The sequence below is a fragment of the Lycorma delicatula genome, chromosome 2 (assembly GCF_047948215.1).
Source record: "Lycorma delicatula isolate Av1 chromosome 2, ASM4794821v1, whole genome shotgun sequence".
Taxonomy (NCBI): domain Eukaryota; kingdom Metazoa; phylum Arthropoda; class Insecta; order Hemiptera; family Fulgoridae; genus Lycorma; species Lycorma delicatula.
Window position 1 is genome coordinate 231,762,912 of NC_134456.1, and position 60,948 is coordinate 231,823,859.

General features: G+C 30.3%; 2 protein-coding genes across 2 annotated transcripts; one reads left to right on the plus strand and one right to left on the minus strand.

Moving 5' to 3' along the window:
• Window positions 1–2,112: 2,112 nt before the first annotated feature.
• Window positions 2,113–16,712, minus strand: RpS18 (ribosomal protein S18). The gene is made up of 5 exons (XM_075357335.1): window positions 16,562–16,712; window positions 15,594–15,779; window positions 13,907–14,008; window positions 3,106–3,197; window positions 2,113–2,300 (listed from the first exon to the last, which is right to left on the minus strand). The coding sequence occupies exons 1-5, from the start codon at window positions 16,562–16,564 to the stop codon at window positions 2,225–2,227; spliced, it is 459 nt and encodes a 152-aa protein (XP_075213450.1). The 5' UTR covers window positions 16,565–16,712; the 3' UTR covers window positions 2,113–2,224.
• Window positions 16,713–17,027: 315 nt separating this feature from the next.
• On the plus strand, window positions 17,028–60,624 carry Vps52 (vacuolar protein sorting 52). The gene is made up of 13 exons (XM_075357336.1): window positions 17,028–17,345; window positions 19,495–19,747; window positions 20,284–20,459; window positions 26,174–26,271; window positions 28,325–28,478; window positions 33,116–33,248; window positions 37,553–37,744; window positions 40,702–40,857; window positions 46,811–46,965; window positions 49,117–49,201; window positions 55,650–55,853; window positions 56,099–56,276; window positions 58,000–60,624. The coding sequence occupies exons 2-13, from the start codon at window positions 19,541–19,543 to the stop codon at window positions 58,245–58,247; spliced, it is 1,986 nt and encodes a 661-aa protein (XP_075213451.1). The 5' UTR covers window positions 17,028–17,345; window positions 19,495–19,540; the 3' UTR covers window positions 58,248–60,624.
• The last annotated feature ends 324 nt before the right edge of the window (window positions 60,625–60,948 follow it).

Here is a 60,948-nt window from a genome sequence, read left to right on the forward strand (position 1 = left end):
ACCCAAGGTCAGTCAAAGTAATGATTTTCAAATTGATCTGCAAGAATCTCAACACAATTTCATCCATAAACAAAACCAGATATAAAACTGACAACAAATTAAAAAATACCCACCATAGAATAAGAAAGACCCTACAGCAAGACCAACTGTTGTCTAGGTTCTAAGATTAATAGGTGAATATATATCTCCCTATCCTTTACGTGACAGTGTAAAACAAGTACATTTTTTCTCAGTTTTCAATTAAGTGAGGAACTCTAGTAGGCAGAACCAACATTACATAATTTTGCAGATTGTACCTACTGACAAGACTTATCCCAACAAAAAAATCACTCACATTTCTCAGAGAAGCTGTAACTTGGGATATTGGTAGTATATAAAGTGTCTTCAGTTTTCAATTGATAATAAACATGTTTTTTTCCCAGCAAGACCTTTCATAATACAATTGTTATCAGTCATATATAACATTTTAAAAACTATATCCTAGGTACACATCTATCATAAAGGATAATTTTTACATGTGAGGCTTCTTTCCTTTTTATTTTAATGCCAACTGTTATAGACATTAGCCTCTAAAAAATGACAATAGCATACAATGAACTACACCCACATTCTTAACACCTTCACACTTCTAGATTTTTTTCTATTAATGTAGCTTCAACTAGCAGTTTAGTACTATTTAACGACTATTAGTTTTCAAACATCCTTAATATATCTATTAAGAATTCAGATTTTTTCAGTATCTTAATAGATTTACTTTGAATAGGACACAAAAGCATGTTGCAACATCTGCAAATACGGGGTGATAAAGGTTTACACCAAAAATATACCTATTTATAGAGTAGTGTAGGGTATTTTTGTTTCGTACGACTAATAGAAGCTAGCAAGTTTAGAATGCTTTATTACTGCACATTGTTTTTTAATTACTGCAACTTGTTTTTTTAATTAATTAAAAATACAGTTAATTTTTAATCGACATTGCTCAAATAAGATTAAGCTAGTTGGCTTTTTAAAAATTATTTTTTAGTTCTATAAGGATTAAATTAAGTTACTCAATTTTCTAAATTTCATAAAACATTCACGATTAATAATTTATACATTATTCTAATTAGATGCATTTTCCAGTAAACTTCCCAGAAACATTTTGCACATAAATATGTACTCGTAATTAAAAATTCATATATTCTTCTCAAAAGATGGCATTTAGACATAAGATTTAAACTGAATTTTGAATTTGGTGTTGGCCTAGTATAAAGCAATTATAAAACTATGTGCAAATAAGCAAGGGCCAATAGTAAGAAATTATGTCAAATATTGGCCAAAAAACCACAGAGATCAATACTAAATTACTTTTAATATACATCTACAACACAATAAAACATTTTATGTAGAAGACACAAAATTGTTAAAATCACTTCTTTTTCTATGGTTTATTTTAACCAATTAAAAATATATTTAAAAAAATATATATTGGTGACTTCAGCTCACTCATGTTAGCTGTTTCCCATTTTTATTCAAGCAAGGCTCACCAAAACATCGTAAGACATTTGGAACTGGTTGGTTACATACTTTAGCATTCAGGTCTCCCACTATTATCAAAAAGTCTGAATGATATTTATTCACTTGAATTTGGAGGTGTTCATAAAATTCTTCTGTTTATTTATTCTTCCCCTCTTCAGGCATATATATGCCAATTACTGTCAGGTAATATCGATCTATTTTGAAATGTACAGTGATTATACTTCCATTAATACAGGTGTAATTTCGAATATGTTTCTTCCACTTTGTTTCCACAAGCACTGCAACACAACCACAAGCTCTTTTCCCTTGCTCAACGCCACTATACATCAATCACAAAATTTAAATTAGAAATTGATATTTGTGCAGTTAATCCACATCTTTCAATGGAATTTAATGTGTGAAAATATATCAAACTTACAATGTCTGAACGGGTGTGTGGAGGAAATGTTGACGAGAGTAGATTTGCCTTAGTAGTTATACTGCTTTGGTTGATTTTTCCGATTGTATGAATATTTCAGATGGTGGTAATATTAATTTATGTACTGAATGTAATATTGTTTATTCAAAGGGAAAAATTAAGTATTTAGACTAAGATCACAGTCTTAAAAATCACCACGGTTTATTAAAAGCATTTTTTGATAATCTCAATAAAAACAAAATATAAATTTATTTTCTGAACATTTATTATTTAATAAAAAATATACATTTACTTCTTCTTAGACACACCAACAGTTCTTCCTCTACGTCCAGTGGTTTTTGTGTGCTGACCACGCACTCTCAAACTGAAAGAAAAAAATTAATAATTACTTTAAATTATAAAAAATAAGCGATAATAAAACCTGTTATTCCTTAAGAAAGCATGTAACACTGAACTACAGGTTCATTGACAAAAAGTACCAATAGACCCAAACAGCAATGTTTATTAATTTAGCACAATCTTAACAAAAGCAAACAAAAATTTGAATTATGTTGTAGTTTGTGCAATACTGTATGTTTTTATTTATTTCATAAATAATGTTTAGCACATAAATTATTTGTAGCAAATTATGACAGAAAGATGATGGGATGAGGTGGGGTGAAAGATATATAGATAAATTTGTACTGAACTTATCTTTTGTTAAACTTTCACAACTACTACACCACTAATGTATATAGTAGAGAACACATGTAACATACAATGTAGTATGATCTGTGGTCTAATCTTTTAAACACAAACACATTTGAATTTTTATTTTTTATATATATTTGTTTATCTTCATCATGCCCAAAGTAATCATGACTTATTTCTCCTGATTCAAGATATCATCTATTCATAATAGTAACTTCATTCAGGCTGATAAATTATAGCCATGTTACTTTTCTTTACGAAATAAATTTTACAGCACGTAAAAATTACAAAGCCTAACAAGGATTTGAACCAAGATCCTAGGTATCCTAAAATTTCACAACTTTTAAGATGTTATGTTTCTGAACCAGCAAGGTTTAATACTATACAATTGAACAGAAATTCTAACCTAAGTTTTCCACAAAATATGTACAGAGTACATAAACTCAATGAAAAAATTATATTAAACAGAATGACCTTACCCCCAGTAGTGTCTCATTCCACGATGAGCTCGAATTTTTTTTAATCTTTCTAAATCATCACGAAGCTTACTGTCAAGGTTAGCAGATGTTAACTGTAAAGAAAATGAAATGAAAAATTACTACATGATGATAATGCAAATTAAAGATGCTTAACTTAAAAATACAAAAATCAGAGAAGAATAAATCTATCCATGCAGTAAGTAATCATTACAACACGTGAATTTCAGCGAGGTACGAAATCATAGTGAAAATATAATTTTATGTTACACCAAAAAATACCAGACTCTAATCAAATTATAGTCACCTGTGTATATCTATACACAGTATTATAATCATTACTAATATATTAGTCACCATATAATTAATCAGTCATGTAATTAAACATTTATATAATGTTGTCTTCTCAGTTCTATTAAACTCTCCATCTTTTCACATGATCACTCCTTTGTTCTAATGTTCAATTTTTGTGTTTCTTTTACTTATTTATTACTCTGTTATTTAAAGTTAATATAATGCAATTCTTCTAAGTTTACTGGAACATGGTACTTTGTTTGAGTGTAGTGTATTCCAACATTTTTGTCTGTGTGTCTTGAGTTATACCATTATTTTGATACCATGTCTGATACCGATTCAGTGCACGATATAATTTCCCCGTCGAAAAAAAGCACTTCAAGTTGTACAGAAAAAAACTTCATTTTAAATGTTTACAAAAGCAAATTATAGATAAATACAACAGTATTGCTTTCAGATCCCGTTAACAAAATTGCTAACATAAGTGGACGTTGTGCTGCTTCATTGTACAATGTGATTTGTGAGTATAAATTTAATAATGAACTGCAGTCTCCTAAGAAAACTAAACCCTGGAAGTCTATTAAAAAAAAGTTATGATTTTGATAAAAACACAATAGTCCATTTGTGTAAAAAAAGTGCATGAATTTTATTTTTGAAACAAACTGCCTATAATAGAAAAGTATTAAGAGTTGTAAATGACAATAATGATCGTCTAGATTTCTGAAGAACAACTTTTTATAAATTGTTAAAAAGTATGAATTTTGATTACGAAAAACAGGAATGGGAAAGTGCTTTAATTGACAGCGATGATATCATCATATGGTGAAGATATTTCATTGAAAATGAAGCAGAAGGCCATCATAAAACATATGAAACTTGAGAAGTCTCATTTGGAAAGACAAAGCTGTCAATTCATCATAAGAAGCCTTTCTGTGGGGCTTATCAAACAGTAATAAAGTTTCATAGGGTAAATGTAGGTATCTCATAATTACATATAACGGCAGTGAAACAGTTTGGTCTCTGGATTTTCTAATCAAAATCTACAGTAGAGTCTAAATGAGAAACAGTTTAGCGATGTGTTACCTCTTCTGGAAGATAATTTGTCTTGAACAACACCCTCTACCATTCATGTAAAAAGGAAAAAATTCCATCAGAGTCTAGGAAAAAGAATGATATCAAAATGTGGCTTAGTTCAAAAAGAATGATTTTTAATGAGGATAAACTTAAGGTCCAATTACTGCAAAAGGTTTGTGTATTAAAAATAATTTTAATGTGTATAAAATTGATGCATAAGCAAGACCCAATTGTAAAACCGCGCTTAGATTATCTTCCTATCGCTGTGAACTCAACCCAATTGAGTTAATTTGGAGACAAATCAATTTATGTAGCATCAGAACATATTACTTATAAAATATTTGATGTTAAAAACTTATTTAAAAGAAATCTATGAAACAGGCCGGCAAGAATAGAAAAACTGTATAAAAAATATAACAGATACTGTTGAACCAAATTATTGGGAATTGAATAATATAATGGAAAACAAAACTGAGGCTCTTGGTTTCTCTTAATACTGACAGCAGTACGGATTTCTTGCAATCAGATGATGAAAACTGAATTGAATTTATTATTTATTATCATACAAATTTAATCTAAAATATTAGTGAACTTTTACTGTTAGTACAGTATTGATAATTTCATAACTCTTAAAAAAAAACTCAAGGAAACTACAAAACAATAAACAATTTTAATAAAATACTCATGGGTTATTATTAGATGTCCCAAACTAAGTAAGAAATATTTATTGATCATTTAGCATGTCAATTTAAAAAATATATGTATAATTTTTATAAAATGTAATAGCACCTGATTACTGATTATTAACGTAATTTCGTTTCTTTTATTGCAGCAGGATTTACAGGAGATGCTTGTGAATCAGCCACCTGAACACTGTTTAACAGACAGTTAAACAGTCAGAGTTTATTTACTTAAACTCTATAAGCTAACTGAATTTGGTATGGTTTATATTATCCATCTTATTCTTTTTTTCTTTCACAGTGCCTGGAGTGAAGCAGTAGGGCAGTGTTGTAGCTAATTTTCCACAAAATGCAAACATTACTTAAACTTGTCAGTTAAGTCAGCTACTTACTACCTTGTGCAATTTTTACATAATTATAGTTCTGATTAATGATTATAATCATTTCATTACCAATGATAAAATAACTTGAAAAACAGCATTGCATTAAGTTTAAAAAAATTCAGTAATACTAAAACTAAAACGATAAATAAGATTCACCAAATGTATGCTAATGATGCTACAGTAGTTACAAAAAAAAATAATAATTATTAACATTTCAATAGCTGAAGTTTCAGTTTCTGAAGAATTAGAATCTCATCTCAGAGCGCATTAGATGACTAGGAGAAATTGCTGATGACATATGCATTACAGAAACAAGCATTAAACAAAAACTAAGCTACTGTAAAATATTCAAAGTTTTACACGGGTACTGCACTAAACAAGCTGGATTATACAAACAGCAATTCTGATTAGGACAGACAGATAAACAGCAAAAAAGATAATAGAATGAAAACTGGATGTGTGGATATGAGCAAGGTAGTAAGACTGTTATTGCAAGTGAAAAAAGCTTCAAATTCAACCAGAAAAAAAATAAATTAAGAGATAAGTATAATTGATGTCTTTTTTAACTTCTATAGGACAGTTATACATCAACTCTATGTCAAAATGTTTTAATATATATTAACAAGAAATTCTCATAATGCCGTTTCATCAAGAAAAACAAGACTAATGAAATTCTACTACTAGAAAATTCATGATGACAACTTGCCAGCCCAATCCTAGCACCTAGTTCACAAATAATTTAAGTAAGCATTTGATTCCCCAAATTCCCCTAGCAGCTTATTATTCAAATATGGCACCTTGTAATTTCAGATTACGCTAACTGGAAATCCCAATTAAGGTTCACAGCTTGAATCAACAGGTCATTATAGAAAAACACCATGACAGCTAAATGCCATTATCGAACAAGATTTCCATCAAATTACAACTGTTTACCATTAATTCTCATTCACCCATTAAGAATAAAATAATTATATAAGCACATACTGTGTTTGTTACAATAAGTTTTTTTGTTTATGACAATAGTGTTAATATGGTACTTACGTATTAACGCCACCGCAGCTACAGCTGCTGTTTAGGTTATGTTGACTTCGTGTACTGACAAATTGTACGTATATCAAAATAACCTAACTAAATATAACCTATGCTTGCTAACCTCTTACGTATTAACGCCACCGCAGCTACAGCTTTAATCCGATTGACCAATCGGATTTCGGTGGATTAACATTAAGCACTTATTTCGGTGCTATAACATTAAGGTTATATTATTAATAAGTTGTATATATTATGCATATTTAATGTTAATTATAAGAGGTTAGCGAGCGAAGCGGGTGTAGGTTATATTTAGTTAGTTATTTTGATATACATATGATTTGTCAGTATGCGAAGTCAACATAACCTAAACAGCAGCTGTAGCTGCTGTTTAATACTAATAGTAATAATATAAAAGTACAAATAGTAGAAATGTTGCACATTAAACAAAACACTTGACATAGATCCTTTGTATTCAACATGTCAAGCCTAAACGAAAAATGCTTTTCTGCTTTAGCACAGGCTACCAGTAATAATGCACATTAATTAATGCATTACACCGTTTACTGTGCACACAAAATAACAAAGAAAAGTCATTTACAAATCCCAAATCATACATCATTAATCAAGCTCAACATTTTAATATATCTTGAATAAATCTAAATAGAAAAAGAATCTAAATTACAAAATATAATTTCGATTTTTCAAAACTAAGTAAGGGAAAGTCTGAAATAAAACAAGTTCAATTTTAATTTTCATAATAAAGTAATTTGGTATTAATGGATAGTCATTCTTTTTTTTCTCAATATATTATACAATTACAAATATAATTAAATTATTTATTAATACGTACTAATGGATTATTTACTTACGATAACATTTTGCCAATTTCACTAAACACCCACTGTTATAAAAGCACACACTCATCATCATTATTCTCTTATGTAAATTTTACAAACTTGACTATGAAACCATTGATGCCAATTTTTGTTGGGCTTATAAGAATGTTCTCTCTTATGTAGTTGTTTCAGTTAACAATTAGGCATAGTTGCTTCCACCTTTCGTTGATTTCGCTTGGCATCACCTCTTTGCCCCTACTATGTATGAAACGAACTGCTGTTAGAACTTAAACCCAATTTTTATGCTTACATTTTATACAAGATCACAATGCAGCCTGCATTCTTTTATGAAATTAGCTCACTCAGTCTTGTACTTTTTTAACTTTAATGTGTGGAGAGAATTTTTCAATTTTTGGTGTGTGTAACAGAATTAATAAAATCAGCAACAGTAACAGAGTGGTGAAATATGGTTGGCCGTGCATCTTTGGTAGAGGAATTCCCACATGGCTAGGTATCCTGCAGAAACTGACTTGTATACTGCTACGATTCAACTCTGCAATTGCATTATAAATTCTGGTGATGATAGGATGTCTGGAATACAAATTTCTTAATGCTTGAAGTGCACTACACAAATGCTACAAATAATGATATGATGGTATTTTGGGTTAATGATATTCAAAGCCTTGTTCATGGCAAACAGTTCAGAAGTTAAGACGCTTGTAATACTGCATAGATCAAACATATAAGTTCTGCCATTGACAGTGCATCTAATGGTAACATTCTGCTTTGACCCATCTGTGTATACTACTGTGTCTGGGTTTGTCTTTGAGAGAGATTTGTAAAACATTTGCTGAAAGATAATAGTTGTTGATTTTTTATTATTTGTGGTAAGGTTAAAATTAAAATTTATGTTTTTCAAGTCTCTACAAAGGATATGAACAGGGGGTAGGCTCAGAAAACAGAAGTTGTGTAAAAATTTAAAAGGTACAGTAGATGCCAGGTACGAACACCCATGGAAAGTCCATTAAAACGTTGTAAATGAGGGTTTGCAAGGACTGCTTTAAAAACTAGGCGATTCAGTTTTCCTTTAAGAAGGGCAAAGTCAGATGTTGCAACTGGTCTCATCTACCCCAAAGTGATGGCTCACCGCAATCAGCAAATATGCTTACGACAGGTCTTGATGTATAGAAAGGTGAAGGAAAGCATGATGTACAGCATCCAGCATCTTAAGCATGGTTGATATGCTAAAGAGTAGATGATGCAAACATAATCCGAACAGGACTGAACTAAAGAATAAAAAATGCAGCATACGTGATTATCGGCTCTCCAATTGGTATTATTAAGAACTCATAGCCTATCTAGAATTTTCAAATGTTTCGCTTTTAACTGTTTTGTGTGTTTGACCCACGCAAGAAGCTTTAAAAAAGCAAACCTAAAAAGTCAGAAGAGATAGCAATTGACTCTTCGTTGAGAAAGACTAGTGGATTAAAAGAGTCTTGTGGGCAAGAATAGACTGTACATTGGGTTTTCTAAGATGAGAAGGTGAAGCTGGTGACCTTGGACCAAGCTTCAAGGCAAGATATATATATTCTTTAGTAATATATTCTCAGCTGTGGCTGTTGAATAGGACATGGTATATATAGCAAAATCATCAACAAATAGAGAATATGAAACAAGGTGGCTGCACAAGTTTAATAATACAGCTGATGACTATAGCAAACAAGGTGGCACTTAATATACAATCTATTTTCCAAGGTGACACTACTCAACACAGAATATCCAACATAAATACAGCAAGTTTGGTCATTTAAGAAAATCTTAATAAAGGTAAGTGGGGTATTCCATTTTAATTCAACAAATTTTCAAAAATTTGATTGCATCACTATTTTTGATTTTGATGTTATTTGGTATATGTAACTACCACCTCGTAGCGGCCAAAAAAATTTTTTTTCATATTTTTAAAACATTTTTTCTTGGGAAATAGGCTATTTTCTAACTTGCTAATAGGTAAAAACAGCCATTTTTGTCACATTTTCCATGAGCTATAGTTCTTACTTTACATCATACAGAGGTCAAAAAGGGCTTTTTGAAAAGAGTAAAAATGGAACTTCATCTTAGTGTGCTTAAAATTCATTTTGTTACATAACCAAATCTTGTAATGTTTACTGAAGTTACATTTACAAATTGTTTTTTTTTTTAATTTTGGGCCCAAAATAAAAAATTGAAGACTTAGGGAAACAGGCCTGTATTTAACTCTTAGGTACTGGTAGTACTTATAAAAAAAATTGAACTGTTAGTCTCCTTCATTAAAAAAACGATGGCCGCCAAATTGTAAGATTTTGGGTCCCAAAAACCACATGTGGGACAAAAGAAAAAATCTGAAACATTTACAGCTCTAAGTATTTTTTATGTACTTTAAAATTATATAAAATTTATTTTTTTACTCAAAGGAAATGAGTAATGAAGCCATCAAAACTGCTAAAAACACCATTCCTTCTAACTGTGAACATGTATCCAAAAAAATTAACAGCATGTATTTTTTCAGATAATAATGTAGGCCTACTATACAAAATATTTTGATATGTCTATAATGAGATAGCTTATATTATAGATAGTTTGTTAATAATGTTATTTGTGTTAATACTGCAGTTAGGTAATGTATACTTGTTAATAATCTTCAGTATTGCACAATATTTTAGTTTACTAAACAGCAAATAACATTGGTATCTTTAAGAAGTGGATGTACAGAAACAAAAAATATCTGTACCTTTCATAAAATTGAATATTTAGATAAATATTTTCATATTAATGGGAAAAATTACTCTGACTCATTTAGCTGTCACAATAAACCAGTTAAGAAATCTCTTTGAGAAATATCTTTGACACTGTCAACAAGCAATCCAAATTTAAAATTAATTCCAGGCAGAGCACTGTGTATGAAATGCTTAAACATAATACAAAAACCACAAGATGATACAGAAAGCAAACCGAAATGTCAAGATACATTTGAGCCTCAATGCTATAGTAGAGTCAGTGAATAAAGCTTGTTCAGCACTTGGATTACTACTGTTAAGGTTAATAAATTATCGAGCAGCACAAAGGAACTAATTAAAAAAAATAAAGTTACAAAAACAGCAGAGTCAGTTACCAGAAAATTAAAAGATTCCTTTGATTTAAATATTTCTACAGAAGAAACTAGTTTAGTTTCAACCCAGAAAAAATTAATAAGGTTTATTACCAAGCAGCTGGAGCATTCAAAATGAATTTACAATAAGTCAGTATTTAGCCCATCAATCCAAACAATTAGTTAAAACAAGTGGAATTTTGCCACAAATGTACAAAAAGAAACCATCACGTAATTGATGAAATGTTTTTATTTATGCAACTTATAAGAATTGTACACAGCCTTCAAAGAAAAACAATTTAAAAATTGGTTTTTCAAAATTTCCTGGTTTAGGATTTAAATTTTGTGTTCTGGCTGATGGGTCAGGTACTCCACTCTGTTTATGTGTGTGTGTCATCAACCAAAATGTAAAAACTCATATTATCTGCTCTAAAAATGAAATTTGGTAAAATTCTCCTTTCAACCATGGTATGTGATATAGAAAATGAAACGCGCATGCTGCCAGTGTGAAAAATGTCCAGACACTAATGAATTGCTCAGATTACAGCAAAAGAACTGGGATGACTTTGATTCTGAAATTATCTTCTCACCCTGGGTTTCTGATGACCGTTGTGAACCACTCAAATTCTTCCATTTCAAGAGTACTTAGATAAACTTACTGAAAATTTAAATAGCTAAAACGGCATTATTTTGTTGCAAAGAAACAAGCTAATTTCCTCAACATTAAAATGGAAAACTTGTTGGAGGGTGAATGTATTATAATGGGAGACTTCTCTCAAAATGTTCCTTTTGTGATACAGGATGAAATTCAGTCATATCAGTGGTCAAAAACTTATGCTACAGTACATCCATTTCTCATATATTTTAAAAAAGAAGGAAAATGACAAAGCCAAAGCTACTGTGTGATTACTGAATACTTGAAGCACAATACTACATCATTCTTCTGCTTCTAAAAGCAAATTATAAAGTAAAAAAACTGTTACTGCAAGTTAAACAATTTTTTTTATTTTTCTTATGGCCCAGTATAAAAACAAAATAATTTTCATACGTTTGTGCTACCATCAAGATTTTAAATCTCAGCTGAATAATATTTTTTTTACCTCATCCCATGGAAAAGGACCATATGATGATATTGGTGGAACTGTGAAAAGGACTGTCACTAAATCAAACCTTCAAAGGACAGTCAAAAATCAAATTGTTATACCCTCTGAAATGTACAATTATTGCAAGACATTAAAAATATAACATTTATTTTCTGCTCTAATAAAGATGTTCAAGAGATTAAAGACCTCAGTTCTCGTCATCAAGTAATCACAACAGTCCAGAAACAGAACCTTTCACAGTTATGTTTCACAGCTTTTTCCATCAACTACTGGAAGTGGACACAAGATTACACCAAAAATGAACGAGGACTTATCAGTTCTACTCAATAAAAAAATGGCAAGAGCACAAAGTTATGTTAATTAAGTTTATTATCAAGAAGTGCAAGATTTATTCATAACTTCCATTAGCAGGAGTAAAATAAGGTAAAAGTGAATTGAACAACTTGTTAATGTGATTGAACTGTTTACCATTTTGCAATTATTATTTACATTCTGTAACTGACTAGTTATCATTTTGTAATTGACTATTTATTATCAATTTATTCATTCTAATAAGTTTAGTTGTAATTTTTATAATCTGAAAAAAATATATAACATCAATATTTTTGGATACACTGTTTACGGTTAGAAGGAACGGTGTTCTTAGCAGTTTTGTTAGCTTCATTACTTGTCAACCTCTTCGAGTAACAGAAACATTTTACATGGTTTTAAAGTGTATAAAAAGTACTTACTGCTGTAAACATTTAAAATTTTTGCCACCTGTCCCATATGTGGTTCTTGGATCCCAAAAATGAGACATTTTCAAAATCATATGATTTGGCGACCATTTTTTTAATGAAGGACACTGTAACAGTCCCAATTTTTCTTATACATATTACTAGTACCCGAGAGTAAAAATATAAAAAACAAGCTTGTTACCCGAAGCCTTTCATTATATATTTGAGGCCCAAAATTTGAAGGAAAAAATGTAAATGTAAATTCAGTAAACACTGCAAGATTCGGTTATGTAACAAAATGAATTTTGAGTACACTATGATGAAGTTCCACTTTTACTCTTTCCAAAAAGCCCTTTTTGATTCTCTGTACAATGTAAATAAGAATGCTACAGGAAAAAAAGTGATGAAAATGACTGTTTTTACCTGTTGGCGAGTTAGAAAATAGTTTATTAATAAAGAAAAAAATTTTTTTTTTTTTTGGTCACTATGAGGTGGGTAGTCCATAAATCAAATACCATCAAAATCAAAAATAGTGATGCACTGATCATTTGTTGAATTAAAATTGAATACCCAAGCATATTGCTCATGAATCCTCCATTCTTTCAGAGTGTTTAGAATACCATGTTGCTAGGCCATATCGTATGCCCTCCTGATGTCGAAGAAGATAGCAGAGCAGACAATTAATTATTTTGGATAGCTGTTTCCAGTGATACCCATGGTCAATGGAAGATCATCCTTGGTGGAAACCACAGTTACAAAGATACAAGGGCATGTTTCTATAAATACCAAGTAAGCCTGCGGTTCACCATTTTCTTTATCAATTTGCAAAAAATTCTATCAAGGAGATAGGGTGGCAGTCTGAGAAGCATCCTTTGTCTTTACCAGGGAAGTACTGATATGACAATGGCTTCTGACCAAACAGGTGAGAAGACTTGCGCAGAGAACACGTTATAAATACGCAATTGGTGCTGTAGTGCCAAACTGGGAAGGATCGACAGCATACCAAGATTAATGTTGTCAGGTCCAGGGGAGATATTCTGTGAGTTTTTTTAAGTGCATGCGGCAACTGACTGAATGTAAAGGGAGCATTTAATCCACTGATCGAATCGTCAAGTGTTTAACAGTACTATTTCTATCTGTATCTTATATTACTGAAATTCATTAGTATACAATGAAGTAAGAGACACTGAATGAAGAAAATCTACCAAGTTAGTTGCGACTGCAGAAGATGACATAAGTTCTCCATTGTGAATGAGTCAGAATAGATTGTTCCTGTGATCCACAAATTGTATGCAGCTTCTTCCACAGTAGACATGGGAGTGGTGCATGAGAGGATGTCTACATAATTTGCCATGATTTAATGCATAAGTGTAATACTGCATCGAAACAAACAAACTTACAGCAGAAAGAAATATAGAATTAATCACTCACAATTACTCCTAAATATACAATATTATAGTACATATCATAGTGTACTAAATAAATCAACTACAATGGAGAAACAGCTAACTTAACATAAATATTTAGTTAGCACAAAGGAGATATAAGAGAAATTTGCTCACCTGTGAATATTTTCCATCTTGTATATCTTTCTGTCTGTTCAGAAACCAATCAGGGATTTTATATTGACGTGGATTGCACATAATTGTAACAATTTTTTCAACCTAAAAAAAAATAATTAAAAAATGATTTATACTTTTCTATATTCAACAGTAGCTATCCCTTAAGTAAAGTTAATGGACTAATAACTGAAAAAAAGATGTCTACTCAATTGCATATTAAAACAAATATAGATCCATCTTTGCATTACATTCTTACTATAATTGCAACATACACCAAAGCAAATGTAACATAAGTAGAGCAAGAACAATGAACTGTAAAACCTATTAATAAGTTTCTTTTTATGACTATTATTGAAGACAAGTAAAAAAAAGAATTATAGGAAGACAAAAATATATGTTTTCTTTCTAAAAACAAGAAATTACACGGGAAAGCTAATCTGACAGACTGTTTAGTAAAATTAACTTTTTACAAGAATGTCAGTACAATAAAATATCTTCTCGTAACATACTACAAAACTTTTGGTATACAATGATTTTCAATCTAATCTTTTTGTGTTTTTCTAATCATTTAACGCTACTCAAGATATTAATTACAACCACCAGTTCTGCCATGATCTTAATGCCAATAATCGAATAAAATATTTTTTTTTTTTTTAAATTAACAAAACTATAAATTTATTACTTATAAGAAAACCAATTTAGTTAAAATTTTACCAACTATTCTAAATTCACATATTTTATAATTAAATAATTATAGAAATAGATTTAATTAGAGGTAAATATTTACAATTAGGGACTCACCTCTGATTTTGATGAAATTTTGTATATACCTTAATTACAACCTAAGTTATTCATTAAAATTGAGATTTTCATTGGAAATACCTTTCACCCGAGTTGCATCCCTCAATTTTAACCACAGTTGAAGATTATGTATGGGTAAAATAAGTTTCAAACAAAATAAATGGTTATGGTATATAACTAAGGACTCAGCCTAACAATCAGGCAATTTAATATTTAACATTAATTAGACATTAGCAAGTGAAGTGGGTGATTTTGTACGAAGTTCAGTATACAGAATTACCTAAACCTAACTAAACTCAACAGAAATTCACTTAAACCAAGCAATTTACTCCATAAATAATCTATTTTACACTTACGTAATATTGAATTATAAACTTTTGGAGGGTACTATGTAATTTAAGAGGGATGTAACTCAGGTAAAAGGAATTCTGATAGAAATGTTCAATTCAAATAAAAATGAATAACTTAAGCCGTAAATAAGGTTTATTCCAAATTTCAGCAAAATCGGAAGCGAGCTCCTAATTGTAAATTATAACCTAATAAACTACAAATGCATATTTATGAATTTATAAGTCAGTTAAAATAGATGGCTACAACCAATTATAGCTAATTACAGTAAAACGTTTTACTAGATAAAAGACAATAAAGAAGCAATATGAACAAAATCTACATAAAAATATTAAGATTATTCAATATAATTATAGCATATCAAGAACACACCTGATGTACATTTAAGTATATCAGGCCCAAGGGAAAAATAATGCATTTAATTTAGCACAGGCTACCAGTAATAATACACATCTTTCAATGCATTACACCGTTAACTGTGCTCCCAGAATTTCTAATACATATAATCCACAAACCAAACAAATACATTTATACATACCTCTTCTTCCGAACATTCTCCTGCACGTTTGTCTAAGTCAATGTCTGCTTTTTTTAATACAATATTTGCGTATCTCCTACCCACACCCTTAATAGCGGTCATAGCAAACATAACTTTACGCTTGCCATCAATGTTTGTTCCCATAATACGGAGAATATGCTGAAATTTTTCTGGTATTACAAGTGACTAGAAAAAAATACAAAATATATAAATTAGTTAAATTATTTAAAGTTCCAACAAATTTCAAAGATCAATTTGTATTTTCCATCACATCATTATAACTAAATTGTAACCTTTTGTAAAATCAACTTTCACTTGTTACGGATTAAGCTCAATTAGTTTTGAAGAATACTTACCATTAAACCCCTCTCACTTCTGCAATTTTCTAGACTGCAGCATGATAGAAAAATGTATTTTACTGGACAAAACTATACGGATTAGATTGGGGAAAACGACACGAAAAAGTGCCTGCATCTTTAATGGCTTATTTAACATGTGGTGGCCGAGAGACTACGTACTCAACGTTTTTTAAATTAAATAAATACGTTACCACGTCTCAACAGAAAAAATGAAGTGGTTATTTACAAACTAGAATGGACCCGAAATCTTTTAATACTAAACGGTTTTCACCATTTACACTGGTTTCCAGTGTAAAAAGTTCCAGTTCTTAAAGTTAGCATTACTTAACCCTTCTGTGTAACTAAACTAAGGACCGCACAGAAATTAAACACCACTAAAATGAAATACATCCAAAATGTTACTTCTAAATAATTATACTGCAAAAACAAATACGTAAATCAGTAGTATAAAATTAATTTATGTCTTTTCACTACCATGCTCTAACAGTAGAGACATGCGTCAAGCAAGTTTGTAGTGACAAAACATCGTGTAACCAACATTTATGTAAAATAATTGTAATTTATTAATATACAACAAAAATATGAGTAAAACGCAAAGTTTATACTAACCATTTTTTAACGTTCAGGAAACTAACAAGCAAGAACTATAACCAAACCACACATCAGAGAACTTCCTCTTTCAGAGACACGCCGGAAGGTACTTCACTGGTATTTACATAAACCTAATTGAGTGAACTAATTCGTTTCTATAAGTGATAAAATTTACAAAAACAAAAATAAATAGTCAAATTTTCAAATAGACTTTCATTTATTTAATGAAAATTTATTTTTATAATGATTTAAGATTTATTTTTTAAAATGAAAATTGGTATTTAATGTTCACTTGAACTGCAACTATGAGTTAAGAAAATAAATTTGACAATAAAATAATATTTAATAAAGCATTTTGAAAATAAAAATAAATAAATTTCATATGTATTCTGGATTAGTAGATAAAGTGGAAATGTAAAATAGTAAATTTTACTATTTATTGTGTATTTTGTCTACCTGGCTTACAACATCAGCTGATAGTGGATAAGTTGAAGACTGTTTGACGTTTGAAGATGAAAATTATTATATTTGAGAGGTTATGAAGAATGTTTATGTCTAGAATATTTGTCGTTTTTTATTGTATGCTAATTTCATATTGCTTTCACTCATGACACTTCGTTCCTCTTGTAAATATTATTTTAGTTATTAATGTGGAAAAAATTTAATTATTTAGGACTCGCAAATTAAATATAAAATATACTTCCAGAAAATAATTTGACATCCAGTTATCCAGCTGCTTCATCATTGGAAATGTGGAGTTGATGTTGGCGACCGTTTTAAATTGATTATGTAAATCCCGTTAGTAAGTAGTGGAGTCATATATTTGATTTTTGATGTATTTATTAATTTAATATGTTGTTTTACAGAAATCAGAACTGACATTTTAACAGCATCCCACCCTACACAACACGTACACAATACTCTACACAGCCCAACATTCCTTTGGAAACACCGCTTTAAGCTAGTGTCTATACTGTAGAATAAATCTTTTTGCACATATTAGTAAATTCACAATTATAAATAACATTTTACATGAAATTCAGAGCCAAAGCATCTGATGAGAAACATCAACCTGGTGTTTCTGAACTTATGAACATTTCCAGGTAAGAAAATTACTGTCATTTTCAAATTGACAGAATATGTAACAAACATGGCGACCTAGTAGCCCACAATTTCAGTACTGATAGCATTAATTTATTGGAAAAAATTGAATGGGTAATTGTTTACAATTAGGGACTCGCCTCAGATTTTGATGAAATTTTGAATATTCCTTATTTAGAACCTAAGTTATCTTTTACAATGGAATTTTTTGTCAGAAACACCTTTCACCCAAGTTATGTCCCTTGTAAGTTACACAGTACCCTCACCAAAAATTAATAATTCAACACAGTGTAAAAATACATTATTACTAAATAGAATAGGTTTAAGTATAATTAAGTTAATTTAGTTAGGTTAAGATTAGGTTATGTTTGAAGGGAAGGCTACTGAAACTGGAGGACCCTGACGGGAAGCCCTACGAGAGGATGAGGCAGAAGGATAGTCTATTGCCACGACACCCTGAAGTGATTGTGTTAAAGCTTAATGGCGAGGACAGGTCACTTTGGGGGTGCTTAACAAGGTAAAAAAAAAAAAATATATTAGGTTATGTAATACCTAATGGCGGTCCTGGAGGTAAGAAAAAAAGATTAGGTTATATGACTAATGATTCTGTCTCGTTAACTTCACACGATATAAATATAACCTAATGCTTGCTATTAATCTTAAATATTAAATTGGCCAATGGTTAGACTGGTTCCATAATTATATACCATAACCAGTTATTTAGTACAAGAATAATGTATTTTACTGTATTATAAATGATGTATTTTTTTATGTAAAATTACACTAACCTTACCTTAACTTTGACCTAAACCTAACTAAGTAACGGAATTTCATTTAAGTCAAGTTTTTTACTTCTTAAATAATCTATATTGTACTTAATTTAGTCTTAAGTGAATCTAATTTCATTTACAGATTTTTTAATTTTATTACAATTAACTTTATTAAAAAACTTAACTTCTCTCATAACTTTATTAACAAACTTAAACAACTTATTTAATTAGAAAATAATGGTTAGTCCTTAATTGTAAACAATTACCACTGAATGCACATTCATCCACAAATTTAAATAACATGTACTGACATGACATGCAGAATAATAACAGAATAATTTTTTGCAAATCACTTCATGGAAACAAAACATATACAAAGATATTAATATTGTGTAAATTTCACACATAGCACATAAAACTGAAATTTTTGTCCTACACCTATTAATACTATGCCTGCAGTAAATATTTTTTTCCGTGTAAACATAAATTTGACCAAGTCTCCCATGAGATGGTGTTAAATATTGCTATACCTGGGTAATTTATCCCTGACCTACCTTCACAAAAGTCTAATTTTAACTCTAATCTTAACCCTCTCCTCTTTTCAAAGGACTGATTAGCATCTGAACAGGTCGCAGTAATTCACAAAACTGATAGCTGCTAATTGACTAGAGTACTGATAATTCATCATATACTTTGGACTTGCATAGGTCACTCGCCATCCAAACTTCCTTTTCAACATTTAGATCTTGTGGTTTCCTGATCCTAAGCATATCTACTATGGTAGATTAAAGTAGAACAAAATTGAAGTTTATAAAGTATTTGCTCATAATTACCATAATAGTATCACTGTAGAAATTATTACTAATTAATTATAAAGTATCCTCTGGAAGAAAAAGTTCCATTAATTTTAAATATGAAAGTTAAAACTTTAAAGTTGTTTTTCATTAGTTTTTAATGCTGATTCTGTTGTCTGGTGATAAATGCAAGTAAATAACTTGTTTTTCTTTTTATACAGACTTAATTAGTAAATTTTATAGTAAATGTATGTAATGACAGTATTACGTTATCGTTTGTTTTTAGGTGATACTAACTTGTTAACAAACTGTGAACTTTTCTATCAACCATCATGAGTGATGAAAATACATCACAACCTTTAGAAGATGACGTGGTTCAAGAAGTGTTACGTACTGGAACAGATTTAAGACAATATTCTAAACAGGTTGAAAGAGAGTTAAAAGAAGTTGAAAATAAATCAATTCAAGATTACATTAAGGAGAGTCAGAATATAGTTAGTCTTCATAATCAAATAACAGCATGTGACAATATATTAGAGGTATAAGAATTGCAGTATTATGTTAATTATGATGATGTTGTTAATTACCATATTGATTTTGAATTGATCATTGTTCATAGAGAATATTATCACATTAAAAAAAATAATAACTGAGAGGTCTGTGTTGGCACAGAGGCATTAGCTTTTGCCAGCCCATAGAATTTATATAACTTATACTGGTTTTTATAGTTGGTAGTATTCATAAACAAATTGTAATTAATGTTTTAATTAGTAAGGTAATTTTAATTTTATTTTGTGCAATAAAGAATTTGATTTCATTTTATCTGAAATATCTATTTTTTATTTTTTTTAGAAAAAAAAATTATTCTTACTCATGATAAATTAAGATTTAATGAAGTCTGCATTTTTCATGTTGTGTTTGTTTGACTCTCATAATTTTATAGTGTTTGGTCTTTCCTTATATTCAGATTTTGATTGTTTATTACAAGTGTTCAAATGGTCTTTATAACTTAATGAGTAAAAAGCATGTAAAATTAAAATTTCTTAATTTTTTGTCAATTAATATTATGTTTTAGAGAATGGAATCAATGCTGATGGGATTTCAGTCTGATCTGGGTAGTATCAGTAGTGAAATTGTGTATCTGCAAAAGAAATCAGTTGCTATGAGTCAACAGCTTCATAACAGACAAGCTATAAGAGGACAGCTTAGTCAGTTTATAGATGACATGTCAATTTCAGAATCGCTTATCACGTTAGTAGTTTTACATTTATTATTTTTAAGTAACAATTTTGTAATAATTGCGTAGTGGAATTTGGAACTATACCAATTGCTTACATAATTAATATGATATTTTATTTTTAAATTATCTGAAATAATTATTTTTATTAGAAATATAGGAGTGACCTTTTCTTAATTACATAATTTTTTATGTTTTACACACACACACACACACACACACACACACACACTCACACACATATGTAAAACACCTATTTTTTCTATAAATATAAAAATTTCATATTGTAAATAATCAGGAAGTCCTATTTATTTGAATTATTTATTATATTTGACATATTCGAACAATTATAGAAGTAACTGTGTATAATTTTTGTATAGCTATAATTAAAGATTTCAGTATAACTATAAATTGACATCCAGTTTTTTCAGCCATTTGACTCCAGGTGGGTTACCCTGTTAAACATCCTGTGGATCACCCTTGTGTAGTTGCTGTGGACAATGCTTAATTATATGTTCAACAGTTTGGAGTGGCTTAGCATACTCACAACCAGCTGTAAGTGACATACCCCATTTGTTCATAAAGTAATTACACCTGCCCCAGGTCTTACGCGATTAAGTCTGCACCATAACTTTCTTTGTTGACTATAGTCTGGCATTTGTACATGGACTACCACTATCCATTGGTAGCCATAATTTTCATTTCACAAGATCTGCCATTGTTGTTTGACCCTGAAATCCTTCTCTATAAATGTTTGGGCCAGTTCCCGTGCAGGTTTTGAGATTTCAAGCGCAGATTAGTTAATCCACTGACTGCCATGTTGGATTGGTGTCGCTGCATTATTAATCTTTTCCATAGTAGTACGAGGGCATTATGGCGCCTGAAATGTGGCGGAGGTATATTAACTAGTACTGGGATTTATCCATTTGGATAAAATTTGGTATAATTTAGTAGAGGAGATTGTACCAGTAATTGTTCGCATGATTTTATTTAACTCAATATCCACTTTATCAGTATGACAGTTATTCAACCATACAGGTGCACAGTACTCTCAACCACAGAATAGACTAAGGCTAATAATGATGTTTGAAGTATGCTTGCATTCGCTCCCCAGATACTTCCAGCCAGCTTATGAATTATGCTATGTCGAGTTCTCAGTTTTACAGCAGTATTCATTACATGCTTGTAACAGGGTTCTGTCACGCATCATGTCGAGGTACTTCAAAGTTTGGGTATGTCACAGTTCTTTCCCCACAAATGAACCCTTTAGTGACCTTCTGACATCTCTATTGCTTAAATGGAAGTAGCTTATCTCTGTTTTAATTGGGTTAGGTTTCAGATCCCAATTATCGAAGTACATTCCAGGCAATCTCAGATCCTCTTCAATCACTATTTCACACTCCTTGAACATTTTAAATTGTGCAACGAGAGCAATATCATCTGCATTCATAAATTTCATGGATTTAGTAGATGTTAGGTCACTTATGTACAGATTGAATAACAAAAGTGCAAGAACAGAAGCTTGAGGCAAGTCATTGTTTAATGTTTTTGGCCTCCTCTGTGCCTCACCGAGATGTATGTGATTGTCTAATTGTTAGCATTCCATTGATGATGATATGAAAGCTTTTACACTTGATTACTCCCGTTAGAATGTGCTCCTGTTTTTAATTTTTTCTAGAATCCTTCATCAATGCTAGAGGTAAGTGCAAATACCTGATCTGCACAATTTCTACCTTCTTTAAAACTAGCCTGCTCAGCTGGCAGAGTATTGTCAATTATTGTTCTTATCCTATTGTATAGTAGCTTAACAATTTAATAATAATTTATAACATTCACTCAGTAATGATATAGGATGATAACTAGCAACATCTGTCGCAGTTTTGCCTGGTTGTTACTATTATCTTACTCTTCTTCATCAAGGACAGTAATTTCACAGGGATCAGTATGCTGTTGTAGAAAGCCTTCAGCCACTCTAGTATTCTGACCACAGTTCTTTAAAAATTCAGGGTAGATTTCGTATGTACTGGCAGCTTTACATGTTTTGACCGATGCATTTGCCTAATCAACCTCCTCAGTCTCAAAGGATTTAGTCACATCGACAAGCCTAGTAGCAATATTATTTGGATCGATGGTTGTTTTTTGGTCGATGTGCTTCTCAGCAGACAGTCATTTCAACAAGGTTCAGGTCTTTTTGCTTGAGTGTTGGAAGTGTTTCCTTCCACTTTTTCCTCTGTTCATGAATTAGTGCATTTAGTAGTTTTTTGCATTCTCTGAACTGTTATCCTCCATGGTATTGATAATAGATTTCTTGGCAATCCTCATTTTCCAGCCCAGGATCTTTTAAAACCCCTTGGGATATTCCTCTTGACAGCACTGATAGTGACTAACGAATCTATTATAATTTTCCACACATGGCTGTATCCATTGTGTTATCAAGATCTTGAACAAATTTGTTTCAGTTTGCATTACCAAAGTTCCACCTTAGTTTTGGGTATGATATGATAGATGGAACTGTTTGGCCTATGATGGTCTGAACTGGTCGGTGTTGGCTATGAGGGAATCTGTGGAGGACCTCTTGCCTAGTTGTTAGTGGTATCCCATCACTATTTTTGGTAACAAATGCCAGTTCTGGATTGTAATCCTTTTTCTATCTTGCAGAGGAGAACATTCATCGTTTTCTTTTGTACAATATACCAATCGCAAGTTATTAGAGTCCACTCATCTTTTAACAGTATCACCAAACCTATCAGTTTCCCCATAGCTTCACAAAATGTGATGTAAGTTAAGTCAATATAATGTAGGGGTGGCTGGGGAGAGGATGATCTGATTCCATCCACGCCACAGCAGGTGGTTTAAACAGATTTGTTTCTTTATGATTATTAATTTCTACAGTTATTGCATAAACATCTTCATGTGTACAAGAAGAATGAAAGTTCCAGTCGGTGTAGTTATTTTTGTCTAAGTCACTACACCGTACTTAGTATGGTGGATTGCTCTATCTACATCATATCCCAGAATTCCAGCTCTTTCTAAAAGATCTACATCACTATTGGTATGTGTATCTTGTAATCGCATCAATGTTTTCTTCTTTTGCTAAGTTTGCTATTTAGTCTTCTTTGGATTTACTGTTTTGAATTACATTAATAGCATTGTCTCAAGATGGGAGAGTCGGTTACCATGTTTGATGGAAAAGGACAACTACCATGTTATAGTTAAGATTTCTGAACCTGTAAATTATAATTAGGCTATATGCCTTAACTTTAATTAGTTAAGTTACTTAACAATAACTTTAATGTTACTGTTAACTTTTGATAACATTAATCAAAGGATGAAAAAAAATTATACAATAATACAAACCTTTTTTTTTATACAAAACAATGTATCTTATTAACAATTTAAAAAAGACATAAAAGTTATTTAAAAAATGACAATTACAACCTGAATCTATTGACACTATGTCGTATATCAACATATACACACAGTCCATTCGAACCACTCATATAACAACTATGCTTCAGGTAGAAACCCATTTACTCACCTACCTATTGTCTAAGAATTACATTGTTGGACCCTTATGTTTAGGAAGTGTTGAACAATAGGATCATTTTGTAAAAATTCCTAAGCATTTACATTTTTGTATCCACGTATAATTATTATTACCAATAACAATAGCTGAAGTTTGGTCACAATATGCAGATTATTTTTAATATTTTTTTTATAGATGGTTTTGGGAGTGACTATGAGTGATTATGATAACAATAATTGATTTATAACATTATCTGCAATTCTAATATCCAGATTCTCCTGTAATTTTATTGTTCATGTTTTTTTTTTTTTTTTATTTATATAAAATTTATTTTATTAGAAGATCAACCAAATTACAGAATAAATGAAGTAGGATGACTTACCTTATTCCACTATGTATGCAGGAGTACTTTCACAATTTACTCGCATCATCAGCTGCATTATATATTCATATATTCATCTCAAATTGCATTACAAACTTCGTAAAATATAATAACATACCATGCATTTATTTAATTTAAAATTTAAAACCTTTAATGTTTTTATTTTTTTTTTTAACTTTTATTCAGTTAAATTTAAAATTAAAAAAATATTTAAAAATATGAAAAATTAATTAAAATTAACATTAAAAATTAAATTGTAAAACTTTTTACATATCTAAAAATACGACATCAATGCATAAAATTAAAAATCAAAAATTCAAATTAAAATCAAATAAAATTAATTTTAAGTAAAGCAATTATGCTTGTTGTCCATTTAACCAAATTTACTTTACTATCTTAAAAATAGTAACAGTTAATTAATTTTTCAAATTTTTAAATATTGTTTTAATTTTTAACTTAACTAATTAAACTGTTTTAATTTTAGTAACTGACATACTGCCAGGTTAATTGTCTGCAATAACTTGATTGTTTATCAACAAATTTTTAAAAATAAGGTGTCATTTTGTTCAAAATAAAATGCTTAATAATTTTTGTGAAAGTAAAAATTCGATCAAACAAATAATTACAAAGATATTGAAGATTAAAAAATTAAGATGGCTGCCACTTTAAAATTTTTGAAGGTGATGTTTTCAAATTTTTTTATTTTGTAGAACAAGACACTGGTTCTTGGATTTGCCAAATTTAATTAAGTATCTCTTCCTGAGAAATAATTTTTTTGTTGAATATCATAAAATGGCGTCCAGAAAGAAAACAAAGCAAAATAGAAATTATGTTGATATGAACTTTTTTGCTCATTTTGGTGTCCTAAATCAGTTCCTGAAGTTTGGCTAATAAGTCCCAGAACACTCTTTATATTGGTTGGCTATACAACTTTTCCAACTTTTTTTTATAATTGAGATAACTGGATGCAGTTTGCGGCATTCTTCCTTGTACCGAGTGGCCACTTCAATGAATACATTTCACTCTTTTTGATTTTTGGGTGATGAGTGGAGTTGGGGGACTGCTCAAAAATTTCAAATAGGACCTGTGTTCATTTGATATATCATGTTAAAGAGGTCGATGAGATGAAAATATTGATACAGTTAAAACTTAATTCTGATCACCCAATTCAGAGTGGTGGCCAACAATATACTTGTTTCACATGTAACTATGGTTGTATGCTCCTCTTTAATTTTGTTGTTATTTGAGGAATCTTGATTCTTCTTGGAATGGAGAAGATCTCCAAAGATCTTCTCCAGTAAGAGAGGCTAACTAATTAAGCCCCAATTTAGAGATTCGGCTTTGGAAGTGGTGGATGTGAGGCAGGGTTGGCTCAAAAATTTTAAATATAATATATGGTCATGCGATAACTAACCCACCAGGTTGGTCTACTGGTGAACTCATCATTACAAATCAGCTGATTTCAAAGGGGATTCTAAGGTCCAAAGGATCTGTAGGATCTGTATAAAGTTATTTTTATATGGATTTGAATACTAGATCATGGATCCCCCGATGTTCTTTGGTGGTTGGGTTTCAATTAACCACACATGTCAGGAATAGTCGACCTGTGACTGTAGAAGACTACACTTTATTTATATTCATACATTTCATCCTCTGAAGTAATATCTTACAGTGGTTGTGGAGACTAAACAGAAAAAGAAGGTCATGTGATAATTTCTTTTAAAGGTCTTTGCAAGAAAAATAGTATTAAACAAATTTAATTCTGACTATTTCTTTTTTTTATATATGTACTAATTTTCTTTTCTTGTTTTATTTTTCAGTGTAATATTAGATTGTCCAGTAACTGAAAAAGAATTTGTTACAAATTTATCACTTTTAAGTCATAAAATAAACTTTGTAAAAGAGCAAGGCTTTAAAGGTTGGTATGAATACTTCTATATTACTGCTTATAATTTATTAATTTTAGGCCTTTACTATTGTAATTAGTGTTTTTATTTGCAAATTGAAACTGAGCTTTTGTAATGGAGTAAACTTTAAAAATATAATAAAAACTACTTGAAAATCTGCACCAAAAAAGTAAAAAACCAACACTTTCTCGATTCTTTAAATTTAGACTTTTTGAAAACTTAACCAGAACAATCTTTTTTTAAGTCCCTTAAAACAATTACCGGTGTAGTATATTAATTAGTAAACCATATAGAAATGAAATTGAAAGGTTACTATCTGTAGGGAACTTGAAACCTGCTGAAATTAGTGGATGGATAAAAATACTGTGATATCAGTTTAAAGGGTAATAAAGTTGAATGGAAATTTTAAGATAATGATGAATCCTAAGTTTGTAGTCAAATGCAGCCAGTTTTCACTTTAAACAAATTCTAAAAATTAAAATATGAGAATATGTGGTCTTATATTGATTTAAAGCATGGGTTTATACAGATTGGGGTTGATAAAAACTTTAGTTATTCTTTTATAACAAAAAAATGGCTTATAAAAATACAAAAGGTTGTTCAACTAGTTTAGGTGAATGTTAGGACATTTTAAAAGAGATCTGACTCATAATATTTTATATGAAACCTGGAACATCTCTGGAAGTTCTATCTTAGAAAAAGTAAAATGTGAATTTGGGTAAAATAATATTTATTCTTTGGTTAACAGCCTTTAGGCTGGTTGGCAGAAGCTCTCCACTCCTCTCACTTATCAGCCTTTCTCTTCAGCTCCCAGTAAAAATCACAGTTCATATTGCCCATTATCTGTTGTGTGAACTCCTACTGAGGCCTTCCCCTACAATTTCTATCTTCTATCACCCTCTTAACCAGGCCCTGGTGCTTAAGAATGTGTCATATTAGCTGAGCTCTTTTTCTTTATAATTGTTTCAAAAAACTTCTCTCTTTGTTAACTTTCTTAAATACTTCCTCATTTGACACTTTTCCCATCCAACTTATCTTCATCATCCTTCTGTAATGTTATACTTCAAAAGCAAAAAGTCTCCTCTTTTCCTCTCCTCCAATTGTCCATATGACGTAGATCTTCTGGTAGAGTGATCCAGAACAAATGAAGAGGCATGCTCTCGTCCGGCGTGGTTTTGTTCCACGACCACTTTGTGCCAACATGTCGCAAGATCTTCTCAAACAATTTAGATGGGAAGTTTTTGACCATCCATCATATAGTCCAGACCTAGCACCTAGTGATTTTCACCTCTTTCAAGAATTGAAGGCATGGTTGGGTGGACAACACTTTACCACCAGCAAAGAACTTCAGGAGGCTGTCAAGATGTACCTTACCCCACTGGCGATAAACTTCTTTGAAGAGGGCATCAGAAAGCTGTTGTCAATATACGACAAATGCCTCAATCGTTTTGGCGATTATATAGAAAAATAAGTTAGGTACTACTCAGCTTTACAAATCAACAAAACACAACTGTCATGAATCAACATAATACAACTGTGAGCTTCTTAGCACTCATAGTAATCTAACAGCAAGATCATTCAAAACAACGTGATTACTGTAAGATTTTAGTAATAAAATCATTTTTTATATCAGTGTGTCTTTTTTTTTATAGCCCAGAGAAGGTTAAAAAAACAGCCCTCGTATATACAGAAGACTGCTGTAATGTTTTATTATGAAATAATTTTTTTATTTAAAACATTTTAAAATAAGATTCTACCATTGTTCTTTCCTGAGGATAGGCTCTCCCTCATTAAGGGAATTACTCTTTATTCAGTTTGAAATTTAAAGGATATTTAATATATATTTATAGAAAGAAATGTAAAAATAACATAAGTGAATAAAAGAAATTTGTTATAAAGATCTCTTTGGTTGCTTCAAAAACATTGATAAATATTTTCTTATTCTGTTAGTGGTAGGTTTGTTGTTGCACTTGAGATTTTATTATTATTATTTTTTTTAATACAGATAATTTTAATATTGTAAATTTATGCTTTCAATTTTGATTTTTTTTTATATCATAACAGAAGTGAAATCATGCCAGGATGTTAAGGATGATTTAGAGAAATTGAAAATAAAAGCAGTTTCCAAAATCAGAGGATATTTGTTGGAACAGATTTCAAAATTTCGTAAACCATTAACAAATTATCAAGTGCCTCAAAATGCTATGTTAAAATTTAAGTAAGTGAAGAATATATACTCATTGTTTTTTGTAAACATATCTGGTGTTTCATTTTAATCCTCCCAGGCCATTTTCTTAGTAAACTACACACATATAAAAAATGACGTAAATAAAAGTTATTCGGACTGTAAGTGGACACCTCATGGTGACCTTGAATTTGACCTTGACGTTTAATTCAAGGTTAACATGTTTTTTTATGGAATGACCTATCTTTGATTCTACCAATAAAAAGAGCAGAAAACTTTACATCGAAATATGGAGACACACATATAAACTTGGAAGTTTTTGATGGTCATGCAGTTAACCATCAGAGTTGAGTATTATACGGGTGCTGTATTCTTTTCGCAGATATTTACAGTCACTGGTTTCTAAGTTGTAAGAAGAGGATTGCTATCTGGTACTGTTTTTGAAATTCAGCAAATCGGCTATCATAAACCATGTGATTAACTTCTAAATCATGAATTTCAAGAAGCTGGAAAAAATAAAACAATAGTAAATCATCATGACAGATTCAAGTATGTGATATGACATTTTTCACTCTTTCCATTTATGCTATCAAAAAGGTAATTCCATTTGAAAAAACTCGATGAGCTCCAAAGGAGACCTCAAGGTTACAGTCGGTTGTCTCCATCCTAATCACATAATTTTTGTAGTCATTTTTATGCTTTTTCCCATAGTTTGTGAGATAAATGGCCTGAAGTATGAATATTATGTTGTGTGACCTTCAAAAACATGTAACACTGTTTCTTTATAGCACAGTTGTATGACCTTCAAAAAAAGTTCCAAGTTCATTGTGTGACTACATATTTCAAAGTAAAATTTTCCACTCTTTTCATTAGTAAGGAAAAATTGGTCATTCCATTTGAAAAAATGTGTTAACCTTAAAATAATGTTCAAGGTCGAATCTGATGACATTATGAGATGTCCTCCTGCAGTTCGAGTAAGTTTTGTTTAGGTCTTTTTTTTGTACTATTCATAGTCCACAAGAAAGTTGCGATGGGGGGGATTAAAATAAAACGCCCGGTGTATATAGATATATATACATAGATGCATACATATATATGAAACGAGAGAATGAGACAGCAGTGGATGCGTGTGTTTGTGTCCTTAAAGATGATGGGGATAATACCACGCTTATTACATGGCAAATTCAAAAGGTAAGAGCTATTTGGTTATTAAAAAAAAATTAACTCGTTAGAAAAGTTTTTTACTTACCATTTTAGTTTACTAGTATCTACTTCACTTCTCCATATAATCGCCATTCAGTTCTAAGCACTTTTCACGCTGCACCAGTTTCTTTAACCTCTCTGCATAGAAGTTGGTCATCTGGGAATTGAACCAGTTGACAATAGCAGTCTATAGTTCCTTGTAATTTTCAAAGCGTTGTCCACCAAGCTAATTTTTCAAATACAAGAAGAAATAGTCACTAGGTACAAGGTCAGGACTAATGGAGGGTGGTCATAAAGTTCCCAGTGAAAATCTTGAATCTTCTTCTTGGTTAAGGCAGCGGTGTGAGAACGCACATTGTCGATTACACTGGATGACAGTTTCCCGCGTTGTTGATTTTGGATCGCATGTCTCAGTTTGGTGAGCATTTTGCAGTACATTTCAGCTGTAATTGTTGATCCACATTCCATGAAATCAACCAAAATGTCACCCTTTTCGTCCCGAAAAATGGTAGCCAACATTTTTCAACTCAAGTGCAGAGATTGCTTAAACTTTTTCGGTTTTGGGGAACTATAATGGTGCCATTGCATTGACTGTTGTTTTGGTGTAGGATATCCACGTCTCATCACCCATAACAATGTGGGAAAATAAATCATCTCCATCTCATCAATAGCGGTTCAAAAACGCTCGTCCACTGTACATTCTTTGCTCTTTGTGTTTGTCGGTGAGCATTTTCGGTGCTCACCTTGCACACAATTTGTGATATCTGAGCTTTTCTGTGACAATTGTGTAGATAGAGGTGTGCCCAACATGCAGAAATTCATCAGCCAGAGCACTAATTATCAAATTGCTGATCACAACACAGTTTTCAGTTCACTTGTTCAACAATTTCATCGGTATGAATACTGGGCATACCACTCCGCTCTTTGTCATGCACATTTGTACAGCCGTTTTTAAAGTCTCAATACCATTGTCTAACCTTTCCTTCATCATTACTGTAGGTCCATACACTAGGCACAACTCCCAATGAATTTAAGCAACTGAAGATCCTTTTGCACTCAAAAATTGAATCACAACAAGCACTTCACGACTGGCGGGAGAAATAATTGTTGTGGACATTGCAATCTCCATTCACCGGTAGGCAAACAACTACTGTATCAAAACAACAACTACAGTGACTTCGTAAATAGCCAATAGATGGCCCTGCATGCATGAAAATGTGTTCTGGCCCGCTAATATTTAAATTTAAGCCCTTACTTTACTTTCTATACTTACTTTATGAATATGCTTTCTATATAGCTGAGTTCTAGGTATTATTTATTCTAAGTTTATTGACGCTTTTGAAAATAAAAAAAAGATTGCACAGTTTTGTATTTATGAAACAGTATACAAATAATCTATAAAGAAGGGAGTTTTTCAATTAAAAATATACATGTTTTATATTAACTATAACTTTTTTAAAATGAAATCATTCAAATGTTCTCCATACTCTACATAAAATAATGAAGTGATTTTGAAAATTCAACAATACACATACTACTAAATCTTGTGGTGATTTCTGCAGTCCGTGTAACCCAATTTGTAATTTAAGATCATTTAATGAACTAGTTTTGTAATTTATATACTACCTTTTAAGTAAACTCACAGAAAGAAGTCTAGAGGAAAAATGTCGTCAGTTCACGTCTTTAAATAGTGAAATGACATGCCCTGCGAATAAGCTGCAAATAGAACCATGCTCAATCAGTATGTGTTGATTGTAGCCACAACTTGCTGAGCAGGTATTCTCAGTTAGCTTGTATTGATTTTGTTAGCCAAAAAACTGTTCAACATGTTAATGTAGCAGTATGCATTCATTGTTGCTAAACTCCCTTCTTGATCTTTAAGGAAATATAGTCCAATTTTGCAAGACACCAAAAATATCTGGTATGATAAACCATACCATACATATTTAATTTTGGACTGCGCAGAGGTGACTGATCATATTTCAGTGGTCTGTAATACATCAGTGATATACGAATACAAGGTACAGCAATTCCACTTATTAACTCAAGATGAAGATGTGCTTCATCACAGCAAAACAAATTATCCAATCCTTCAGGATGATTTTGAAAGAGATTTATTAAGATTCTATATTTTCAACTGTTTTTAAGTTTATGATTGTTTGTAAATAAATTTGTTACCTAATGTAATAAAAATGAAACTTAACTTTAGTTTCCAGGAAATGCTTCTTCTTGATAGCTTCAGAACTGCAAAACATGTTTTACAACTGTAAGAGATTAATTGATCCCTTTGAATGTGGAGTAACTGCATTTAACAGTAGAATTTTACTCATTATGAACAGATCTATATTGACCTGGAAATTTGTGTCATCATTAGAACTTTTTGTCTCAAATTTTGGCACCTTCTTGAGACTTTTTTTTGTTAAGGTGCCTAGTATATTTTTATAAGGTAGTTTCATGAAGTTCCAATAATTGACACCTTTTGTTGGAAATAACATGTTCTTATTTACGTGGTGAAACAATAAAGTAATGAGATTGATATGATAAAAATTTTTACTTATGTTTGTAGTCAGCTGTAGCGTAATTTCCTTCAGAGTAGTTCACTTCTGTTTGCACACACTTACTCCAACGCTTCTGTCACTGCTGGTAATATTTATGGAATGTTGTCTAAGACCCTTGTCACAGCATTTTTGACATCTGTTGTTTGAAAATGGTGTCCCTTGACCACCAGTTTGACTCTTGGGAATAAAAAAAAGTCATTTGTTGTGAGATATTATGAATAATGGCTTTGGTAGTAGTAAAAATCATTTTAAGGTTAAAAACTGCTGTACAGACAATGTTCATGAGATGGCACATTATTGTGATGAAGAATCCAATTTGTACCCATGTCTGAATGGACACGGAGGATTTGTTTTCCAAGGCTTGTAGAAATATTGATTAACTGTTTGTCCAGGAGGCACCCACTCTTTATGAACAATGCTTTTGCAATTGAAAAAGCACGCAAGCAATCATTTTACTCTTAACTTTGACATGCAAGCTTTTTTTTGTCTGGGTGATCCCTTTGAACACCATTGCGAACTTTGACGTTTTGTTTCTGGATCATACTGGAATAACCAACTCTCATCACCAGTGATAACACGGTTCAATAACTGGCTTGATTTGTATTTGTTTCAACAGATCAGCTGCCACATTTTTTTGCGATTCCATTTCCATGATGAGAGATCAAAACATGTGTTCATTTATTACACCACTACTCAAGTCTCAAGAATGAGAGGTTGTACAGGTGTGCTACTTGGACTTTTAGTAGCAGGAAGATCAAGGTCAAACAAAGATGGAGTGTCTATAAAGACTGCAGGGTTGCCGCATTTTGCTTAAAAAAATCAGTCTCATTACTTTATTGTTTCTCCTCATATGTAATGTTACTATGTTATAATATTTATAGTTAGTAAATTAAACTTTTTTCTTTCCAGATTTTTCTTTGAATTTGCCCTTGCAAATGAAAGAGCTGTGGCTCAAGAAATTTATTATGAATACATTGATACAATGAGCAAAATATATTTGTCTTACTTTAAGTCATATTCAACTCATCTCATGAAATTACAGGTAATGTGTTTGTGTGTGTGTGTGTGTGTTTGTTTACGTAGCAGAGAGAATGAATAAATGCTTGTGGTTTACCCTTGTTTACAGTTTAAATTGTAATAGTGTGATTCATTTTTGTTTGTGTAATTAGTGTCATGTGCATATTATATGTGTGTAAACACTGTTCTGTTAGATTTTTATTTTGATTTTGTATGTCATTTTGTTTGTTGCTACTAACTGTTATAAAAAATGTGTATTAAGATCAAGGTCAGTATGCCAAGATCAGTTATAGTATGGAGTTAGTTCCTTATCCCTTTAGTTTCATTGATAATGTTTTCTATCATGTACTGAATGACAGTTGATAAATTGTGACTGTAGCTGGAAGAAAACAGTTAGTATTATAATATTTTTTTAAATTGTAAATGAGCTGGACCATCTGTTTTATGACATTACACAGTCATTACTCAATGTTCACCAGTTTTGCTTATATTTATAAGTCTTTTATACCTAAGGATGAGAAATTTTTAAACACTTATTTTACTGAAAAGATACTTCTGGATGTAAAGTTATGGAAGAGTAACTACAGTAAAATTCACACACTTAAATAATGGTAATTGAAAGATAAAATATGGAAAAATTTAACTTTCACGTTATTTATAATCTAAAATATTTAGTGTTCCTGTAATCTCCAGTAAGGTCTAACTGAAATTTTTTATTGTATAGTTGTGTGTATTTAGATGTCACACAATTACAGGATATAAGTGAAGTTATTCTCTAGTCACTCTTTATTTTTGGAGAGAAAACAGTGAGTTGAAACTTCTATTGAAGACATTCAATAAAAAATTATTGAATAGTCGTCTATTGATCTCATTGTGGTTGAAACTTTTCACTCTCCAAGATATGAGCAAAATGAATAGGTTCGTGGAGAAGAATCTTGAAACTCCCTTGAGCGAGTGAGTTGTCTTGGGTCTCAGTTTCTCAATGAGGAGGTCATCCTTTTAGTGTCCACCCTTTTCTTTAACTTTAAACTCTTATTACCAGTTTAAGTTCTATGTATATAAATTAATCCTGCTAAGGATATTGACCTCAGCAGAAGCCTTTGTGTGCATGTGTGGTGTATATGCATGTGCAGGATCTGTGAAACGTGTGTTTCCTTAGGGAAAGGCCGCCTGCAGAACTGTTAACAAAAATATTCACTTATTAACTATATTAAAATATATTCCTTCTCTTATATTATTTTTTTAAAAATAAACATTTCAATTTCTAATTTAAAAGATGTAACTCTTGTAATGTTTATCTTTCATGATCTGGATACACCAAAGTCACAGTTTACTGCAGAAAATAAATTCTTGATTTTTATAAGTTTACTATGATGTAATTAGTTATCCTATTAGTTTTGCTAAAATGTGTAAGTGATACTTTATTCATAGTTAACTCATTCACATAACAATTTCTTAATCATTGCTTGATCACAAAATTTGATTTAATTTTCTATTTGTTTGTCACTATTAGTTTGTCTTGTAAACTAAACATATTTTACTATTTGAATGCATAGAGTGTAATCTTTAATATAATAAATGTTTATACTTTCAATGTGACTTAAAATGTTGTCAAGTTATTGAGGAATAAATGGGGCTTATAAAGTGGTTTAATTGCCTCAAACTAGGGCGAATAATAATAAATTTTACAGTTGTGAATATTAACTGATAATGAAAACTTTTCAAAAAATGAAAATTTATTGGAAAATTCCCTGTCAAATTCCCTGTTAAATTTTTCTTTGGGGATACCATCCTTGCTACTAGCGCTTTCAAGTGGAAGGTACAGGAAACAGTTAATGAACTTGCGTATCGCTATAAATGTTTGAGTTTCTCTGGAACCATCATAAGGTCCTCAGAGGATGGATGAGGATTATATGTATGATTGTGAATGAAGTGTAATCTTATACAGTCTTAGGTCGACCGGTCCCAAAAAGTGTGGTTAATTGAAACCCAACCACCAAAGAACACTGGTATCCCAGTGTTCTTTGGTGGTTGGATTTACAGTTTAGTATTCAAATCCGTATAAAAGTAACTACCTTTACTAGGATTTGAAGCTTAGAACTCTCAACTTTGAAATCAGCTGATTTGCGATGATGAGTTAACTACTACACCAGCCCGGTGGGCTTTAAATAAATATACTATTAATGTGTAAAATCACTTTGTTGAAACATGTTTATTTACCATTTATTTACCAAACAAGTATATTTACCATTTATTTTATTGAAAGTGATTGTAAATTCATTAATATTAACAAACTAACTGGAACATTCCAATGTTCTTGAATGGAATGAAGTATACATCCACTAGTTTGAGTTCACAAAAAACACAGCTGATGTATTGAATAGGGAAACGTAGTTCACATATAATACACTCTTTAACCACATTCTAAATATTCGTCTTCCAAATTTTAAAATTCCACCAGTTATAATTTCTTTGGAACTTCAGTATAATAATAAGTAAAACCTAAATGTGGATTGCTGATAACATTTTCACATGAGGAAAGTACCCTTGAAATGTAAATCAGTTTCTCTAATAACATTTGATGTAAGTATTATTTACTAGTAAATTTTCCAACTATGAAAGTATTTATTTTTTAAAACGTATAAAAACTATAAATTTTAAAATGTTTAAAAATTAATGTTAAGTTGTATCTCTTCTTTGACAAATTTTATTTTATCCAAACAAAATTTTGTTTATAATTAAAAAATTATTTTATTATTATTATTAATAATTGAATATAACAAAATTAATAAAAATATTAATTTCAGTCTCTGCTGAAATTCACAGTCAGAAAATGAAATGTCCACGTGTGTGTTTTGACTATGTTGGTGTAATACTAAAATAATGTTTACTTACAGTGGTCTCCAGTGCAGCTTTCATAAAATGGAAAAGTATTCTTAAACAAAATCTTTTATTTTTAAATTAATCTAACATGCAACCATTCGTATCTTCAACTTATAGCAGTGTTCTATCATTCATATCTTCAAATGATAGCAATGTTCTATCATTCATATCTACACCATCCAAAAATTTTGTACAAAGAAATTGAGTATGGTTGAGTAATATGTTGTTTTTCTCTCCCATCTAACTGCTTGATCTTTCGGTTCAATACCAGCAAAGCTTGACAATGTGTACACTATATCTGTCCAGTGCACAACAGTAATATTGGTTTCCATTGGTTGCTGCAATGGTTTAATGCAAGAAGTTGCAAAAAACCTTACCTATGTGAGTCAACTTTCACTTCATGAATTACTGCTGAAAGTGCCGAGTATTGTGGTGCTTGTTTAGAGCGTTAAAAATTTTTTTTTTTCTGTATGATGTGTTCAAAGAATGTGTATGATTTAAATTTTGTTTGTGTGTTTTTAAGTTTTAAGTAGTCATGAGTCTGTATTCTTTATGATTTATGTGTAAGATTTTCATCATCGGTATTAGTACATGTGTGACTTGTTCCGCTGAGGTGTTTTTGCAAAAGTTAATTTAGTAATTCACTGTTTTTATGTGTTAAATCTTTGGGCTTCACTTCGTTCAAGCACCGAATCCACTTTTGTAAATAATTTCATTAAAACAAGCCACACATGCACAAACTTCATCTACAACATGAAAATTTTACTTATAAACAATAATGGACATAACTACACACTTAAGCAACTTGAGATGCAAATATAAAAAAACATTGCTTTTGGCATCAATATAATTTAAGTCTCACATACTCTTCTAACACATCATAAACAATAATGATTTTTAAAAATCAAACTCAAACATCACCCAGTGCTGCCATTGGCAATCCTTAAAGAAGTTTAGCTTAAAATGAAACATAGTCCAGTTACCAGTAGTTTTTATTACTAATCTTAAAATGCACTTCAGTCAGCTTAACCCTTTTTGATTTTTTAAATCTTTAAATCATGGATATCAAAAATGAAATTTTTAATTTATTCTTTCTCAAAGCAGTAAATATCAGACCATAATTATTGTGTGTTTTAAAGGTCACAAAGTGGCTGCAATCAGTCAATCTTTGGGCTGTTTTGAGTAGTTATACTGAGGGAAATACAAATATCATCTAGATCTCAATTCATTTTTGATTGAAACTGCTTTGTGTGTTATTACTCCATTTTGTCTTTATCCAGAAAAAAGAAAAGAAACCTATTTCTGTGTTTACTCATTATCACTTGATTTTATTGCGCTGTGTTTTGTAGAATTAATTATCGATTGCATAAATGTTATTTTTATAAATTTATGAACAAAACTGTAAAATATGATAGCCTTTTAAACATCTTATTTTGTGTATTTCAGTTTGAAGAAAGTGCAACAAAAGATGATTTAATTGGAAATGAAGAAGTTGGTACAAAATTAAGTTTATTTCATAAATCATCATTTAAACATAAAAGTACAGTATTTACTATTGGTAACAGAGGTGATGTATTAACAACACAACTTGAAGCACCTATTATAATTCCCCATTCTGCTCAAAAGAATGAATTAAGAGTGAGTAAACCCAAATTTTGTTATTTGTCAAATATTTAATATTTTAAACAATTTTCTGTTTGTAACAACATAAAGTGCTTAAATCACTGTCATCAACATTACATGTATGTATTTATAAATATGTTTTAATAATTATTTTTATAAACTTAGATTTTTTATATTAGAGTTTATTTTTCATTAGCAGCTTGTTGTATATTGTGATTCAAAGTAATTATTTAATTGTGCTTACAGTATAAGTGGCAATTCATTTGATAGTTCTTTTGAATACATTGCATAACTTAAGAATTGAAACAAGGGTATTACAGATATAAATATTTCATCAATAACGTTTTAGTGTCAATATAAATTAAAATTGTTTATATAATGGCAAAAATTTGAAATTTGATGTACCAGTTGACCTTTAGACACAGGCGGTCTTATCAGTTCTAAAACAACATATGCAATAACATTCACTTGGTATTTCTCTTTTAAAACATTACTTTATTCTTACTATTACCTATTTTCAGTCATCATCCATCCAAAAATTATTTTTAAATCGTAATTATTTTTACAAACTATTTTTGAAAAGTGCCACAAAGTGTCAAAGCATTTTTTTTCATTTTTTGCCTTTAATATCATTATTAGAAAATATTGACTTAAACACTCATCAAAGATTAGATCATATCATCTTTATAAGGAGATGGATGTATCAAATAATTTAACTGCACCATTTAATAATAGAGCAGAATAGTTCGCTATTGATTTAGCCAAACATGCTGCTTACATGTAACTTGATAAGTTAACTATTAATTTTAAAATGAATCTTACTTCTGGAATGCTCAGTGTCTTTTTTTTTTGTCTTCAGTCATTTGACTGGTTTGATGCAGCTCTCCAAGATTCCCTATCTAGTGCTAGTATTCATTTCAGTATACCCCCTACATCCTACATCCCTAACAATTTGTTTTACATATTCCAAACGTGGCCTGCCTACACAATTTTTTCCTTCTACCTGTCCTTCCAATATTAAAGCAACTATTCCAGGATGCCTTAGTATGTGGCCTATAAGTCTGTCTCTTCTTTTAACTATATTTTTCCAAATGCTTCTTTCTTCATCTATTTGCTGCAATACCTCTTCATTTGTCACTTTATCCACCCATCTGATTTTTAACATTCTCCTATAGCACCGCATTTCAAAAGCTTCTAATCTTTTCTTCTCAGATATTGCGATCGTCCAAGTTTCACTTCCATATAAAGCGACACTCCAAACATACAATTCCAAAAATCTTTTCCTGACATTTAAATTAATTTTTGATGTTAACAAATTATATTTCTGACTGAAGGCTCGTTTCGCTTGTGCTATTTGGCGTTTTATATCGCTCCTGCAATGGTCATTTTTAGTAATTCTACTTCCCAAATAACAAAATTCTTCTACCTCCATAATCTTTTCTCCTCCTATTTTCACATTCATTGGTCCATCTTTGTTATTTCTAATACATTTCATTACTTTTGTTTTGTATTTGTTTATTTTCATGCGATAGTTCTTGCATAGTACTTCATCTATGCCATTCATTGTTTCTTCTAAATCCTTTTTATTCTCGGCTAGAATTACTATATCATCAGCAAATCGTAGCATCTTTATCTTTTCACCTTGTACTGTTGTATCTTGTATGTTGTAATCTAAATTGTTCTTTAACATCATTAACTGCTAGTTCTATGTAAAGATTAAAAAGTAACGGGGATAGGGAACATCCTTGTCGGACTCCCTTTCTTATTACGGCTTCTTTCTTATGTTATTCGATTATTACTGTTGCTGTTTGGTTCCTGTACATGTTAGCAATTTTTCTTCTACCTCTGTATTTGAACCTTAATTTTTTTTAAAATGCTGAACATTTTATTCCAGTCTACATTATCGAATGCCTTTTCTAGGTCTATAAACGCCAAGTATGTTGGTTTGTTTTTCTTTAATCTTTCTTCTACTATTAATCTGAAGCCTAAAATTGCTTCCCTTGTCCCTATACTTTTCCTGAAACCAAATTGGTCTTCTCCTAACACTTCTTCCACTCTCCTGTATTCTTCACATTTATCTGCCCCTGCTTTCTTTGGTATCATGACTAACACTTTTTTTGAAGTCTGACGTAACTTCCCCATTTTCATAAATATTACACACCAGCTTGTATAATCTATGAATCGCTTCCTTACCTGCACTGCGCAGTAATTCTACAGGTATTCCGTCTATTCCAGGAGCCTTTCTGCCATTTAAATCTTTTAATGCTCTCCTAAATTCAGATCTCAGTATTGTTTCTCCCATTTCATCCTCCTCAACTTCCTCTTCTTCCTCTATAACACCATTTTCTAATTCATTTCCTCCGTATAAGTCTTCAGTATATTCCACCCATCTATCGACTTTACCTTTCGTATTACATATTGGTGTACCATCTTTGTTTAACACATTATTAGATTTTAATTTATGTACCCCAAAATTTTCCTTAACTTTCCTGTATGCTCTGTCTATTTTACCAATGTTCATTTCTCTTTCCACTTCTGAACACTTTTGTTTAATCCACTCTTCTTTCGCTAGTTTGTTGGACTTCCTGTTTATAGCATTTCTTAATTGTCGGTAGTTCCTTTTACTTTCTTCATCACTAGCATTCTTATATTTTCTACGTTCATCCATCAGCTGCAATATATCGCCTGAAACCCAAGGTTTTCTACCAGTTCTCTTTATTCCGCCTAAGTTCGCTTCTGCTGATTTAAGAATTTCCTTTTTAACATTCTCCCATTCTTCTTCTACATTTTCTACCTTATCTTTTTTACTCAGGGATCAGGATGTGTTATTTTTAGTTTTATGTATTTTAAATTCAGTTTCTGTATATTGTATAATATTGTAATCAGTCATTTGTTACAACTTATAACATGTAATTTTATACATTTTACATTCCAATTAAAATATTTCTTAATTTGTTTTTTTTTTTTTATAGTTCCCGTATGAAGCATTATTTCGTAGTGAACAGTATGCTCTTGTTGATAATGCATGTCGTGAGTATCTGTTTATTTGTGAATTCTTTATGGTTCAAGGAAAAGAAGCTCAAAAGCTTTTCAATCAAATTATGGGGAAAACTCTGACATTATTAGTGGTAAATAAATAATAATTACTATTTTAATTTCTGTTAAGCAAAGTTAAGGCTCTAATGATGTTTATAATACAGGTGTACAAAAGAGAATATCAGGATTTTAAAGCTATTTAATATCTCTATTTAATAGTAATGAATCGCAAATAAAATGAAAGACTAACTCTTTCAATTTTTCTCTAAAAGTGTTCACTGTGATCACATTTTTCATGCAACTCTTATCCAACTGGTAGAGTTCATCCCATACTTTAATCATTGTGACTGGAGTAATGAAAGCGACAGCTTCTTCAATCCTGTGCCTCAAACTGGATAGATCATTAGGTAGCAGAGGCACATACACAAGATCCTTTATATACCCCCAAAGGAAAAAATAGCATCGGATCAAATCAGGTAACTTTGGAAGCCACTAAAAACAAGCTTTGTCATTGGGTCCACTAATCAATCCAGTGGTTACAGAAAATGTCATTCAACCAATTCCAAAGAAAGAATAAAAACATTAAGAGAAGATGATAAATATTAAGAGGAAGAAAATGTTAAGACTAAGAAAAAAATAAAGAGAGGAAGATGAACATAGAGAAAAAATTTGAAAACTATAGAATGTATACAAATTAAGATCAGAAGAATTATATCAGCCAAAGAGCGATTAAATGATTGGCAAAAAAAAACCAATAAACGAAATGATGATTAACTCAGACTTAGGGAAAATATTTTTCGACAGTATCATAGGAGTAATGAATTAAAAGATAAGAATTTATTGCAATTTATTAAAGATTGGGTATGTATGCTTCAGTGTATATGTTGTTCTTGTGGAGTTTGTTTTTCAGTCACTCTGTAGTTAACTTTAATGTAGATAAAATTAAACTGAAATTCCAAAAAAATTATATAAAATTAAATAGAAATAAACTATAAAATCCAAAAATAATATGATTCTGAATTATAATTTTCAATTAATATTAAATAATCAGATGTCTCATCAAATCTATTACATATACGAGGGCGGTCCAGAAAGTAACTTACGTTTGTACCTAGTGTGGAGATGGATGGGGATAGAGCCGCCATCTTGGTGTCAAAACATTTCTACACTCAGTACGCATCAAGCTGTCATAGCATGTGGACTGTGATTTATCTACTTTGTTATTAATTATTGAAATGTGCGCTTAAGTAGAAAATCCTATGAGTTGTGAAGTATATTCAGTGATAGGTTTTTACTGGAAAAAAACCTCAAACCAATTGAAATTTATCGGCAACTTTGTGAGGTGTACAGAGATGCACAATGAGTGAAGGTGGAGTGAGGCAGTGGTGCATTCAATTTAAAAATGGCCACACACAATGTTCATGATGAGGACTGCAATGATTGGCCTAGCCTTGTGACTGATGAACTGACGATGAAAATCAACAATAAAATTTGTGAAAATCACCGCATACGATTACGGAATTTTCACTTCATTTCCCCCAAATTTTACAAAGTTTTACTGCATGAAATTGTATTGGGAAGATTAGTTATCACAAGTTTTGTGCAAGGGTGCCAAAAATTTGAGGCGGCAGAAAATTGAAAATTTTCAGAGCAGGAATTGAAAATGAAAAGCTTGTGCATCGTTATGATAAGTGCCTTAATTTAAATGGCAGTTATGTAGAAAAATAGTTTATGATTGTCCCTTTCAAATGATAAGATTTTTTTTTCTTATTTGGTTGGTTTTTTATTTCAAAACGTAAGTTACTTTCTGGATAGCCCTCGTATACATATGAAATAATGCCTATAAAATTTCATGTACACATTTTTAAAAGTGCATAAAAGTTTATTTCACTAATAGTTTCGGATTTTATTTAATTTTATTTTTATTATTATTATTGAATTTTCATTATATAGATATTTTTTTTACAATCGGAGGTTAATAATTATTAATAAATCAATATATTTAAATTAAAAAAAATTTAATGATGAAGTCTGATTCAAATTGATGTGCCTTCCCCTTGTAAGATCCAAATATTTCATTAATTAAAATTTAATTTGCCTATAATTCTGGAAGCAATGAAAATAAGTACCACTTATGATATATCTCTCAATGAGGGCTTATTACTGCAGTTAAGAAAAAGTTCAGAATCCAATTTGTTTTTGGATTTTGGACAAAATTTAAACATCCTACAGCTAATCGTTTTTGAGTTATGTATACATACATATACATATTACAGTACGTATACATACATACGTACAGATGTCATGCTGAAACTAGTCAAAATGGATATTTCCATTGAAATCTGAAAACCGAAATTATTCGCAATCACAATACTTTCTTTACTTTATACAAGGAAGTAAAAATGATTTTAGTATTATGTTTTAAATTTTCCATTCTACAATTAGCAAGACAGCAAATTAAAAAAAAACCATCATTCAAGAAAAGAATTTTTTTTTATTAAAAAGAAAAATTATTATTCTTTTAGTATATTTTGTTTGTTTTTTTTAATATAGTTTTTATAGTATGTATCAGTGGCAAAAGGCAATTTCCTTTTTTTAAAATACACTTGTTCACAAATATCTTGTTTGTGAACCAAAATATTAGCTGTTATTCCTTTTCATCTTTCCAGTGTGATTCTTTTAACACTGAAATTAAGCTCTTTCAGCATTTAAATAATTCGTTAAATTTTTCTTAAAAGAGATTAAAATATTATTAATTATGTTTCTGTATTTTACTTGCTAATTTTGGCATGTTATCATAATATTTCTAAATGATAAGTCTCTGTTTAAAATTAATTTTTTTGTGTCATTTGTACAGTTATGGTTACTCCCATTTTAATTATACTCTTGATATTAAGGAGACTAATATACAAAAGATTCTCATTGTTAAATTAATAGAGCATATCAGACATTCTTAAAAGCCATTCAAAATCTAATATTAAAAAATATACTGCTAATTAAAATGATTAATGTTCCTGTCATTTTTATGAAAGAGTGTGAATACTTCATTCATTCAAGCTATTTATTAAAATTTGTGCTATAAAACTACTTAAAATATTGTTAACAACTATATTGTTTGTATATTAAAAAATAAGTATTTTAGTTAAAAAAATACTGAAATGATTTTTAAAATTAATTCAAAATAAACAAAATGTTTTTTAACTATTATTGTATATTTCATACACATGCAAATTTCCAAAAAAAATGTAATATTATTCAAATTTACTAAGCTTTAAATTTTGTGTAGAAGCTCTTTATGAAGTGTAAGAAGAAAGAGTAAGGATTTTTCCAAAGCTACCTTCATTGAAAGCAAAAGTGAAAATTGGTAGTTTTTTAATATCCTAATTTTTCTTGTTTGATTTTTGTTGGGTGTATCTTATCTATTAATCACTGGGATGAGAACGTCTTTTATGTAAAAATAATTTTAAAAAAGTAAGCTAATTGTGATCATTTTACCCAAAAGTTTGAGTTGATTTTAAAAATCAATAAAATATTGCTTCATTTGGTTCATTGCAACATATTAACATTTTATTTGTTCTTTTAGTTGCTAAAATTTAACTTTGATAATAATTTTCTTTTAATAGATTCAAAATTAAAGAGATGGTTGGAGTTGATATTTTTACTTAGCGTCTGATTTCTTTACCATTTGCACATCAGTTATAGAGTTCCCAGCATAATTTTTTTTATATTTTCCCATTAAATAAACATTTAAAGAAGATAGTATTAACACATTCAAGGCTGCGGTTTGTATTGGGATTTGCTGAGAAATGGTGACTGACCATTGTCATCTTGGTTCAAGTGTAGTCCAAATAACTTCTTTTATTGTATACAGTCATCCATTAACATTTATTCTAAATAAATTAAAATGCTACATAAGTTTAAAAAAATAAACCATTTAATTGATAACAATTAATTTAGTTGAAACAAATTAGTTTAATTTATTTAAGTTAATTGTTTAATGAAAACTAATTAATAATTAATCTTATTGTATTGTTTAAAAGGAGACAAATTCCGCTTATTATTAGTTAAATAAATTGAAGAAAAAAACAATCATTAGGTAAAGTTCATAATTTTTCAGCAGCATTGAAAAAGCACTTTTCATAGCATTTGGAAACAGTGACTCACACACATACACATCATGTATGAAATACTAAATTACATTCTTTTATAACTTATTTATTAATTTTTTTTATTAATTAATATGTGCATGAAAGGAAAATACATTCTATTCAACAGCTACACAAACCTAGACAGTGCAGGAAACATGTTCTGAGCAAAGAGTTATTGGGTAGCTGATCAGTTCCTTTTCTCTCAGGAATATAATGTAGATTAAGTTGCCTATTAGTCTCCATCCTGCTCTAACATACACACATCAATATTTTATACAATAAATGTTTAAAATCCATATTTCTAAACAGTATACATGTTACTAATTTATGTTGTTTCAATGTTTTTGTAATCAAATTTTTTGTAATTTCATTGTTTTTTTTAACTACTTCTTTCCTTAAGTAGAAAAAGTAGTTAAGGAATTAATTTTTAAGCACATTTTCTATATTTTGATTGTTTGCTCTTCAGCCTGTATACAGAAATAAGAGTTTCATTATTTTTCAGTATTACCCTTTGATTTTACTTGAACAATTTTTAAAAGGACTAATTTTGACAAATCTTACACAATTTACTTTTTTTACCCATTTAATTTCCCAACTAAATTTTTGAAAAAAAATCTTTTCTACTTAAACATGGAAGATCTATTCCATTTCCTGATAATTTTAAGTTTACCTTAATCTCCATATTTCCTTCTCCTTCCGCTATCTAAGTTTTTGCTTTGGTCATACTGGTAAGAACCTGAAACTGACCAAAACTGTGTAGTGGACCCTAACTACAGGGGAAAACAAGTCATAAAAATACTATCAAAAGAGTTTTTTTTATTTTAAATGTGATCAAATAGTTGATCTTCATTCCTATCACTCTACTTATCCTTTTGGTTAAAAAAGTTACAGATCCCTATTTTGTAAACACAATACAAGAGCAATCATTACTGGAAGCTATCTTTTGTTATAGATAATGGGATTTTTCCAGGATTATCTTGCACTCTACAAGTTCCTACAGTATGAGTAAACCAAATAGTTTGATAGTGTTGCTATCTTTGATTATTTAGAAATTAATTGATTTAGTAACCCGTAAATTGATTTTTCCTCATCTTCTTTTTTTGTACTTTTTGCTAGAGGTTAGACACCCCTAGCACTCTTTATGGTGGGGGTGGAAAAGGGTGATGTAAAAATAATCAAGAGCAACCGATATTAGTGTCAAATCCATAGTTTTCAGGGGTTGCTAGGCTAAATTTTATGCTGCTTGCTTAAGGGTTGGTTCACTAAAGAATTTATTTACTCTTGCTCCTGGAGGAGAAGCTAAAAATGTTGTTTATAATCAAGTTTTGTGTTAAATTAATATTATAGTAGTGAATTTGTAAAATATTTTACTTTATAATTTGTATTTGTACGTACACTTTTAAAAACTTGTAAAATTACTTTGATTTTGCACTATAGATAGATTTGATTCCTTTTTGTGTCTAAAAGAAGATTGGAGTAAATAAATACCCGGGCAACACCAGGTAATCAACTAGTTCTTTAATGATTTAACTCTCTAAATATTTTTTCCAATATTGGTGACCCCAGTTCCCTTGCAGATTAGCTGAAGCTTAGCAAATTTTATTTCTGCAATTCCATTTAGCTTATTAATGTACTAAAATCATTCTTATGATAAAATATTTATTATTTTTTCTTTGTTTTTAAATTATTTTTCTTTGACTGTATGACTGTGATAGGTGATAATATATATAGTTTAATATGGCATAATTCAAAAAAGGGTTTTTATTTTTCAATTTAATTTAAAATTTTGATGAAGGTAAGTTTATGGGAATTATTATTTTTAAAACTTACTTAATTTTTTTTTATAACATTATTTTTTTGTTAAATTTCTTAATAATTACTCTTTTTTGTTTTTCAGAAAAATTTAGAAACATTTGTACAAAATTGTTATGATATGATTGCATTATTCCTATGTGTTCATTTGGTAATGCATTACCAATTACTGTGTCATAGAAGAGCTGTACCTGCATTAGATGACTATTGGGACAGAATACAATCAGTTATTTGGCCAAGGTATGATATGCATTTGTAATTTATTCTGTAAGTTTGATGTGTGGGAATATACTTCAAACAATGGCATAAGGAATTTTTTATACCAAAATTTAGAGATAAGAATAGAATGGTAAACTATTATGTCAGAACCAAAACGTAGCTATTAAGGACTAATATATTTTTTATAACAGTTATCCTTTATATACAAAATTTCTTCTTTTTTTTCAAAGTGATTACGAAAACTGTTATTATGCTGAAATTTCATCATGGAGTTCGATAGAACTTCATCGGTAAGAGGTGACAAAGTCAACGAACTACATTTACAGTCTGAACATGACCTAACCTAACAGTGAAATGAAAATGGGAGAAAAAATAAAATAAGTTAAAAACATTATATTTCAGTTCAGTTAGGTTTGTAATAAAGAATACTTTTAAAAAAATACCTCAAATTTTGCTACACAACATTTTTTTCTCCATTTATTGATCCACAGGACTCAAATATGTTATTCTATTCATTTTTTTTAATGCACCTTTACAAATTGCACTGCTAGATAGCAGTATAAATAGTACTTGTAGCATACAAAAACTTGATAATGCACTTGAAATAATGAAATTTAAAAGAAAATATTGTACAGTTTGTTTTAATAGTAAATGCACTATGTAAATGAAAATACTGAAGATGAAACAATTTTTTTAATTCCTGTCACTTCTTTAAAAAAAATAAAAGTATTAGTTTACAAGAGATTATACTAGTTTTATTAAAAAAGGAATAAATAAAACAGAAATAAATTTGATTTACCAATCGAATTTAACGGAGTACCAATCGAAAAATTCAGGTTTACACTTACAAAGTAATAAATACAATATTGCATCATGGATCTTCGATTTGTAAAGGTCATTATATTAGTTTATTAACAAAGGAAAAATATGGTATGATGTGAATGATTTGACTATCAACAAAAAAATTGGCTGTGAAATTCAATTTATTTGTTCTAAAAAGGCAATAAATTTTAATAATAAATCCATAAGATAATCAGTGATTCATAAAAAAAATAAAAGAATAATCTAACAAAACGCAGTGATATCCAAAAAAATTACAATGAAATTGTAAACTGTATGGTAAGTGTCTCGCAGATATCATTTCTACTGCTCAAAAAACAAAAATTTCTGTAATATAAATAAAACTGTTTTTAACAAAATGATACTGATATTAAAAAAGGTAAGATACTACATTTCCATTATCAAAATTTGTTATTAATTTAGAATTTTCTTTAAAAAAAAATGCATGTTAAATATATGTAATAGATAATAAACAATGTTTAAGCATTTCATATAATAAAAAAAAAAAAATTGTTACAAAGCTCTTACCAGCTTGATTTCATTTATTAAACAACAAATAATCATAAGAATTGTATTATTTCTGTAAATGTGATTTGTATTACATATAAATGAAAACAGGCCGGTAAGAGATTTGTAACAAATTTTTCTTTTTTTTTCTTATTACATAGAACGCTTAAGCATTGTTAATTATCTGTTATTGTACATATATTGTCTATTACATATATTTAACATGTATTTTTTTAAAGAAAATTCTAAATTAATAACAGATATCAGTATCGATTTGTTAAAAATAGTTTTATTTATATTACAAAAATTTTTGTTTTTTGAGCGGAAGAAATAATATCTACGATACTCTTATTGTACGATTTACAATTTCATTGTAATTTTGTGGAATATCTTTTATTTAAAATTTATATTTCATCTATAACAATAATTTTGCACAGTTGTTGATAATTGATTTAATTTTTAGATTATGTCTTAAAATGTATAATATATAGTATAATATATGTATAATTATATAATATATCGAACTTTTCTACCAACATACTTTCGATTGAATGATATTTTCTCCTTTTTTTGTTTGTCATGATTAAATTTTCGATTGTCTTTGAGACGGCTTACTTAGTTTTTGTAGTAAAATTATGTTAACAGATTATTATAGAAAAAATACTCATAATCTGAGGAAATATTATTTTAAATCGTTTAATTGTAGATAGTTTTCCAGTATATTTCACTAACCTCCAGCATAGTTCTTAATTTATACTGGGAAAATAAATTTGTTAATAGCATTTATTTTGTTTGATTTCATATGACTATAAAATTATATTTCAGATTTGAATATGTATTTCAATTAAATATTCAAAGTGTGAAAGAATGTGATCCTACGAAATTTAATAAAGAAATGAAGCCTCATTATGTAAGTATTTAATAATAGTGATCAAAGAATAACTATATAAAGTCATTATTCATCTTAATTATTTGTTAATGTGTTGTATTTTTTTATGATAGTAATAAAAATTGTATTTGTTAATATTTTTTTTCATCTGCATTATAGCAGCTGTGATGCTATGCAATAAATAATGTAAAGCAATAGTATTAAAATAATAATAATAATAATAATCATAATATAATACCCTGGCCTGCCTGATCACCTGACTTAAACCCTCCTCTTGACTTCTACCTGTGGGCCCATTTGAAACATATTGTTTATTCAACTCCAACACTCAACATTGAGGATCTTCAACAAAGGATCCAAAATGGATTTCAAGAAATTAGGAATACTCTCAGAATCTTTGAACGATTGAGACAATCTTTCAGAAAAAGATTGGAGACTTCTGTAATTTCTAATGGTGAACACTTTGAACATCTCTTATAACTTAACAATAGTTAACTGTTTATTTTTTTAAAAAAGTATACCTACGTTTTACAATGCCATGGTCAGCAGCGGAGATGAAAATTGATTTGTTTGGGTGGATGTGGTGGTTCCACTCCCCAAATACCACATTGAAAGATTTTATAGGCTACCTAGACTCACTGGAGGAGGTGGTACATAAATTTTTAGGTAGGAACATCCTGGCTTGATAGCCAGCGACTTCAATGTGAAGTCACTGGAATTTGGAGGAGAGAGTCAAAATGTTCAGGAGTCACACCTAGCTGACTGAGTTGGAACATGGATATGCAGTGTATTAACAGTGAGGGAGCTACCTTCATGCGAGCTCAGGCACACTCTGTGTTGGATCTGGCATTTGTGAGAGGGGACCATACATGACTGACCATAAGATAATTATTCTTTAATTCAACAGAAGCGTGGACAGAAAGCATTCTAAAAGGAAAGTGACACCAGTAGCTAGTTGTGTCAGATCAATACAACACTTGCCATTGGAAAGGGCTACTCTGGAAGAGTTTATCCAGATAGTCAAAAATGAATGCGATAGGTCTGGAGTGGTTGTATCCCATCCAGAGAAAAAGCACACATATTGGTGAATAGCTGATCTTGCGGCTCTCTGTCAGCAGGCTCTCTGTTAGGCTTAGCTTGCAGGAAATACCAAAGAGCAGGCATATAAGGAAATGATGCAGACAGGAGGGAAACCCTCATGGTATTTGTAGAGGCCAGAAATAGGTATAACACAAAGCACAAAAAAGAAAAGAGGAAAGCATAAAGGAAATGGGAGCAGACAGGTGATGAAGAACACTGGGGGAAAGGTTATAAAGTTGAATGTTTGGGCTGTAGACTCCCGGTTTTACCGGAGAAGAAAATTATATCCGAATTTACCAACACCAGAATGGGAAGTAGTCGAGGTGGAAAACATAGTATCCTTCCAGATGGAAGAATTGTTGGCAGCAGGATGTAGAATGAAACCATGCAAAAGTCCCAGACCAGATGATATACCTATAGAGGTAGTGAGGATTATGTTAGAGGTAGTCCCAGTACAGGTGCTGAACGTTATGAACACTACTTTGCTAGCGGGCAGTATACCACCCTTGTGGAAAGAGGCAAGACTGATTTTGTTACAGAAGTCAAGTATATAAAATGCACCAGCTTCATATAGGCCAGTTTGTCTTACAAATAACTTTTGTAAATTATTAGAGAGGATGCTGGTAGGTTGCATTCTAGAAGGCATTAGGAACACAGGTGATTTCCACGAACAACAGTTTGGGTTTAGGGGAAAACATTCAATTGTGAAAGCTGTACAAATGATAATTGAACAGGTGGATCAATCAGCGGCTGGCTCCAGGAAGATCCTGGTGCTGGTCACACTCGATATAAAAAATGCCTTTTATTCCCTCCGTTGGCATGAGATTTTCAAGGCAATTCAAGTCAGAGGGATTCGGAGATCAGTGAGAAGGCTGCTACAGAACTACTTGGAAGACAGATTCCTGATATATAATCTGAGCAAAAAGAGGTTAAGATTTGAGGTGACGTGTGGGGTCCTACAGGGGTCCGTGCTGGGTCCTGTCATATGGAATATTATGTATGATGGGGTAATTGGGGTGGATCTCCCTGAGGGGATCACCTTGGCAGCATTCGCTGATGATCTCGCAATGCTGGTTATGGCTGAGTCAGAGGTGGAAGTGGCTGATAGGGTATAAGTCTCTATTTGTACAGCACAAAATTGGTTAGAGGAGAAGGGGCTCAGATTAAGTCCAGAAAATACTGGAACGGTTGTGTTGACAGAGAGGAGGAGACTCTCCCTACTAGATATTCGAGTGAGTGGACATCAGGTAGTCGTCCAGGACATGATAAAGTACTTGAAGATATAGATGGATGCTCGAAGATCTTATACAAGGAATGTCAAGGAGGTTGTCTTACGTGCTGAGAAAACAGTTAAGAGCCTTAATAAATTGATGGAAAGTGTTACAGGGCTGAGAATATCAAAACAACAGCTATACACCCACGTTGTGGACTCAGTATTTTTATATGGTATACCGGTGTGGCACAGAACAATACAAGTGAAGCGGGATTGCTGATTGTTGGAGTGTGCAATGTCGAATAGCACCGAGTGGCAACTGCATATAATTCGATTTCGACAGATACAGTGTTGGTGGTAGCTGGGTTGGTACCATTGGGACTTTTAGCAGACCATGGGAAAAGGGTTCATGATTGTGAGCATCGTCAAGTATCATGGAAGACTGGCAATCCAGATGGGATACCTCACACAAAGGTTGTTGGACTTACAGACTCAACCCATGAATTGCACCGTGGTTAGGGAGGAAGTTCAGGGAATTGAGCCATTGGCTTACCCAATTTCTGACCAGCCAAGGTGCATTTCAGTTATACCTGCATAAGAGGAGATGGGCCGAGGATGAGAAGATATGAAGAGATTCATACTGTGGAGATATGGACATCCCCAGAGCATGTGATTTTTGAGTGTCCTCGATGGATTAATAGAAGACACAACTGTGAGCTTATAGTGGGTAGGTTGCAGGTAGCAGGTTGCAGGTAACATTATCCCCAAGATGCTGGAGAATGAGCAGCAGTTTAACACTATTGCAAACTTCATGGTGAGAGTGATACAGGAAAAGAACCAGGAAGTGAGGAGGAGAGAGAACAATTAAAAAGTCCTTGCATGTTGAAGAGCTGGACCAGAGAGTGAAGGGGTGAAGGACAACCCCCTGTGCAGCCATTGTCCATCCGTGTAGTGCGGGTGGGCGATGGTGGTGATGCACGGAGACTCTGGATCCCCTGAGTTCAAAGGCACCTCCCAGGATCGTGTAGTACTTAAGTGCAGATCTGACCTCGAGAGGTTGTTTTATTTTTTTAATTGTTAGGTTTATTATTGTGAGAAGATTATTAATTAATTTGATAGTAATTTACAGTTACTTTTTAATCTTTACATGGAACTAGCAGTTAATGATGTTAAAGAACAATTTAGATTCGGAGTAACAGTACAAGGTGAAAAGATAAAGATGCTACGATTTGCTGATGATATAGTAATTCTAGCCGAGAATAAAAAGGATTTAGAAGAAACAATGAACGGCATAGATGAAGTCCTACGCAAGAACTATCGCATGAAAATAAACAAGAACAAAACAAAAGTAATGAAATGTAGTAGAAATAACAAAGATGGACCACTGAATGTGAAAATAGGAGGAGAAAAGATTATGGAGGTAGAAGAATTTTGTTATTTGGGAAGTAGAATTACTAAAGATGGACGAAGCAGGAGCGATATAAAATGCCGAATAGCACAAGCTAAACGAGCCTTCAGTAAGAAATATAAGTTGTTTACATCAAAAATTAATTTAAATGTCAGGAAAAGATTTTTGAAAGTGTATGTTTGGAGTGTCGCTTTATATGGAAGTGAAACTTGGACAATCGGAGTATCTGAGAAGAAAAGGTTAGAAGCTTTTGAAATGTGGTGCTATAGGAGAATGTTAAAAATCAGATGGGTGGATAAAGTGACAAATGAGGAGGTATTGCGGCAAATAGATGAAGAAAGAAGCATTTGGAAAAATATAGTTAAAAGAAGAGACAGACTTATAGGCCACATACTAAGGCATCCTGGAATAGTCGCTTTAATTTTGGAAGGACAGGTAGAAGGGAAAAATTGTGTAGGCAGGCCACGTTTGGAATATGTAAAACAAATTGTTAGGGATGTAGGATGTAGAGGGTATACTGAAATGAAACGACTAGCACTAGATAGGGAATCTTGGAGAGCTGCATCAAACCAGTCAAATGACTGAAGACAAAAAAAAAACTAATTTACAGTACTAGAATTAACAATAAATAAAAACAATTTAATCGAATTGAACGTAAAGTGGAGGACATGAAAATACATAAAATTATATCAATTTTCTGCCATAACTAATCTATATGTTAACTGATTTTAAAAAATAAATTGTCATTTTATTCAAAATAAAAGGCTTAATATTTTAGGATAACATATTTTGATAAAACTAAATTTATGGAGATGTAACAGATTGAAAAATAAACACAACTGCCATTTTGTAACTTGCAAAGGTATTTAAGTACTGATTTTTTGGTAATTTTAAAACTTTATTACAAAGACGCTTACCAAATATTAATGTGATTCCTCTATCCAAACTTGAGATATAAATTTTTATATAAAAATAACAAAGTGGCGAACAAAGGAGAAATTGCCATTTTTTCTGAGAATATTTTTTGTTTAGTTTTACCAGTAGAATCTGAAAAAGTGTAGCTAACTCACCATTTTAGAAACATTCTGTATTTATTTTTAATTCACTGTTTTTTTTTTTTTTTTAATTCTTTATGAATTACTGTGATTTGTAATATTTTGAGTTAGTTGATTCCAGCAGGTATTTTGTCTGCATTTGACTGTCATATAAGGTTGACAACCTCTGATGTGACAATCTGTTCAATGGAAGTGGTTTTAACTAGAAGTCTTGTATTTTTGTAAACTGGATTTCAGAAAGATCGTGTTTAGTGAATTTTTGTGAATAAATAATACTTCAATTAAATTGAAGTATTTTAACTGAAGTCTAACTTTACATTGCAAAAAAACATGATTATACCATTTTTCACAGCCTTTGATACCAGTCACACTTTATTTTTCTTCTTCTTTCTTGGAAAAAAAATTCTCTACATTCTCAATGGCATACTTCCAACACAGATATGCCTTCACTATCTTCTATATATATAAAAATCTATGTGTATTTACCAGCATAACTCTGGAACACCTGGAGCAATTTCAACCAAACTTGGTACACATATGACTTACTATTTGGAAAAAAATACTGTTGTGGTAAGACATCACCTAGCTCTCCTATGGGTGAGGATGGAAAGAGAAGACATGTAAAAGTAATTGAAAACTGCCATTATTAGTGTCAAATCCATATCTTTTGGAGTCACTAGGCTGATTGGTCTCAGTGATAAGTCCAAGTTTAGTTGAATAGTATTTATTGTTTATAATCAAGTTACATGTTAAATTAATATTACAGTAAATTTGTAAAAGATTTTACTTGATAATTTGTATGCTCTACTTATACTTTTAAAAACGTTAAATAGAAGTACTTTATAGATTTTACCTTATAGATAGATCCGATTCCTTTGACTGTCTAATAAAAAATTGGGATAAATAAATATTCGGACAATATTGGGTAATCAGAGAGTAATTAATATAAAAGAAGCTGAGTATACACCATTCTTTATCATTTTAACTAACCCATTTAGGATAGTTTTCAGTAACTGAAACATCTGCATTCACAGTTCATTTTTATTTTAATATTGTCTAGTCTAACAGTCTTGTTAGTTGATATCTCTCTTTGATAGCAAGGAGTACCTCATTATTGCTTAAATGTCTCAAATATTGACAGTTTTATTGCAGAAAGTTTTGCCTGGTTAAGAGATATACAAGCTAGTTCAGTTTGATTTTTAACTGTTATATAATATTTAAATAATAATATATAATATTTCGTAACAAAATATTTTCTACAAAAATGTTTTTATGGGTAAAAATATACCAAATATGAAATGGTTAAATCAATGTTACAGAGCAAGAATTTAAACTTGGTAGCAAGGGATGAGTTTAAATATTGTTAAAGACTTAAAAATTGCAGAAATAAATATCCCTTTTCTTTGTGTGACCTGTCGACTTGTCATTTCTTATAAATTAGGGGGATTATTAAATACAGACCAGTCTTAAAACAGGAGTCTATGTGTAATTATTTTTCTTTTTTTTAATTATTAACTCTGTAATATTTTTAATGGAATTCATTGAAAGTACAGTCTATATTTTGAATAATGTCAATATCTAAGCATAAGAACCATGTTAAATTTTTTTTAACATATACATATATATATATTTTTTTTTTTTAATGTTATTATGTATGTTTATTTTCTTGAATATGTTTAATGTGAAAATGAATGTGTTAATTTTTTTTTACAGATTACAAGAAGATACGCTGAATTTAGTGCAGCAATTGTTGGTATTAGTGAAAGTTTTCCAAGTGAATTAGTTACAAAACTTTGTGCTGAACTTTTAGAAGCAGTAGAGTTTTTTATATTAAGGATGGCCGCAATTTTTCCACAGCGTAAAGAACAGCTTATATTTCTTATCAATAATTATGATATGATATTAGTAATTCTTATGGTAATTGAGCATTATTTTATTGTAGCTTATAAAAATTATAATGATAGGTACTTATAAAAATAAAAATGCATTATAAAGTAATTTGAAAGTGTACATTTGTATTCACTTACTCTTAAAGTGATTTTTTAATTTGTATGAATTAACTTTTATTTTAATTTTGTATTTTGAATTTAAGTCGGTTTTGTATTAAATCATTAATACTTAAACTGAATATCTGTAATAATTTTGAGTTTTTTTTTATACAGGAACACACTAGAGATAGTTCAAAAGAAGCAGATAGTTTTCGTGAGCAGTTAAACCTTCGTAGTTCAGAATACGTTGAAGAGATTTTATCTCCTCATTTTGGTGGAATGATCCAGTTTGTTAAAGAAGGTGAAGCACTTATTGAAAAAGGTCAAACTGATCTGTTGAAGAAACAAGAAAGTAATTTCACTTTAATTTACCATACTGCTTATCTCTTTCTCTTTTTTCTCAGTTGTTTGTGCATGTGTTAGTTTTCTGCTGGAAATTCTTGCTAAATTTTACAGGAATATTCCTTTTATTAAGGTAGTGAAAAACATTCATATAATTTGAGTATGGAAATAATTGTTTTCATATTACAGTCAATTCAAAATTTTTTCTCGTTTTGACCCCAAAGATAAAATAAAGGTATTTTTTAGTACTGCAGTATTGCACTTATACATTGACTTCATTAATAAGTTTTAACATAAAATTGGATGTGAATTAGCAGTAATTTAACAGATGTGCATCACTGATTTTTTTCTGTAAATTAAGTAGTTCCTTTTTCAAAACTGTTGATTTAACTTAAGTTTAATGAAAGCAATGTCATGTCATTTGCTATGTGAGAAATTTGTAAATATTTATTTTCTTTTTGATTATTATAGCAATGAAAATGTTATACAAGCTGCTGAGAATTATCATTGGTGAGTTCCCACCCCCAAAAGATTCCTTATAGACATATGTTTGTAAATACTCATATACAATAACAGGATAAACACCATTTATGTAGTAACATCAGAACGAGAAAGAGACAAATTCTGCCTTTGATGTTGTAAATCCCAACTTACTAGTAATCAGTTATCTATATGATTGTAATCTCCTCATATTGGATTTATAAACATTGGTGAACATCTCAATATAATAAACATCTTGAAAAAGGTGATCGTAATCACCAATTGAATTATTGTGAATAGTTAATAGAAAATAGTATATTACTCCCAAATAGTCTTTACAGATGAAGGAATGTTTATCCGTAAATGTATAAACAGGTAATAGTACCTAAACTTTCTTCATTGACTGCTGCTGCTTTATCTTGATGTTGAAATAAGAAATCCAGGTCTTATGTCTTAAAAATGTAATAAAATAATTGATCACCTTTATTTTCATAATGCCACAAAAATTCATGTACTGCAGCAAGATGTTTTTCCTTGTGATGTCAGTTAACATCTTCGGTACCCATCCGACACACAATTTTGTATTGCTCAATTTTTCAGTCAAAACTTCATAAATCAAAGATCATGAAACATTAAAGACAATTGTGATATGGTGAAGTGCAGTTTTCTCAAATTTTTTCATCAACTTTTTCAGTCAAGTCATTCATTATCATTGATGGCCAGTTGGTGCTTTCTTCATCGTAAGCATTCATTCGCAGAATAAATGAATAGCAACATTGTCTTACTTTAGCGCCACTCATAATATTCATCCCATAAATGTCACAAATTTACTTATGAATTTCAGCCACAAAATTGTTTTGTTTCCATCTAAAATTGGATTACTCCTCGTACTTCATGCTTTGCAGAATCAGAAATTGTAGTACTTACTATAAATGGATAAATATAAACAAGTAACAACAAAATAACTGAAGTATTTTTGCTGACATCTGGCTATTGATTGAAATAACTGAGCTATAAAAGCGCCACCTGTTTACAGCGAATATATAGGTAGCAAATTCAAAATGAACCTTACATTAAAATCATGCCTTATATTTATAGCTAGTTAGTCAGCTAGTCTGCTCGTATTCACTTCATGTATGAAAGACCTGTCCAGTTTTTGTCAAAATTTCTAAATGAGGCTGTGACCCTTGGTTTAAACTACTTGGTTTTATCAAAAGAATTTGTTGAAAATAGATCCATTTTTTATGTTACAGGCAAATCATTGGCACTGGTCCAGTCATTTTCAGCAGGGTGGAAACGTTCACTTGAAGTAATAAATAAGGAAGTATTATCTTCATTTCCAAGTCTTGTTACAGGATCTACTCTTCTTCAACTGGCATTCACACAACTTGTACAATATTATCATCGCTTCCATAAATTACTTACACCTAATGCCAAAACACAACTTACTAATATACACTATATTATGGTTGAAATTAAGAAATATAAAATTACCTACTAATATAATAGAAAATATGTATAAATAATGGTTTTTTTTTGTTTTTTTTATAGTATACACATTTTTTTTAATCTTTATTTTTATTTGACAAAATAGTTATTATAGTCAAGCATAGTTCTGTTTTAGTCATTCAATGTAGTTGGTTAGTAAATTCAATGTTTTTCAATTGATTATCTGCAAAGGTATTGGGTGTGTGCTGGAAGAAAAGTAATATTAGGAAACATTACGAATAAGAAAAAATTTAATTTATGAAAGGTCTTATTTAATGAAGCCTAGCACATATTAAAATTTTTTTAAAAACAAAAAGTACTATAATGCTGTGAAAAGCTGTTAGCTAAAGAAAGATCAGAACTTTAAAATTTCAAAAAAAATTTGTTTTAACTTTCTGTATACATGTTTCTGTAGCATAATACTCATCTAGATATGTAGATATTAGTTGGTTGAAAAGCTCTTTTGAACAGAATGTTGTATTTGCATGAAACGGAATAACATTTAATTTCACTAGTTACGGGGGGGGGGGGGGGTCAGGAACCTTGGTTTAGTCAAATTATTAAATAATTTTTGAAGAAATATTTGAGAATTGTATTAAACACGTCTGCAAGAGTGTTTTATATATATATTTGTGTGTATGCAATAAATTTTCTAAGAGAAAACTTTGGAAAATGTATAAAAAAGATTTTTTTCATAAAAAACAATATTTTGCAAGTTTACATAATAATCTGGCTCATCAAATAATATATGATTAATAAAATTTTAAAGAGCAAAATCTGTGCAGAAGCGATAGTGAATTATTACAGTGAGAATTTCATATTATTATTATTAAATATAAAAAACAAATTAATTTTTGCTTTTAGATTTGTATTTTTATAATCATTGTTTGTTAGACCATTCAGTTTGAATATTTTAAGTCATCAAAATTTTTATTTAAATTTTCCTAATCTTTGTGTGAGTTTTCCTTATAAATCAACATAAACTTTACACCATTAATTTTTTAAATAAGATTATTTATTGTATTATTTACTAAGAAAAATACATTTTTTTAACTAAAATAATATTAAGATTATCAGAATTAAATTAAAAAAATCACTTTTGTTAACTGTATGGCAGATAAATAAAATAATAACAGTTTTTATATGACAAAGAATATCAGGTTAAATATGTATTATTATATAAAGAGTATTTCTAAAGCACTTGAGAAATCTGATGAATGAACATGGCAAAAATTGAAGAAATCTTCCTAACCTACACAAGAATTTAAGAAATAACAGCTGTTTTTCTAAAAGTAGACCAGTAGAACTTTCAAAATATCTTGATTCTAAACAATTCTTTTAATTTATTTATTATGTAAAAAACAAATTTCTAACTAAATATATAAAAAAGTATTTACTTAATATTATTTTAAGCTCATGTCATTTTATTTGAAATTTATTCACACATTGAGATCCTTTTCTCAATGGTATGTTAAAATGCCATTCTGAGCGGTAAAACAAAATATTGCTGGGTGAAAACCCCTTTATTTCAAAATTTAGTGTAGAGATAAAATTATTGCAACTTTTTCCCTGTTCTAAAATATTTGTTTATAATTTTATTTTGCTTATATATTTCATTATATCAGACATTCAGTCTCTTTTTATGCATGTTAAATTACTGTTTTTTCTTCCTACAGTAACTTACGACTGTAGTCATTACATTTGTATATTCTTGTTCTTAGAATGTGCAATTAAAGAAAGTATCATGATTTTCCAAGACTGATTTTCAGTTTTCAAAATATTTTGATATTTGGTCCTTGACCAAAACTAAATTGTTATTCTGGGCATCTGTTTCAGTCATAGGAAATGGCTGCCCAATCCAATAGAATAATTTTATTTTAATTTATTGTATTCTACTAGTGATGTAATCATTCAGTGCAGCATGTATTTTGTTGTCCTTGCTTGAAATTTTTAATTTCTTTGAAGGGTAAAAATTTCCTAAAAATAAAAAACCCTCTTCTTTTGGAAAGTGCTGCTATAGTAGTGGTATATAAAGAAAAAATCACATGGCTTTACTCTTCATCATATTTTAGACTATACAACTGAAGAATGTATTATAATAACAAAAATACTGCATAAAGCTAATTTATAAAAAAAAAAATCTATTCAATTTTTTTTTCAATTTTCAGCTTTTCTGTAAACCACATATTTTTTTGCAGCTAATTTATAAGAATTTTCTAATATATACTTTTCATGAAGTTAAATATGTGTGGTGTTAATTAATTGTGTCAGTAGAAGAAAATGTTTGATAAGATTGTTTTATTTGACTAGTTGTTTACATTCCCTTTGACTATTTAAATGAAATATGTGCTGTTATTTATTTTTATAAATAAACATTATTAAGATTAAATTGTACTTTCTGTTCCATTATACATAGATATAATTATTGGTTTGAATGATAATATATTCCTTATTCAAAATTCCTGATTGATTACAGAATACTGTAAGTTCTTTTTTTAATATACATTTATTATTTTGTTTAACATTTTTCTGCTGGAAAGATTTATCAGCCATACCTCAGTAATGTACGCATGGGGAAGAAATAAATCAGCCTTTACTATATAATTAATCGACTTTAGTTCACCTCACCAGTCCTGAGGATTTGTATAATAGCTGGTATTGACAATAGTGAAAATCAAATTAACCTTTCCTACTGATTTATATACGTATAATAA

Coding starts and splice junctions, on each gene's coding strand:
- RpS18 (XM_075357335.1), bottom strand. Junction 14,009..15,593: donor GAGAATGTTCGGAAGAAGAG/GTATGTATAAAT, acceptor ATTTTTTTTTAG/GTTGAAAAAATTGTTACAAT. Junction 2,301..3,105: donor GGAATGAGACACTACTGGGG/GTAAGGTCATTC, acceptor TTTTTCTTTCAG/TTTGAGAGTGCGTGGTCAGC.
- Vps52 (XM_075357336.1), top strand. CDS start 19,541: ATGAGTGATGAAAATACATCACAACCTTTAGAAGATGACGTGGTTCAA. Junction 19,748..20,283: donor CATGTGACAATATATTAGAG/GTATAAGAATTG, acceptor ATTATGTTTTAG/AGAATGGAATCAATGCTGAT. Junction 37,745..40,701: donor CTCAAAAGAATGAATTAAGA/GTGAGTAAACCC, acceptor TTTTTTTTATAG/TTCCCGTATGAAGCATTATT.